The sequence below is a fragment of the Miscanthus floridulus genome, chromosome 19, assembly GCF_019320115.1.
Source record: "Miscanthus floridulus cultivar M001 chromosome 19, ASM1932011v1, whole genome shotgun sequence".
Taxonomy (NCBI): Eukaryota; Viridiplantae; Streptophyta; class Magnoliopsida; order Poales; family Poaceae; genus Miscanthus; species Miscanthus floridulus.
In genome coordinates this window covers 26,347,252-26,417,867 of record NC_089598.1, presented here as the reverse complement: position 1 = coordinate 26,417,867, position 70,616 = coordinate 26,347,252, and the positions used below count along the sequence as shown (strand labels likewise).

At 45.5% G+C, this 70,616-nt stretch overlaps 4 protein-coding genes and 1 pseudogene across 8 annotated transcripts; 1 reads left to right on the top strand and 4 right to left on the bottom strand.

Annotated features, from left to right (window-relative positions):
* Positions 1-19,026: 19,026 nt before the first annotated feature.
* LOC136528195 (UDP-galactose/UDP-glucose transporter 7-like) lies at positions 19,027-22,623 on the bottom strand. The gene is made up of 7 exons (XM_066521122.1): positions 22,474-22,623; positions 21,430-21,535; positions 21,090-21,335; positions 20,328-20,438; positions 20,052-20,210; positions 19,652-19,795; positions 19,027-19,527 (listed from the first exon to the last, which is right to left on the bottom strand). The coding sequence occupies exons 1-7, from the start codon at positions 22,509-22,511 to the stop codon at positions 19,360-19,362; spliced, it is 972 nt and encodes a 323-aa protein (XP_066377219.1). The 5' UTR covers positions 22,512-22,623; the 3' UTR covers positions 19,027-19,359.
* Positions 22,624-22,629: 6 nt separating this feature from the next.
* LOC136528194 (protein FAR1-RELATED SEQUENCE 5-like) lies at positions 22,630-25,957 on the top strand. The gene is made up of 4 exons (XM_066521121.1): positions 22,630-23,163; positions 23,264-25,397; positions 25,503-25,694; positions 25,784-25,957. The coding sequence occupies exons 1-4, from the start codon at positions 23,150-23,152 to the stop codon at positions 25,817-25,819; spliced, it is 2,376 nt and encodes a 791-aa protein (XP_066377218.1). The 5' UTR covers positions 22,630-23,149; the 3' UTR covers positions 25,820-25,957.
* A 3,188-nt stretch (positions 25,958-29,145) lies between these two features.
* LOC136527583 (glutamate receptor 2.8-like) lies at positions 29,146-32,786 on the bottom strand. Of its 2 annotated transcripts, none has more exons than XM_066520365.1 (5): positions 32,448-32,786; positions 31,135-31,712; positions 30,685-30,994; positions 30,141-30,553; positions 29,146-30,018 (listed from the first exon to the last, which is right to left on the bottom strand). In XM_066520365.1, exons 1-5 carry the CDS (start codon positions 32,716-32,718, stop codon positions 29,449-29,451), a joined length of 2,142 nt encoding a protein of 713 aa, XP_066376462.1. In that variant the 5' UTR covers positions 32,719-32,786; the 3' UTR covers positions 29,146-29,448. The 2 variants fall into 2 exon arrangements, with proteins under 2 accessions (XP_066376462.1, XP_066376463.1); XM_066520366.1 differs by having other exon boundaries at positions 32,587-32,786.
* An 8,976-nt stretch (positions 32,787-41,762) lies between these two features.
* LOC136529380 (glutamate receptor 2.5-like) lies at positions 41,763-45,510 on the bottom strand (annotated as a pseudogene).
* A 15,453-nt stretch (positions 45,511-60,963) lies between these two features.
* Positions 60,964-67,696, bottom strand: LOC136527543 (uncharacterized). Of its 4 annotated transcripts, none has more exons than XM_066520310.1 (10): positions 67,506-67,696; positions 67,187-67,288; positions 66,893-67,092; positions 66,370-66,551; positions 66,168-66,273; positions 65,769-66,082; positions 65,182-65,508; positions 64,355-64,439; positions 62,235-63,722; positions 60,964-61,565 (listed from the first exon to the last, which is right to left on the bottom strand). In XM_066520310.1, exons 2-10 carry the CDS (start codon positions 67,285-67,287, stop codon positions 61,390-61,392), a joined length of 2,979 nt encoding a protein of 992 aa, XP_066376407.1. In that variant the 5' UTR covers position 67,288; positions 67,506-67,696; the 3' UTR covers positions 60,964-61,389. The 4 variants fall into 4 exon arrangements, with proteins under 4 accessions (XP_066376407.1, XP_066376409.1, XP_066376408.1 ...); XM_066520312.1 differs by having other exon boundaries at positions 65,182-65,496; XM_066520311.1 differs by having other exon boundaries at positions 66,370-66,548.
* Positions 67,697-70,616: the final 2,920 nt, after the last annotated feature.

Sequence of the window (70,616 nt, the reverse complement as noted above, 5' to 3'; positions counted from 1 at the left end):
AGTCCTCAGAGGAATCTATGGGCGGGGGTGGCGAACCCACGCTCATGGAAGCATGTGAACAAGACGACATAGCCATCGAGCGGCGATGGCATGTCCTCTTCGTTGGGCAGCCGCCACTCCTCGGCGGTGGTCCACGCACAGAGAAGACCATGGTGAACAAGGCCCTCTAGGCGCTGGAGGGTGATTTTAGAGTGGCACCATGGCTCCATTGGAAGATGGAGGTGGGTGGATGTGAACTTGACAACGGCAAAGTTACAGATGCGGGGAGCTTAGGCGATTGGAGGTGGAGGTGGCAGATGCGAAGGCAAAGAAGCAAAGTATGAAACCCTAGGGACGAACATTTTGGTTTTATAGGGGCGATGGATATGAGAAAACCAACTGTTCGCCAAGATCTCTATGCCTCCCACGATCTGCCACAATGTCACGCCATGGGATATGTGCACGCAATCCCTATCCTTTCCTTCAGGAAACTCGCCAAACGTTTCGCCTCCTCGGGTGGAACGGAACTCGTTACGAATAGAAGGAATATGGATCAAAAGGGCATCTACGGCCCATCTAGGCCTAGGAGTCTAACGATTGGCCCATTAACGGGCCCAATAGCCGCTCCAAACACCCCTACGACAAAGGGTGGAAAGAGCTAGGCCCTGCAAGCGGTCGGTGCCTAGGCACACAAACGCCATGGGCATCTCGGCCCATGATTAAGTCTTAGTCAGGCTTACCCTAACCGGGACCCCAATCGAACTATCTAGCTAACAAACCATCAAACCTCATGACCACACCTGTGAAGGGTCCAACCTCGGCAAAAAGGGAATCGCCATCCCCAGGGCACGCCGTGGGTGACAAGAGAAAGCCAAGGCCCACAAAGTCCTCCCATTTGAAAAAAACCTCCGGAGGAGTATTCTACTCCTCCATAGGCTCAGGGGCTACACCCACCGGGGCGCTTGCGTGCACCCGCTAGCAAGTCAAAACATCCCCCAAATGATTCTACTCGAATCGCTCGGGGGCTCGGGGGCTACTATGGGGGACCAATACTAGGGTACCTAAAGAAGAGGAGTTGATACCCATCATTGCTAATTCATCAGAGCGATCAAGAATGCGACTACATTTCCTAGAAGGCCCCGCCTCATCCAAACCACCAAGGCTGCATGCTCTGTTTCATCCGATCGTTCGACCCCTGAGTGTTGGGAACGCCTCAGGCTAACCCCTGATGGTTGGCTCTGCCTTGCCTAATGTTTGAGAGCTGGCTCCACCTCGCCCGAAGTCTAAAGGATGGCTCTGCCTTGCCCAATGTCTGAGGACTAGCTCCGCCTCACTCGATGTTGAAGGCTAGCTCCGCCTCGCTTGATGTCTGAGGACTGGCTCCACTTCATCTGACCCCGAGGGTTGGCTCTGCCTCGCCCGATGTCTGAGGACTGGATCCACTTTGACCAATCTCTTAGGGTTGGCTCCGCCTCGCCCAACATCTGTGGACTGGCTCCGCTTCACCCAACCCCTGAGGGTTGGCTCCGCCTCGCCCGACGTCTGCGTGTGACTCCTTCCTAACTATGTGTGCAGATAAGGCAGGGCACTCAAGTCAACCGCAATATCAAGGACCATACCCTGCACGCCTATAGGAAAGTACCATCAGGATATGGCAAGAAGGGCGCTTTGAGACCTTCCAGGCATGTCAGAGCCCAAATAGTGTTGTAGGCGTCGACATTTGTCTTACAGTGTTGTGAGCGCTGCCATTTGCCCTCGGGTGCAGATACTGACAGATGCTCACGACAACCACTATGGATATGCGGTCACTACGCCGTCTACTCCCTGGCCATAGATCAGCACCTTGGTCTGCTGTGCCACCCGCTAGGATGGGATGGGACATGACAACATTCTGACAATGCCAGGACATGGCATCATCAGTGGACAAACGCCTAGCACAGCCCTATCAGGATCAGTAGACATGCACCAGCGTGGAGCTATCCCTAACTTTGCCTGGCGTGTCAGCAGGGCCCTCACAGAGGAAAAGGAGGACCCAACATCTTTGAAATATCTCCTTTGCCTCTAGTTTTTCTCCCATCTATAATCCCTGCTATCCCTTGGCCTATAAAAGGGAAGGCAGTGCACCCCACTAAGGGGATTGATTCAACACATCACGCATCACATCACACATAGCTGAGTAGCAACCAAGCTCTCAGCATCCATTCGAGCTTTCCATCAGAGACTTGAGACCTGTCCCTCTCTCGCCCGTTTGTAACCCCTACTATGAACTTTTTAGTGCTAATAACATGAGCAGTAGCCATAAACTGGACGTAGGGACATTCTGCCCGAATCAGTATAAACCTTATGTCTTGTTTAGCACACCATCCGGGCTAGACGCGCAATAAACAAATTTACTCATTGGTGTTTACTCGAAACACCGACAGTATTGTTGTTTTGTTGGCTAGCTACAAGAGACAAGAGGTCCATGACCATTAATAAAAACACTTAGAAATTCCTTGGAATACAGAATTAGTTTTTGCTTGGTCTCAAATCATGAAGGCTCTGTGTTTCTGCATGGAGGTTCTGTGGCTCGGAGGCTTTGTGGCCTAGCACGGAGGCTCCACGCCCTGACAGCTTCGCTAGGGTTTGGGTAAAATCAAAATGATTTTCATCTTTCCCTTTTTACCCTAGTTACTAGGCTTCCCATTCACTGTGTCATGCCCCTCGCTCTCTCTTGCGTGCACGCTCGCCTTCACCGTCGCTGTTGTCGCACCGCCGATCCCATCGCCACCGCATCATCATCCACTTCCCTATGTTGCGTGGGCATTTGTGGTGGTGATGCCGGAGGTTGGGACTCAGGGGGAGTCCGTGGAGGAGGAATAAGCCATCTTTGTCGCCATCCGAGGAATCCACGTTGTCGGTCAAATCCTTGGCTCCCTAATTGCAACCGCAGCAGAGGAGTAGTCCCCAAGGCCATCCGCTACTGCAACCAATCTTCTCCTCTCCTGTTTCTCACATTCAAGGTGAAACCCTAGTTCCATCGTGGATCCAATTTGGATCATTCCTTCTATCGATTCCTTACGTAGATGAGTTTGTTTTTGTTCTCTAATGCTAGATTTGTACGAGTAGATGGTTGAATCAAACTAAGGGCTCATCTGCCAGAGCACAGAGGCTTTAGGTCTCATCATGGAGGCTTTAGGGTCTAGAGGTTCTGCGCCCGAGCATGGAGGCTCCATGGTCTAGACAGACAGAGTGCCTTACTTTGATTCAAAACTCTACTTGAACCTTCTTCAATGTTGCTATTACATTTGGCATTTGTTTCTTATCAGTTCTACGCGCTTTTTCTCTAGATGGAAGGTCATTCGGACGAAGAAGGGAGAAAAGATCAAAGGGGGCTCATGATCCAGTTGACAGGGAAATAAGAGGCATTGTGATTCGAGAGCTTGCTGGTGGTAGTGTGCAGCAGGGCCATAGCAGTGAGCAGCAGGCTTATGGCAGAGGCAGCTACAAGCCTCCATCTAGGAGGGGTGGAGGGACAGGCAGCAGCAGTGGTGCTGGACATGGTGGTACCAGTCATGGCGCTGGTGCTGCTAGGCATGGTGAAGGACTAGATGATGATGGAGGAAGAGTCAGGAAGACTATTCCCGCTATTGGTGCACCAGGCACACCCCCTCAGTTTCTAGAGTTTGATCAATCCTATATGGTTTAGAATTAGGGTGCCCCAGTGAGGAGAGAGCCAGTGATCTATGATCATGCAGTTCAGAGGTAGCACAACAACTATCACAATTTGGGAGTGCAAGTCAAGAGAGCTAGGGCAGAAAATCCCAATGTGTGGCTGAATGACAGAGGGATAGACTACAGGTTTTGATCTCTATTTTAGTTTGACTTCTACAAGACTATGATTCTTGCCAAAGAAAAGAAGATAGTGCAGATGAAGTACATTGACTGGGATCACATTAAGAGCATGAACGCCCTAGATTCCAAGAGAGTGATAGATACAGTGATTGAGCATGGGCTTAAGGACATCATGGTTTCCAATATGATCCCGGAGGTTCCACGCTTTGCCCTGAAACCTCCATGCCCTGGAACCGCCATGCTCAGGCCTGGAGGTTCCACATTCTGGCTGGTTTTGTGAACTTGATTAAATTTTAGAAAAAGGCTTATTCATCCCCCTCTAGACCACTTGCTAGATCCTTTCAAGGAGGCATGGCTCTAGCATGTTTGGTATGGACATCTCAATTTCAGGTCTCTACGTGAGCTAGGAGCCAAGGAGATGGTGGAGGGCATTCCACTGATCCGATGGGCAGAGCAAGCGTGTGATGGCTGCGCTCTCTGCAAGCAGCATCGCACACTGTTCCCTCAGGCCTCAGCATACCACACATGTATGAGGTTTGAGCTAGTCCATGGTGACTTGTGTGGATAGATCACCACCTACACCGGGCGGGAAGTTATACTTCTTGCTAATCGTCGATGATTATAATCGCTACATGTAGCTGGAACTCTTAGCGTCCAAGGATGAGGCGCTAGAGCACTTCAAGAAGATCAAGATGGTGACCGAGGTGGAGTTGGGTCATCGTCTCAAGGCATCTAGGATGGATCGCGGTGGATTTTGATGAAGTTTTTGCACCTGTTGCCAGGATTGAAACAATGAGGGTGTTATTGGCCTTAGCAGCACAAAGTGGATGGGAAGTACACCATATGGATGTCAAATTGGCATTCCTAAATGGAGACTTAACTAAAACGGTATATGTTCAGCAACCTCCTGGATTCAGTGTGGGTAGTGGAGAGAAAGTGCTAAAACTAAAGAAAGCTCTCTATGGGCTAAGGCAGGCACCTAGGGCCTGGAATTCTAAGCTTGACAAGGAGCTCATTGCTCTTGGTTTTGTGAAGAGCAAGCTTGAATATGTTGTATACAGAAGAAGCAACAAAAACTCCTTTTTGTTTGTGGGGGTGTATGTTGATGACTTGATCATTTCTGGGCCAAATGTCAGTGACATTACACATTTCAAGCAAGAAATGAGAAAGAAGTTTAGCATGAATGATCTCAGCCTTCTGAGTTATTACTTGGGAATTGAAGTAAAGCAAGGAGATGGGGGAATCACTTTGAGCCAAAGTGCATATGTAGTCAAGATACTTGAGTATGTGGGGATGATTAATTGCAACCCTTGTGCAATACCCATGGAGGCTCGGCTCAAGCTCAGCAAGGAGGATGAGATTGTGGATCCAACAACATATAGGAGTATCATTGGAAGCCTCAGGTATATTGTCAACACTAGGCCATACCTTGCATATTCGGTAGGTGTTGTCAGTAGGTACATGGAGGCTCCAAGCAACGAACACTAGGCTGCTGTGAAACATATTCTAAGATACCTGAAGGGGACTATCAGGTATGGCTGCAACTATGAAAGAGGCACTGAACTGAAACCCTTCCTACTTGGGTTCAGTGACAGTGACTTCGCTGGTGATGTTGAAGATAGGAAGAGCACCACATGTGTTGTTTGTTTTCTTGGAAATAGCTTGGTCACATGGGTGTCGTAGAAGCAGAAAATTGTGGCTCTATCGTCCTGTGAAGCTGAGTATGTGGCAGCAGCAGCATGTCAAGGTGTTTGGTTGAGCTGACTAATTGGTCATTTGATGGGAACAAAGGAGGCACTGGTGAAACTCCTCATGGACAACATGTCCGCTATCGCTCTAAGCAAGAATCTAGTGCATCATAATAGAAGCAAACACATTGATACGAAGTTTCACTTCATTCGTGAATGCATTGAGGAAGGAAAGGTGGAGGTGGATCATGTTGGGACTGCTGGGACGCTCGTTGATATCTTCACGAAGGCGCTGGGTGAGCAAGGTTCTTGGAACTGAGGAAGGTGTTGGGCGTCGTCGAGCTGCAACAAGTTTAGGGGGTGTTTTGTTAGCTAAATTGTTGCATCATTTTGTATAAACTTTGTTCATCATCTGCATTAGTCAGGTTAGCGGGTAGCGCGTGGCTGGAGGCGTGCTCGGCCCACGATGTAGCCCGGTTGGGGTCTGTTTGTCAGCGCCATGGCGGGCATGTAGCGTGCATCACGGTGAAACGGCGTCGCGCACGGCACGTGGCATTGCGTGGGGACTCAGAGGTTGTTCCGAGATTCCAGGGTTGCATTGTGTAAACAAAAGCACAACAAGATGGTTGCGACAGTTCTGCAGCGCATCTCTCTTGTGTGTTTTTGCGTTTTCATCTGTCTCGCTCTCGCCGCGCCGCCGCCAGCGTTCACGAGTGTCTAGGGCATCGCCTGGCTCCAGCAGTTGGTCTGTTGGAAAACCTAGCCACTCGATACTCGTGACCGCCACCTCGCCCCCGCCTGGCGTGCGTGGTCGAGAGAGAGCGCGATTGCCCGACACTGCGGCCTGCGGCGCTGCCTGTTCCACCTAGCCGCTCGGCACTCGTGGCCGCCGCCCGCCCCCGCCCGGCGTGCGAGGTCAAGAGAGAGCGACTGCCCGACATTGTGGCCTGCCCCCGCCCCACCCGCGTGGAAGCCACGCTACTGTACCTGAATACGCCGCGTGAAAGAGCGTTGGATGTAAGCTACGCTGCTACACTGTTTCGTATAAAAGCCGCGGCGCATTAGGGGCCAACCCTTCATTGAGACAAAAAACAGAATCGTGTATCGCATCCCCTTCTCCTCGCCGAGAGAGAGGGGGGGCAAGAGTCGCAGACCCAGAATCAGACCACACCGCGCCGCCGCCGCCGCCGGTGATCGAGTCGCGTAGACACTACCTTCACGCTAGAAGACAAGAAGCATCGGCAGCCATGTTCGGCTCCACCAACCGTAAGCACTCACCCCCTAATCCCCTCCTATTCTCGTCGATTCCATCACATTGCGAGCAGTTCAACGAACTTCAGCGTCATTGTTCCATTTTTTTCCTCCATGCCACTGCCGTATGATTAGGCTATAACGGTGTCAAACTGCATGCATGAAAAGTAAAAAATACCCGTAGGTCTAAATACATCATTAATTATTTTTTAGCATCTTAACGACTTCAAATGAAAAAACTTAGAACTAGAAAGTTGTAAATCTCGTCAATATCTATAATTTTCATATAAAAATTATCTTTATTTAATACTGCAAAAAAAGACATGATTTGATATGATTAATATATATTAGAAAAATCATATCTTTTTTGCGGTATTAAATGAAGATAATTTTTATATGAAAATTATAGATCTCGACGAGATCTACAACTTTCTAGTTTTGAGTTTTTTCATTTGAAGTCGTTAAGATGCTAAAAAATTAATGACATATTTAGACCTAAGGGTACTGTTAGAGCCCAATCTGATGGCAGTGGCATTGAGGGAAAAAAAAGTTAGAGCAGTAACGCTGAAGTCCGCTCAACTTTTTTCAGTGGCTCGCAGGGAATTGTGATCTTTTTTTTTAATGGCTCACGAGGAATTTTCCTTTAAATCCTCGATTCCGTTCTCGTATGTGTGTATTGCTACTGCTGCGCTTGCTTCCCGTTCGATTGATTATTTGATTTCATATGTTTCGATGGATTGTCCATATGCCTCCGCACACTAGGGTTTCGTCAATCAAATAGGCTACTTGCAGTTTCAACTTCAAGGATCTGTGGAACACCTAACCAAACTCTTTTATCTACTTGCAAATAAAACAGAAGAATGCTTCAGTGCTCATCGTTTTCATTTATATTTGTATAATATATGATAGCTGGTACAATGCAATACCTGATTACGATTGTACAGTTCAAGTTTCCCTTGCTGCAAGCCCTTACATGTCTCTATAGAGAGTATACTTTTTTTTCTTTTCTTTTTTTGCAATGTTGATTATCTCTCACCTCTCGTGTATGCTATCTTCATTGCAGCATTCGGGCAGTCGTCCACCAGCCCATTTGGCCAGACCTCATTCGGAACTCCGCAGGGATTCGGCCAGTCTTCCACTGCTGCCAACAATCCCTTTTGCCCCAAAACCGTTTGGCAGCCCAACGACAACTTTTGGGGCACAGACTGGAAGCTCGCTCTTTGCAACTACATCCACTGGTGTCTTTGACCAGCAGCAATCCATGTTAGTAATCCTAGTATTCCTTTCTGCATGGCATGTTTTATTCAGTTATCAGATATTGTTCAGTTCAGTTTAGCATGTCTATTTTTAGCATCTGCACGCACACGAGGACTGACTTGTGGTTACCGTGTGCACAGGAGTCGTGGCCGAGATTAGCTCCCATGAACTCGAGCATGCAAGCCATGGCCGGCTGTTGCGGCGCATGGGGATGGACGTGCGCACTCCACGCAATCGTGTGCGCCGTGGCTTGTATCTCAACTGCTTTGTACTTCAATAAATAGCAATACAATCATCAGAAAACGCTGCTGATTTTGGGCGGCACAAATCCTGTGTTCAGTGTGTTCGTCGAGTTCTTCGTGTTCGCGTTGCGTTCCTCTGTTTCTCTCCCCTGTCTTCCAGTTCGCCAGTGCACATCGCCGGCGTTCAGTGGGAGTCCGGCGCGTTCCAGTTCCTGACAAGTAGTATCGGAGCCAGAGAGTTGAGAGGACCTGCAGCGGCGCCATGGCTTCACCACCGCGCCGCAATCGCACCCCGGAGAAGAAGGAGAAGCCGGAGGGCAGCGGCAGCAAGACGCCGCGCCGCTCTCCGTCACGCTCTCCGTCACGCTCACCACGGCGTCGCTCACCGCGCCGCTCCCCGCGTCGCTCCCGGGCACCACGCCGGTCTCGCGGCCGGCAGCCTCGCGAGATCGTCGTCGAGCGCATCTTCCGTGAGGGTGGCGGTTCCAACACCTGGCCGCAGCTGACGCGCAGCAACTACCACCAATGGTCGCTGCGCATGAAGCTGAAGCTGCAGGCTCGTCACCTCTGGGAGGCAGTCGAGTACCCCGACATCGCCGAGTACGACGCGGACCGGAGTGCCCTCGACGCCATCTGCAGCGCTGTGCCGGAGGACATGGTGGCCGTGCTCGCCAACAAGGACACCGCCCACGACGCCTGGGAGGCCATCAAGACACTCCGCATCGGCGACGACCGTGTGCGGAGATCCACCGCTCAAACTCTCTGGGCGGAGTACGAGAGCATCGCGCTCCGCCCCGGCGAGGCCATTGAGGAGTTCGCCCTCCGCCTCACCAACATCACACAGAGGATGGCGGCCCTCGGAGATCCGGAGCCAGAGCCCCGTGTGGTGGCCAAGTACCTGCGCGTCGCTCGTTCACGGTACAAGCAACTCGTGATTTCAATCGAGACTCTTCTTGATTTCTCCCAGCTGTCCATCGAGGAGGTCACCGGCCGCCTCAAAGCCGCCGACGACGTCGAGCCCGCCCCGACGCACACCGCGGGCGGCAAACTGCTACTCACTAAGGAGCAGTGGGTGGAGAAGTACAAGAAGAAGGCGTCGGATGGCGGACACGGCGGTTCTAGTTCCGGCGGCCGTGGAAAAGGCCGTGGCCGAGGCCGCGGCCGCGGCGCCGGAGGCTCCAGCTTTCCACGACCGCCGCCGGACAGCCCCTGTCCGCGCTGTGGGAAGAAGGGCCATTGGGCCAGCGACTGCCACATCAAGAAGAAGGAGGAGCCGGCCCAACAGGCCCATGTGGCCCAAGAAGAAGAGCAGACTCTGATGCTTGCCATCGGGTCGATCCAGGAGAAGACTTCCTCCCCTTCGCCGCAGCCGCCGCACACCACCAGGCCGCCGTCGCCACCACCGCTGGCGCAGCATGAGCTCCATCTCCTGGAGAAGAAGGTCCACCCCGAGCTCGATGATGAGGCGGACCGAGATCCATCGCGCTGGATCCTGGACACAGGCGCGTCCAACCACATGTCAGGATCCCACGCCGCCTTCGCCAACATCGACACCGGCATCACCGGCTCCGTCCGATTCGGGGATGGCTCTGTCGCAAGCATCGAGGGCGTCGGGACGGTGCTCTTCCACTGCAAGAACGGGGAGCACCGAGCGCTCGCCAACGTCTACTTCCTACCCCGCCTCACCGCCAACATCATCTCCATCGGCCAGCTCGACGAGGGCGGCTACCAGGTGCTGGTGGAGGATGGCGTGATGCGGGTACGTGACGAAGACCGGCGCCTCCTCGCGAAGATCCCTCGGGGCCCAGGCCGGCTGTACAATCTCGACGTCACCATCGCCCGTCCGGTGTGTCTCGCGGCGCGCACGGACGACGACGCCTGGAGGTGGCACCAGCGCTTCGGCCACATCCACTTCGCCGCACTGCGCAAGATGGGGCGCGAGGAGCTGGTCCGTGGGCTGCCCATCATCGACCAAGTTCAGCAGGTCTGTGATGCCTGCCTCGTCGGCAAGCAGAGGAGGACGCCGTTCCCGCAGAAGGCGCTCTGGCGTTCCACGGAGCCGCTCCAGCTTCTTCACGGAGACATCTACGGACCCATCTCTCCGGCAACTCCGAGTGGTAACAAGTATTTCCTTTTGCTTGTCGATGACTACTCACGCTACATGTGGATCGCCCTGCTACCATCCAAAGACGCCGCGGCCACCGCCATCAAGAACATTCAGGCCGCGGCGGAACGCAAGAGCGGCAAGAAGCTGTTGATGCTGCGCACTGATCATGGCGGAGAGTTCGCCGCCACCGACTTCGTCAACTACTGTGCCCAACTCGGTGTACGCAGGCAGCTCACGGCGCCGTACACACCTCAACAGAACGGCGTCGTCGAGCGCCGCAACCAAACCGTGGTGGGCACGGCCAGAAGCATGATGAAGGCCAAGTCTCTCCCTGGTGTGTTCTGGGGGGAGGCTGTGTCGACGGCGGTCTACTTGCTGAACAGATCCTCCTGCAAGGCAATCAGAGGGCGCACCCCCTACGAGCTCTGGAACGGGCGCACGCCGTCTGTCCAGCACCTGAGGACGTTCGGCTGCGTTGCCCACACGAAGGTGACCACGCCGTACCAGAAGAAGCTCGACGACCGCAGCCGCCGCATGATCTTCATCGGCTACGAACCGGGGTCCAAGGCCTATCGGGCCTATGATCCCTCGACGCGACGTGTCCACATCAGCCGTGACGTCGTCTTCGACGAAGCGGCAGCGTGGGCGTGGTCTGCGGCAGATTCCTTCGAGCCGAGCGACTTCACCGTCGAGGAGCAGGACCATGCGGAGCCCTCCGCGATCATCACCACTACAACGACTACGGAGGCCTCCCCTGCGTCAAGCTCGGCATCACCTGCTCCATCCGGCGAGGCTGTGTTCCCAGACACCAGCTCACCGATGACTCATGGCGTCTCATCAACACCCGGTTCCACCACACACTCTTAGGTGGAGTTCGCATCCCCACCAGGAGCCGGGATGGAGGACTACCTCGACGCCGATCACGACGACGACGCCCCTCTCCACTTCCGCCGCATCGACAACATACTCGGGGAGGCGGAGACGCCCGAGCTCGCCCACCGCGAGCTGGAGGAGCGCCTGCTGTTGGCGAGCGACGCTGAGCTGACCACCTTCGACGAGGCAGCGCGCCACGAGTGCTGGCGTCATGCCATGCTCGACGAGATGACCTCCATCGAGGCCAGCGGTACATGGAGGCTGGTGGAACGCCCGGCACACGTCAGGCCAATCGGCCTCAAATGGGTGTACAAGGCGAAGAAGGACGCCGCCGGCATCATCAACAAGTACAAGGCCCGTCTCATCGCGAAGGGCTACGTACAGCGGCAGGGTGTGGACTTCGACGAGGTCTTCGCCCCCGTCGCTCGCCTAGAATCTGTTCGGCTCCTGCTCGCTCACGCCGCCACTCAAGGATGGGCCGTGCATCATATGGACGTGAAGTCCGCGTTCCTGAACGGTGTGCTCCAGGAGGAGGTGTACGTCGAGCAACCTCCTGGGTTCGTCCTCCGTGGCCAAGAGAACAAGGTACTGCACCTCGTCAAGGCGCTCTATGGACTCTGTCAAGCTCCATGGGCGTGGTACGCCAAACTCGACGAGTCTCTTCTTGGGCTCGGGTTTCGGAGGAGTGCCTCGGAACATGCTGTCTACCTGCGCGGGACAGGAGCTCGTCGGCTGGTGGTTGGGGTCTACGTCGACGACCTGATCATCGCCGGCGGCAACCAAGCTGACATCGACACCTTCAAGGACCAGATGAAGGCCACCTTCAAGATGAGCGACCTAGGGCTGCTTCACTACTACCTCGGCTTGGAGGTGTCCCAGACCAAGGCTGGCATCACCATTTGTCAAAGCTCCTATGCAGCCAAGATCCTGGAAACGGCAGGGCTGACAGGCTGCAACTCCAGCACAACACCAATGGAGCCCCGCCTGAAACTCAGCAAGGTGAGCTCAGCTCCATCCATTGATGCTACCATGTATCGTAGTGTGGTCGGCTCCCTACGGTACCTGGTGAACACAAGACCCGACCTGTCATACTCAGTGGGCTTCATCAGTCGGTTCATGGAGAACCCAACCACTGAGCACCTGGCGGCCATGAAGCGTGTGCTGCGCTATGTTGCTGGCACCCTGCACTTTGGCTGCCACTATAAGAGGAAGAAGGATCCCCAACTTGTCGGCTACACGGACAGCGACCTGGCTGGGGACATTGACACGCGCAAGAGCACCTCAGGCATCCTCTTCTTCCTCGGCGACAACACCATCACCTGGCAGTCACAAAAACAGAAGATCGTGGCCCTGTCTTCGTGCGAAGCTGAGTACATTGCAGCGACGACAGGAGCATGCCAGGGCATATGGCTGGCGCGGCTGCTCGCTGAGCTCAAGGGCGAGGAGGACAGCGCCGTCACTCTGAAGATTGACAACCAGTCTGCCATTGCACTCGGCAAAAACCCTGTCTTCCATGATCGCAGTAAGCATATCGATATCCGCTATCATTTCATTCGTGAATGTGTTGAAGAAGACAGGGTGAAGCTCCAGTCTATCGCGACAACGGAGCAGCTGGCGGACATACTCACTAAAGCTCTGGGGCGTGAACTCTTCTGTGAGATGCGCTCCAGGATCGGTGTAGTTGATGTACAGCATATACACTAGGATTAGGAGGAGAATTTGTTAGTAATCCTAGTATTCCTTTCTGCATGGCATGTTTTATTCAGTTATCAGATATTGTTCAGTTCAGTTTAGCATGTCTATTTTTAGCATCTGCACGCACACGAGGACCGACTTGTGGTTACCGTGTGCACAGGAGTCGTGGCCGAGATTAGCTCCCATGAACTCGAGCATGCAAGCCATGGCCGGCTGTTGCGGCGCATGGGGATGGACGTGCGCACTCCACGCAATCGTGTGCGCCGTGGCTTGTATCTCAACTGCTTTGTACTTCAATAAATAGCAATACAATCATCAGAAAACGCTGCTGATTTTGGGCGGCACAAATCCTGTGTTCAGTGTGTTCGTCGAGTTCTTCGTGTTCGCGTTGCGTTCCTCTGTTTCTCTCCCCTGTCTTCCAGTTCGCCAGTGCACGTCGCCGGCGTTCAGTGGGAGTCCGGCGCGTTCCAGTTCCTGACAATCCACTCCCGCATTTGGCACAACATCTACTGGTGCCTTTGGCCAGCAGCAATCCACTCCCACATTTGGCACCCCATCCTCCTCTCCATTTGGGAGCTCCACACCAGCCTTTGGAGCATCCCCCACTCCTGCCTTTGGTGCCACATCCTCTGGTACGTATTATGCATTCTCTATTGCTTTCCTCTCTTGCTGGTTCACCATGCTGATCATACCAGGTTGTCAGAGGAAGCCACTTTCTAGATTGTCTAGTTAATGATGCCAGTTTTATGCGTAATTGTTCTTTTTTGTTAGGAAACAATTATCTTCTTACAAATTGGAAACAGCATGAGCCATTGGCAGTTTTGCCCATATCTCACAAGTTTTTTTATCTTTGCATTTCTCTGCATGCTACATTTGTTCTAAGTAGCTACTCATGTGGAATCATGCCAGTTTTTACTAGGTTGGCCTAGCAAGATCTGCTGTATTATTTGTGATGTCATATCTCTGCTCTGCACATGTTATAGGATCTTTGTTCGGACAGAAGCCAAGTTTTGGGGGTTTTGGATCATCTCCTAGCCAGTCAAGTCCTTTTGGGAGCACGTTCCAGCAAACACAGCCAACATTTGGCAGCAACACTTTTGGTTCATCAACTACGCCGGCGTTTGGTACCACGACTACGCCTGCATTTGGCACAACTACGCCAGCCTTTGGCACCACAACTACACTTGCTTTCAGTGCATCGACTACCCCAGCATTTGGTTCAACATCAACATCTTTATTTGGTGCTTCTAGCACACCAGCTTTTGGTTCTACAGCCTTTGGTACATCTTCTACTGGTTTTGGAACTTCAGGGACTACTGCATTTGGTGTGAGTAGTACTACTCCAGGTTTTGGGTCTTCAAGCACACCTTCATTTGGCACATCAGCTAGCGCATTTAGTTTTGGTTCTTCACCATCTTTTGGACAAACAACAGTTTCCTCTGGTAGTACTCCCTTTGGAACAACTCTGTCACCTTTCGGTGCACCAGCTCCTGCATTTGGTAGGTTTTCCCATTGGATGTTCACAATTCACATTATTTTTACCTACTTATGATATAATGCTCAGTGAATTATTGTCTGAGACTCTGAGTACATATGATGTAGCAGTTGATATTTACTGATTCTTTTGTTCTTTCTAACTCCAGCAGGCCTATTTTATTGCAAATCTCCCTTTTAAACTGTTTTTACACTAGCGAGGTCATCTTTTTTTACCTGTTTCACCAATTATTTGTTCCCTTTGAGTTTCAGGCTCACAGACAGCAGCGCCAGCTTTTGGACAACCACAATTTGCTAATCAAGCTGGAGGAACCAGAATAAAACCTTATTCTCAAACACCAGATGTTGACAGTGCTACTAGTGGTACTCAGCCTGCTGCAAAACTTGATTCCATATCAGCAATGCCTGAATACAAAGACAAGAGTCATGAAGAATTGAGGTGGGAAGACTACCAGCGTGGAGACGACGACGACGACAACAACAACAACATAGCCTTTCAGTCCCAAGCAAGTTAGGGTAGGCTAGAGTTGAAACCCACCAAGAGCCCCAAGTCACGGTTCAGGCACTTCAATAACTGCTTTCCAAGTACTCCTATTCAAATATAGATCTCTAGGTATATCCTAAGCTTTCAAATATCTTTTTATTGCCTCCCCCATATCAATTTCGGTCTTCCTCTACCTCTCCTCATATTATTAGCTTGGCTTAGGACTCCACAATGCACTGATGTCTCTGGAGGTCTCCTTTGGACATGGCCAAACCACCGTAACATACGCATTTCTGCAACATTCAGTTGCTGCTCCATACAACATAGCCGATCTAATCGCCGTTCTATAGAACTTGCCTTTTAGTTTTTGTGGTACCCTCTTGTCACAGAGAATGCCAGAAGCTTGTTGCCGCTTGATCCACCCTGCTTTGATTATATGGCTAACGTCCACATCAATATCTCCATCCCTCTGTAGCATTGATCCCAGATACCGAAAGGTATCCTTCTTGGCCACTACTTGACCTTTCAAACTCACATCTCCTTCCTCCTGTACAACTCCGCCAAAGTCGCATATCATGTATTCCGTTTTATTTCTGCTCAATCTAAAACCTTTAGACTCAAGGGTCTGTCGTCATAACTCTAGTTTCCTATTTACTCTCGCCTGGCTTTCGTCCACTAACACTACATCGTCAGCAAACAACATACACCAAGGGATATCCCCTTGTATGTTCCTGGTAACCTCATCCATTACCAAGACAAAGAGATACGGGCTTAAGGCTGACTCTTGATGAAGTCCAATTTTAATCAGGAAGTAATCTGTGTTACCATTGTTTGTTCGAACACTAGTCACAACATTGTTGTACATGTCCTTGATGAGGGTCACGTACTTTGATGGAACTTTATGTTTGTCCAAAGACCACCATATAATATTTCTTGGTATCTTGTCATAAGACTTCTCTTTAAACCAGCGTGGAGACAAGGGTGAGGAAAATTATTTGGGGATCAGCGTTTTGCTTGATTTGCAAACACTCTTTAAACCACATCTTTAATTCCATTTATTATTTTGTCCTGCTTGTTTGTATGAACTGCAGTAACCATTATCTTATAGGGGCTTAGCTTGGACCCTGAATAGAATTGACAAATAACTGTTATTCCCTTTGTTAATTGTTTATTATATCGTTGCTAGGTTTCTTTTGGTACATGTACTTTTTTCTTGTGAAACATGTGCATCATTCTTAATATTTGGACTTGCAGGTGGACCAAACACTTCTGGAACTCCAGCAGTGGCACCTAGCTTTCCATCATCAATGCCACAGAATGCTTTTGCTTCGACAAGCAATCCCAATCCATTTAACCAGCCTGCCACAAACCCATTTTCAACAAACAATCTATTTGCTCCTAAGCCTGCTTCAACTATTACTTCACCATTCAGCACCTCATCATTTAACAATGTATCAGTTGCAAGTTCGAGCCCATTCACATCATCCAGTAGTACCACAATGTTTGGGCAAACAGGTGTTTCTACATTTCCAGCAAGTAATTCGCCATCATTATTTGGAAATACCAATCCTGCTCCTTCTACATCGTCATTATTTGGCACATCAATGACGAATAATTCAAGTCCATTCGGCACTGGCTCATCGTTGGCTAACACTCAATCAGCCCCACTATTTTCATCAACATTTGCTCAACTGACATCAAGTACACCGGCTTTCTCCTCTGGGAGCCTATTTGGGTCAACTAATCCTAGCGGTCTGTTTAGCAGTAGCGGTCCTTCACTTTTTCCAACAGTAAGCATCCTTTGTCTTTGTCCTTATATTTTATTACTAGATTCTTGTTATCATTTCTTATTTATTAGTACTTAATTTATTTTGCTTCTAATGATTCAGTCAACATTTCAGCCATCTCCCCCTGCTCAAACTTTGAACATATTCTCCTTCCAACCTGCAATTCAACCAGGTCAGTATTTTATATTTAAACCTCTCTTCTTTTTACAATTTATCTTCAAAGACTAATTTGGGCTTAACTTATGTTCAAATGCATGCCTGCATGGATACAGCAGCTTCTACAGGTGGATTCCCTGGTTTTTCCAACACTACGAATCAGGCCTTGATGGGACAGCCATGTGATCTTCTGCTACTTTTCAAATGCACATGATTATTCCTTTCCTATTTAGTAATTTCCTTTCGATGGATTAAAACACTGATTAGTTATAACAAGGTTAAGGAAAAATAATATTATGATCAGTCTAATGTGGAGAATGGTGTAGGCAAAGAAGGGGAAAAAACTTGATGGTTCATGGAGACTAGCTTATATTTAATGCCGTGAGACTGCCGATTGTTATTTTATATCTGTAGTCTAAGAGCATGGTTTTGGCATAACATAATTCACAAATGAGTTTTAGCAACACATATTATTCCTCTTTTTTTTCTTTTTTGTCTAAGGTAATACATTATTTAGTTTAACATGGTGTATCGTGTTGCATTTTACACAGAACTCCTAGCCAGTCCAGTATGGTCATGCAGCCTGCTCCTGTTTCAAATCCATTTGGGACGCTTCCAGCAATGCCTCAGATGTCCATTGGGAATGGTGGATCTTCACCTTCAGTTCAATATGGAATATCAAGTTTGCCGGTTAGTTTTGTTTCTCCTTAGCATTTCTAATTGTTTATGTAGCAGGTGGACAGTAGAGATAGGAGCAAGATGGTGGTTGTTGATTAGGAAGGTGTACTAAGGGTGCCATAAGCAGGCACCACATGTGAAAGGGGTTTGCTTGATTGTAACTTCTTACTGTCTTGCAGGTTGCTGAGAAGCCTCTTCCAAGTAGATCATTGTCCATGGCGGTTCCTAGGCATTTGTCACAGAGAAGGATAAAACTGCTCCCGGGAAAATATAATCCAATATCTGATAGCAAGGTAATGAGTGACCTGACCTGTAAGAATAGAATAATTTTGTGTGCAAAGTTTTGTTTTATGTTTTGTTCATAGAGCTTTTCGAAGCCATTGAGAAAGCATTGAATGATTGAACATGTTGCTCAGTTGCTTCTATTATTCCTATAGGTTCCATTCTTTGCTGATGATGAAGAATCTCCAGCAACACCGAAGGCGGATGCTTTTTTCATCCCTAGAGAGAACCCAAGGAATCTGGTAATTCGTCCAATTGAGCAGTGGCCTTCGCGGAGAGAAACTGACCGGCAATCGACTTTGAAGAATGCCACTGATTTGAACAAATTTGAAGGTAAATCTTTCCATCACAGTACTGGAATTTTCATATAAATATTGTCCCCAGATAGGGCAAATGTCAGTTACCGATCTCATTAAGTTGTGCAGATGCTTCCACTGAAAGTGAGCGTGGTAAGTCTGCCATGTTACCAAGCACCAGGCCTCCTGCAGTGGAAAACGACAATCAGCATGAGGCCAGGGCCATGGTTCAGCATGGGAATGGAAATGTTACTTGAGTCGAGAGGTTGTTGCCTAAGCTTCCACGTGCAGATTACTTCACAGAGCCTAGTATAGAGGAGATTGCGGCCAAAGAACGTGCGGAGGCAGGCTACTGTGGCCGGGTGAGGGACTTTGACGTGGGGTGACATGGCTACGGTAGCATCAAGTTTCTGGGGGAACGGACGTGAGGTACAGGGTGAAGAAGGCGGAGGAGCAGGGCGCAGAGTTCAGGGTGAAGCACTTCAGCGCCTATGGGCTTTGGTGATATCCTAAGTAATCCTGATGCCGGAGGAGTGAGGGGATGGACGATGGAATGTCTTGTAGTTAAAGTAACGTTTTTTTTTTTTTTTGATGGAGCAGTACGCTTTACACTCTTGTCAAATGTCATGCTGGGGTTCTGTTGTTCTCCTTTTGTGCAAAAGATTTGAGTTGCTGTAAAATGCTTGCAAATTGAGCTGTGCTGCTGAAAACTGCAGCAGCAGCAGAATCCGCCATAAAAGTAAGGCGTGCTACCTATCATCAACTAGGATTTGGCCATGCGCTGGTATAGGAGTTGAAAAAATTTCAACGAAATAATGGAAGTATACATGGACAAAACTCTGATGCGAATCAAACTAAAAGGATATTATGTTTTGGTTACGAAGCATATAACTTAGACAACTTTGTCAATGAAACTTTAAATGCAAGAACATCAAATATGATTATCTAAATAAATGATAACAGTATAGTATTTCAATTTCGGCAATCACCGCATCCAGCTAGCCCCATGGATTTCTCTCTTTAAATAAATGAATTCTATGGGGGACAAAAGTGCTGCATTGCACATTGGAGTGGACAAATTGACTGACTTCACTCCCCTATAGTACTGATCGTCACTATAAGATGCTCGTTACTTCCCTTAATTGTACCAGCCTAGTTGCTAGTGGTGGAATAGAGTTCAGATGTATTTAAACATGCAATCAGTTATTAACTGATCAAAGAATTTAGTATAACTACAAGAACTAGTTAATCTGACGCTACTTGTGGGCATGTGACTCTACATCATGTTGAATCTTCCGTGGTGTTTTCTTTTTCTGCTTATACTTCGCATAAGAGTACCATACACCGCCAAATGTGTTGATCACCAGTCCAGTAACATTCAGAGCGTGCACTTCGACACCTCCCAACAGAACGAAACCGAGGGTCTGAAAAGCCAATGGGGAAAACATGATATAAGATTTACTTATTAGTTCTAGAACTTCAGAGCTCAGTTAGATCAAGGGTTCCAATGAAAGGTCAAACTGGTCATACATAAATAGGCAAACTTACCGTAGACCCGACGCCCTTGAGAACTCCTACTATTGTTGTAGTCAGAGCAGAATTCACAATTGTGCACCAGAACATAGTGAAATTGAGAACGATTCCCATCACCAGTGAGATAATGAGAATAACACTGAATGTCAGAGAGGCTGCCTGCAGTTCAAGTGTCACCAGACAATGCAAGTTAGGAATGGAGACATACAACAAATAATTGACGCAGAAACTTGAAGAGTACTATTATGTTAATGAATAGCAGCGAAGTGTGAAACCATTGGCTTCAGAAACTCTGGAGAACTAACTTTAATTGTCATTCTTGTTCTTGAGCTAAAGGGGCGAAACAAGGGAACATAGAGATTGCTAGCTTAAATGTGCTGGTTAAATTTTAATATACTGCATTCATATCACTGACCTTTGCAGATAATACTGTAAGAGAATGGGGGAATTCTCCTGTTGCTATAATGAGGAAAAACAGAAATGGAAGTGACAATATGCTGTTGTAAAACATCAAGTCCACTGAGGAAAGACCATCTTCAGCACCTGATTTCTCCACCAGAATCAAATACATAGTCTGCATAATGCATATACATTCAGCTGTCAGATACAAAGATACATAACCTTGCCTTAAAAACTCTCAAAAGATATAGAATAAATTTCTAAGAACAAAACAGAGTAGAAATCACACAACCTGGAAGAAGACTGATGTTAGAGCCATGCAGTATCCATATAGGTCAAAGGAAAAATCTCCAAGTGCTGCAATGAGGACACCAGTGGCGGTGCAGATAACTGAAAGAATGACCTAAAGTAATTTGAATTGATCAGGATGTGGCAAACAACAATAAGAGCTGTTAATTCCCAGGGGAGAAACAGTGCATTTCCCTAATGTTTGAATTAAGTTGCAAATGATGAAATTTCAAAACAAGAATGTACAGCAGATCAAGAGTTTCAGTTACATTGTCAGTGCCTTTCAGAATATATACCTAAAGTGCTTGCAACATTTTACTGGAAACATGGACGCCAGTAGCCAAGCAGTGATACTAACCAAGAATATTAAAATATTTTGGCAGGAACGTTGAAAAGAAGGATTTGTGGTACCCAGTAAGGCTACAATTCTCATAAACTTTGATTAAGCTTATCCACACTGCCAAAGGGCCTCTAGTCCAACTGGTTAGAGCGTCCTAGCGGCACTCCTCAGGTCCTGGGTTCGACTCCCCGTGGGAGCGAATTTCAGGCTGGGGTTAAAAAAATCCCCTAGTCTGTCCCACGCCAAAGCACAGGTCTAAGGAACGGCATGCAATGCCTGGGGGTGGCTTTCCCCCCGCAGGTCCAGTTTTTTAAGCTTATCCACACTTAATGGAGACAGTGAGGGGAGTTCAGCTTAAGTAATAATTGTACCATATGTTAAAGGAAGTGCAAAATAGACTAAAGAAATGCCCTTCAATGGTCAGACCTGTGTCGGTGGCTTCCCCTTTCCCCGCATACACCCAGCTACCAACACAGCAAGGGGAGCGATCCTCTTGATTGCAATATACATTGGGATGTTAACCCCTTTCAAGCTTGCTAGAGCAAATCCCACATTTGCATTGTAGAAAATAGACACTGGAAGAAGCTTCTTCGCGGTTATCAAGCTGAAATCTTTTCTTTTAGACACCCCTAGAACTTGACCAAAATGTATCAGAAGTGCCGTCACTATTTGCTGCAGAAAGTAGCAGAGAAATTGAACATAACAATCAGACTTAGTCGAACATAGAAACATGCAATATTTTCTCGGCCGTGATGCTCAGCAATACCTGTAAAGTGAGGAGGGTCATGGAGTGAACATACTGCATAAGAACTGCTTTGTTCACGAAAACCATTGCCATAGATGTGACTCCATAGGAAAAGGCAGCAGCTAAGCTGCAAGAACATATGTACAGGGAAATGGTCAGAACTTCCAATGCATTGCAATCTGGCCTGAATCAGTAGCTCTACACAAAACTGTTTTTTTCTTTTCTCCTGAAAAAATGTCTACTCTAGCATCAAACCATTACTACTTTCTAAACTGTTCATACCCTAGTAACAAAGAAGATGGACATAGCCATTCTTGCTAAAGTTGAACTTGATACTAACCCCTAAGCGAAGTGAAATCTAGTAGGTTCGATTTACCTATGATGAAGCACAGAAGAGTGTGTCGTTTATTTTTTAATTTTTTGAAACGAGTGTGTAGTTTAATTATGCCACCACATCAAGCGGCCAGAGAGTCAGATAGTTGACTTGCATACATACAGTACCAATGAAGGAGTAGGACTTATGCGCTATTTATATTCCAAGTTACGACGAAATTGCTAACGAATCAACCAGTTTCTTTCTTTCTTTCAGTAATAAAAGGACCTCTCATTATCTAAAAATAAATAAAAGAACCTCTAAAATCCAATGCCTCTACGCTGCGAGCACAATAATCTGCAAAAGAAGCAGAGGATTAGGTTGCCGAACGCCCATGGAGATGGGCTTGCCTGAGGGCGGGGCACAACGACCCAAATCCTTATCCACTCTGTGTTGTACTGTTGTGTGCCAATCTGACGAACCAAATGGCAGCCGACGGGGAAAAAATTATACCGTACATGGAAACGCCTTCCCCGCACGATTCCACCGTCCAAAAATCAAGCAAGCGTTCAACTCCCCCAAAGCGTCGCGCGAAAACCGGCACGGCACCGCCTCGCGGTTGCCAGCACCCCCACTCCCTTCCGTCTCCAATCACGCGGACGGCGAGGAGAGTACAGCAGAGCAGGGCAAGGCCGCGGTCCGCGGAGACGTGCAGCAAGGGGGGGAAAAAGGAGAGCGGGAAGCTTGCTCACCTGAGGATGGAGCTGGGCTCGCCGGCCTCCGCCCCCATCTCGCCCCTCGCGCTTCCGACAAGCCGGGCTGCGGTTGCGGCCTTGCGGGTGCTCCGTGTCCGGGCGCGCGCTACATGGACCGGCCGTGCCTGCCGACGCGTGCGGCGCGGGGCGGGGCGTGTGGACGAGATCGTCTAACTTTACCTCGAATGACTGCGCTGTGCAGTCATGACATCGTAGACGTCGGCTCACGATCGGACGCCTGTGCCCGTTGGCCGTATATCCATCTGTTTTACTCGTCTGCTACCTGGGCCTTGGCCCAAAATCAAGTCGCCCGCTATCCCGTGGTTGCCCAAAACCGAGTCTGCTGCTCCTCTTTGCCGCGATATTTTTCTTTTTGGCGCGAGCGCATTCTCCTTTTCCCGCGGTTGCGTGGCGGTGACGGTGGCGGTGAGCCATCGGCGGCGGCGGTGAGGCTTCGGCGGCCATCGGATGGTGCTTGTTTCGGTCGCCAACAACATGTTTGCAGGTCTGCATTCTATCTCTTTACCTGTATAGATTTCTGTGTTCTGTCTCTTCACGTGCGTTTGCATCCTTTGTAATTTATTTGCCTTCCCGTACTCCATCAGCTCACGTTAGACTCGATTAAAGAAACATCATCTTCCGTACATCAGAGAATAGAATCAGGGTATACGAGATGGAAGAAAAGAGGTGTGTAATCAATACTTGTTTCTTTCTCCCAAATGCGGTCAGATATATATTTTAGTTGCTTAGTATACCATTACCAAATAAAATATTTCATTTGCTGTAGGGATGGGTTTTTTTCTCTTTTCTTACCTCAAGTTGGCATGGAATTCAGCAATACAGATGAGGCTTGGATGTTTTGGGTTAGCTATGGTGGTCAAAAAGGATTTGAGGTTAGAAAAAGATACTCAAACAAAAGAAAATCAGATGGAACAATTACGTCATGCAGATTTGTTTGTGCCAATGAAGGTCACAGATTGAATGATAAAAGGGATCATTTAATAAAGTGTCCGAGAGCTGAAACACGAACTGATTGCCAAGTTCGTATGGGTCTTGTACTAGATCGGGAGAAGGGAAATTATAAAGTCAGTGAGGTGATTTTAGAACACAATCACACCCTCCAGTTGCCGGAAACCTCACATTTGTTGGTGTCTCAGAGGAAAATTTCAGAGATACAAGGTTTTGAAATTGAGACAGCTGATGATGCAGGAATTGGGCCAAAAGCTGCACATGAGTTGGCATCCATCCAAGTTGGTGGTTCAGTTAATCTCAGTTACACTCTTCGAGACCACAAGAATTATTTAAGGGCCAAGCGCCAACGTGAGATGGCGTATGGACAGGCTGGAAGCATGCTCATGTATTTTCGAGAAAAAATTGCTGAGAATCCATCATTTCAGTATGCATTGCAAATGGACCGGGAAGAACAGATAGCGAACATATTTTGGGTTGATGCTAAAATGCTCACTGACTATGCACATTTTGGGGACGTTGTCAGTTTTGATACTACTTTTGGAACAAACAAAGAGAGTAGGCCTTTTGGAGTATTTGTTGGGTTCAATCATTTTAGAGAAACTGTAGTTTTTGGTGCTGCTCTCATGTATGATGAGACATTTGAATCCTTTAGATGGCTATTTGAGACCTTCCTAAAAGCACATAATAGTAAGCAGCCTAAAACAATCTATACTGATCAAGATGCAGCAATGGGAAAGGCTGTCAAGGAGGTCTTTTTAGAAGCTTGGCATGGTCTGTGCACTTTTCATATTATGCAAAATGCTGTCAAGAATCTAGCTGAAGCTGATGATGAAGAATCATGTACTCCTCCAAAAAGAAAGGCCGAAGATAGCAAGGAAGAACCAAGTATCCTCGCAGATTTTAGTGCATGTATGTATGAGTATGAAGATGAAGCAACATTTCAAGAAGCATTTAACATCATGAGGACAAAGGCCAGCAAGCAAACTTGGTTGGATAGTATCTACAAGGTAAAAGAAAAGTGGGCTGAATGTTATATGACAAATGTGTACACATTAGGGATGAGGAGTACACAATTGAGTGAGAGCCTAAACAGCGACTTGAAGCGGCATTTCAAATCAGATTTTGATATCATTCGATTCCTTAAGCATTTTGAAAGGGTTGTGGAATATAAAAGAAATAATGAATTGCAAGCTGAATTTGAATCAAGGAAAAAATTACCAAGACTCAAAATGAGGACACATATGTTAATACAAGCTAGCAAGCTGTACACACCAATTATATTTGAAGCTTTCCAATGTGAATATGAGAGGTCCATGGCAGCATACACCACCCCATTGGAAGACAAAAATGAATATCTTGTAGCAATTGGGAGTCTTGATGAAAATCCTACCCTTGAGAAGGAATACAAAGTTACTGGTAACCCTACAGACCAAACAAGCACATGCAGCTGTGGGCAGTTCAATAGAATCGGAATATTGTGTGCTCATGCTCTGAAAGTTCTTGATTTGATGAATATCAAGTCAATCCCAGAACAATATATATTGAAGCGATGGACTCGTGAAGCACGTAGTGGGATAGTACAGGACAACCAAGGCCGAAACATAGTAGAGGATCCAAAATTAGATACTATGCTTTGCTACAAAGATATGACTCGCAAATTTCTTAATTTGGTACACCGAGCTGCAAGTCATCCACGGTGCGTCTTATTAGTAAACAATGCACTTGACATGGTTAGCAAGCAAGTCGAAGAAGAAATCACAGGTTTTCCTAGTGCAATGGAGCCTATCAATGTTCCTACAAATGATTCGCCCCCAATTAATTTGCTGAGCACAGCAAGCCTAAAGAAAAAGGACATTGAAACTAAAACCTCAAGGCGCCAAAGAAATTGGCTTGACAAAAGACGTAAATTTGCAAAGAAGGGAGGTAAGGAAAAGGAAAATGGTTCAAAGGTAAGTGATAACACAAAATACATTTGATTCTCTTTCAGCATGTTCAATAAGAAAATATATTCAGTTTTGTTTTTTTTTTACTTGAAGGAACAAGAAACGGCAAAGAAGGGAGGTAAGAAAAAGGAAAATGGTTCAAAGGAACAACAAACTGTAAAGAAGGGAGGTAAGAAAAAAGAAAAAGAAGGAGCAGTACAAGAAACTGTAGCTGTGCAAAATATCTCTCCAAGTATTTCTTTGCCCATGGAAGAAATGTCTGAACAGTACATGGCTATCAATACATTCTCTCAGATACTGACGGTAATATTTCAAACTATTACACCATTCTACTAAAACATACATGGCCGTCAATACATTCTCTCAAATGTTCTCAACCTTTTATTTTGCAGGGGACAGTCACAGATGATGTTATTGCTGATTTCTAGTAGCATGGACATTTGCTGCAATCTGAATATATTTTTTTAAATCTGTTGCTTCCTGAAACATAGATTGTTTAGGAGAGTAGCTTTTGAAGAATAGCCTCATGAAATATTTGTCATTGAAGTGTAAGTTCAGGGAACTGCATCTCTGAACAACAGAGCGTCAAGTGCATCTCTGAACCTACATTCAGGGAATTGCATCTGTGAAAAGCAGAGCCTTTTGTTCATCAAACTTGCAACAATCAGCATTACAATTCCAGGACAATTTGCAACACAATGGAAAGCTATACAATTTGCATGATTTGTTGCCTTCGATACAATCACAAGTTACACAGTACTAGCTCTTGCACAAATGTCAATTTACAGGCAAGCTAGCAATAGAAATTAGAAAGGGGAAAAAAGGCCGTGGAACAGCAGCCATGTCCGGAGCTCTGCAGAGGCGGAAGACGTGCAGAAGGTGGGCGACATGGAAATTTCGCAGGCCGGTGACGGCAACAGCGACGGCGACACGCTCGGCGAGGATGGCTGCTCGTCAAGGACGGCAACCGAGCGGCGGTCTGCGAGGGCAGCGTGGCACAGCTCTTGGCGAGGACGGCGCGGCACAGCCGGACGCTGACGGCGCGGCGCAGCTCTCGGCGAGGACCGCGACGGGACGACCTGACTCCGACGGCGCAGCAGTCGACGACGCCTTCGAGTGAAACTACGGAAGACAACGACTGCGATTACCTTTCTGGGCTAGATGGGCCTTGCCATTTGGGCAGCCCATTACACTTTAGCGTATCCATCGTCCGATCGTGAGCCGACGTCTACGATGTCGTGACTGCACAGCGCAGTCATTCGAGGTGAAGTTAGACGATCTCGTTCCGGCGTGTGGGGTGGGTAGATCCGGAGCCAAGCGGGCTCATAAACTGACCTCGCTAGTAATAGTATTAGTTAATTTGAGTTAATTATTGTATGATTAGCGGGCGGCGAGGAGGCAAGACGCGCGAGCAGCGTGAGGACGAAGCGATGCTCGCTCTTTTTCGCGCCCAAGCTTTCCATGGAGACTGGACTACCACTGCCTACTGAGAGTGGAGAACGCAGAGCTGCAGCTCGATCCATTTCTGCCGGAGGATGGCTTGACTTTCCTGGGACTTTGGGCTTGGGCATCCATGCCCACAAGGCACACGTACAATGGTCAATGGTGCGAGAGGGAATGGACCTGTTTAAAACGGTTCCTTCCTGCATGTGCTTGTGAGATGGAAAGAACCACGAATTGCTCTTTATTATAAAAAAAAACGGCTTCGATTACTCTTTCATATATCAAAAGAATATAGCTCCTGACTTCCCTGGCTTTTTTATTAGGGACAGTTTGGATTCTTTTATTTTAGAGAAATTAAATCTACTTAATGAAATAGGCTATTTGGTTTGGAATTTGACATTCCATAACTTTTTCAGACTCATAAATACGGTTATCTCAAATTCATAGGGTGGGAGATGAAAATGGATTCTATACATCACTATGCTACAATTCTACTCTCCAACTTATAACACACTCTTCAACTCACTTTCATACGATAGAAATGCAACATATAAGTATGTCTCTTGTATGTCTAACAATAAAGATACAAATATATTCCATATATAACTATATTAGCTTAATTAATCTATGTCTAAATTTTAATTATTAGAATGAATTCAATTCCAAGGATCCAAACTAGCCCTACGAAAATACTGCGTCCGTGACTCTGCGTCTAGACACGTCTTCCCAGGAGCGAGCCCCAAACAAAAAACAAATCTCCATTCCTTTGTGCTTATCCGCATGTTCCTCTCGAGCCCACACCCCACTCCTTCATGCTTATCCGTCTAGCCCCAAAGCAACGTGGCTGCTTATTCGTCAGCCCCCTTCTCCAGTGCGCGCTCGTTGGGCTGCCTAGCCATTTCCTTTCCATGTCGTCGGGCGCGCCGCGTGCCCTCGCTCCCTGCGCCGTTCACCTGCATGGCAACCACCTGCGTCGCTCGGTGTGTCTGCTCATCCATCCACCCCTTCCCCAACGCACGCTTGTCAGGCTGCCACGCCGTGCCCTTCCCCCATCGCCGATCGTGCCGCGCGCCTTCATTCCCTGCGTTGCTCACCTACGTGGCAGTCACCTGCATCGCTCGCTCCCTTGCCGTTCGTCCGTCGCCCATCACCGTTGGGCGTGCGCGCTGACCCAGCCACGGCTGTCTTGTCCGACCGAGCGAAGGGCACCCACGAACGTGGCCGGTGCGGGTGGTGCTCATGCGTCGCGGCTCGCCTCCGGCTTCCACCCTGACGACAGGAATCGACTGGCCTGGCCTTCCCTCCCCTATGTTGCATATGTATGTTTCAAGTAGACGTTTTTAGATGTATGTTGCAATTTATTTTATCTTGGTGTTGCAAAAGTAGATCGGTAATATGTTGCACATGTTGCATATGTTAAGTGTTGCAGAGGCCTGTTGCAAGTGTTTGTTCAAAATATTTTATCTGTTTTCAGATGTATGTTGCAATCTTTTTTATCTAAATGTTGCATATGTTTCGCACATATGTTGCAATAGTACGTTCTTAATGTTTCAACTATTTCAGTCTTATGTTGCAGCAAGTGATTTTATGTTGCAAGTTGCAAATCTGGATGTTTCGTGTGTTTCGCTCATATGTTGCAACAATATGTTTCTAAATGTTTCTGTTTTTGCAGTCTTATGTTGCAGCAAGTGGTTTCATGTTGCAAGTTGCAAAACTGGATGTTTCGTGTGTTTCACACACATGTTGCAAGTGCATGTTCCTAATGTTTCATCTACTTTTAGACGTATGTTGCATTCAAATATTTTTCATGTTGCAAGTGTTTTATGCTTTACGGCCGAGGACGAGCGGACTGGTCACGAGGCGCGCCGGGGGGCTGGCGGACGGGGCCGCTGGGGCCAGCGGACAATGGTGCTACGGTCGGAGCGCGAGGGCGTGCTCGTCCTTAGCTGCTCATCCTAGCTCCTAAGTGCTGCCTGCGCGGAGAGAGAGATTGGGGTCAGGGCGACCGATGGGCGCAAAGACGAGTGAAGTGCGCACATGGGGCGGGGCGAAGGCGGACCGCACGAGCGTTCGTCTGGGCGCTAGCCACGCTGTTTCTATTAAAGTCTTAGAGCCGTACCAAACAGATTCTTATTCGGCCCACTTGACTTGGTTTCAGCTAGTGATCGTATGGTGTAGCAAGAATAGAAAAAAAAACTATTTTTATTGCCTCCTCGTAATATTATTATGTCAAGAATTTTCTCCTCATCTATAAAACTGGATGTTGGCCCCTCAATTTAAAACCAATTATTTTTATACGTTAGTGGTTTATATGATTTTATGAACCAATAACAATTTAGCATTATACAAAAAAAAATTACATCTCTGTATAAAGCCCATATAATAGGTGCCAAAGACTACTGATACGAAATAAAGCAAACCGAACTACTGCTATCTCCTAAACTGTTACATCTTCCAACAACACTGAAAACATCAACATCTCAGAATCAAAGTAAAATGCAACTTAACAAATATACATCCCCAGGCACAAGCCCCGTCGTACGTAGTTGGTTAGTTGCTAGTTGCTACAGATGTTAGTGGAGTGGAAGGGGCGGCGTAGGATTGTTCCAACATCTCAGACAATGTTCATCTCGATCATCTTCAATGATTGTGCAGGCGCAGAGCCATCACGCACTGCATTAGCACTACACTCTCCAGCACTTGCACTGCTATTATGTCCACGTTCGAGGCGTATTGCTTCATTGAGGAGCTCCTCAGGGACAGACCAATCACTCCCGTGGCCACCTTGGTGATCACCGTTTGTGGCTTCAGGATGGGGGTGATCAAGGACAGAAATGTTGTCCGTGGTGTTCTCAAGTGGATGATATTTGGTCGCCGGGTTCGTGCTGCCGGCGGTTTGTACTGCATCAGCGTCTTCAGCTCCGGTCAATCTGGCGTAAGCCAACTTGGCGATGCTTATCAGCAGCATTAGAGAAGATACAAGTCCACTAACCAGGAAGAGACCAGAGAAATTTCGCAGAGTGAGAGGTGCATAATCTGCCTTGGTTATGGTCAGCGATGCATCTTCAGCTGTGCTTGTGCCCAACCATTCTTTTTCGATTGTTGAGCTCGCTTCCCCTCCAGTGATGTCCAAAATTGCACTGGAAAGATTATTCACCAGTTGACAATGACATGAATTGAATACCTAAATATAAAAAGGAAAGACATATAGCATTATTAATCAAGATAGCTAATTTGTTCCCGCAGATACTGAAAACATGCAGTTTTCTCTTCAAGAGTCAATAAGCACGAGATTGAGCAGCTTACAAATCCAAAACCAGGGGTTCTGAATATTTGATCCTGAATCTCGAATTCTTCCTCGTATCTTGAGTCAGAGAGGAAAGCTTTTAGATAGGGGACCTCATCAACGATAGCTGACACACCACCGTTCTTGGATCCATTCCTCAAAGCTTTAGCATAATCATCTGCCGAAGAATAAGGAATTAACTTTCCTGCGGTGAAATTTCTATGCATCAAGAGGGAGTGCACAAATGACCCCTTCTGGTATCCAACAGAGTCGCCAGCCTTCAAAAGTTGGTTCAGATCCTTCACCGAAGGCTGGAGCCTATCTGCAGTTAACAAGGATGACAAACTTGCTGTGTAACTCTGTACCAGGACCAGCACTAGAAAACACCATATCACCACAACAAATCGTGACAATGGGCTTCTAACAATTTCACCTGTGAATCGAATAAACATGATGATCATTTATGAACTTTTTTAGATAGTGGAACGAGGTTCCAGCTGATTATTTATGAACTGTGGTAAGAAACTAAACTAAAGAAAACAAAGTTAAGCCCAAAATGCTGACCGTGAGAAAACGTCAGAGTGGAGAAAGCAAAGTAGGCAGCAGTGCTGAACTGTCCCATAGCTGATCCTTGGTACTCCGGATTTTTCGGTCTCTCAATCATCCAGATAACAAACCCAGTGAAGCAGAAGAATCCCACGGTTGCAAACCAAAGCTCCTTGCTTAGTGGGGTTAAAAATCTCCACTGGATTGGATCCGATCGGTCACGGCGCACAAGCAAAGCCACGCCCGACTGTGTGTATGGCATTGTGAAGTCCACGGTATTGATTCGGTCAGAGGTTATGGTCACATCACCTGCTGCTCCGTCCAGGTTCTGCTAATTTGTTATTGTTCCAAGAAAATCAGAAGAGTTACAAGAAAAAGGAAGATTAGTGGAAACAAGTTATAATCTTATGAGTTAAGACATAGTATTAAAGTATGCAATGGAGCTATGCAGGAGTGATGCTAGCTCACCCCTGAAGATACGCTGCCTACTAGACCGTCATAAGAACCGTCGAAAACACAATACTCATAGCATGGAGGGTCCTGTAGCTTCTTCATAGCAGCTTCAAAGACATCAATGCTGTAGCCAGTGATATTTTGTTTCTTGGTACTAGAACAAATATCAGTACCATTGCAATATAAACAAGGATCGGAAACCTTCACAAAATTTTCAAAACCAGGTTTTAGTGGCACACCAATCCTGAGTGGCTTCATAGTATTGTCACCGCACACCTTCCCCAAGTTTCTTTCCACTAATAATTTTCTGGCATTTGTGCTCTTGGATTCTGGATTGAGTGAAGGTTCAGCGTCAAGTATCTTGTCACTCCCTTTAGATGTCATTACTGGATTTTCTTGCCAGAACACAGGTTCCAGTTCCATAGTCCCAGTGCCACTACTATTTTTGTCAAAGCCACCATGTATACCCGAATATGTTTCATCCATCCAGATAAACATCAAGTTTCCAAACTGGGAAAACTTTACTGCTTTGACGACTGACTTCTGAGGAGTTACAATGGCTTGAATTTGGCCATTACTGATTAGGTCCTCGGCTGCATAAAGCAATGCATCAAAGAATTATTCTAATGAATAAATACCTTTTGAGAAACCCTAAAAAGATACATGTGACAATTATTTCATAGAAAAAGAAATTTTGTGTCCCCGTTAGTTTAGGATGTTCCTATGTTGAGTGCAAAAGAATGAATAGGAATTGTTTTATTTCAAAAAAAGTTTTTCTTATTAAAAAAGGAGGGAGGAAGAGGAACCGATGATAAGGGAGGAGGAAGAGGAAGTGAGAATAAGGAAGGAGACAGAGAAATTGTTAACCATAATAGAGGAAGCGAAAAGCCCAAAAAGAGGACTAAATCTCTTGTTTACAAGTCCTTTTTAAATAGATAAGATAAGAATAACCATGTCGTAGTAACAGGTATGTTTTAGACAAGATAAGAATAAAATACATTCTCATCACCAAATCGAGCACTACACAGGTTTATTAGAAACAAGCAGCAGCTGGGCATGTTTTGGGCAAATTTATGCTTCGTTTTGAAAGCCACTGCAAATCTACAATTCCAACAACAGGTATTAAAAAAAAACTTCGAAAGCCACTACAAATGTGCAATGCCAAAAGGGGACATGGTCCAGTTTGTAAACCACCAAATTTCGTAACTTGTATGCACAGTTAGCTGCTGTTTAACGGATTGTTCCCTGTTCATCTCTTCCATGAGAGATGCAGACTCTGCAGATAGTTCTTTCCTAGTGGTAATAAGCTTGTCAATTTCACCACGAACCTGCTTGTATTTCCCTGCTTAACACTTCAAGCTCCTCAACCAGAGCATGGTTATGTGCCAAAAGCCTCCGGAGTTCAACTTCATATAACTCGAGCTCATCCTCTAAATACAGCTGAGTGAGGGTCAGGAGCGCGCTCACCGGCTCCATGCGTAGGGAGGTTGGTCGCCGTCGACCTGCCACGCCTCTGCTCTTCCTGCACTCTCGCCCACGCCTGCGCTCGCCTCGCACGGCCCCTCCTGCGTCGAGCAGCACACACGCGGCCCGCAGCATGGCTGCGCCCGCGCGCCGCGGCGCCGGTCCTGCCGAGCCGCCGCTCCCGTCTTTCTGTTCGGGTAACTCACGGGAGGACAGAGACAGGGTGGACCGGTGGAGGGTGGGAGGAAGAGATGGATAAGGGGCATCACCGTCATTTCCCGTCTGTCTTTTATGCTTTTTAAAAAAATTAAAAAATCGTTTATTTCATCTTTATTTAGGTGGCGGACATCCAAATTCGGAGCAAAGGCTGCTTCGTTTCAAAAATCGCGAGGGTTCAAAAAAAAAAAAAAAGCGGTAAAATCACAAGTAGACTTTTAGGCAGGGGCAAAAAGAAAAAAAACATCATCTCCCTAAACCTATTGCTCTAGACGGATAAGGGCAAGCTGATCTCTTGTCAGGTTCCTTTATTTGGTCTAAAAATCACTTAAATTTCTTATATAATAGGACAGAGAGAGTAGTATAATAGGATCTAGAGCAATATTAATGCTTCTTGTTTTTACAATGGAGAGAGAGTAGTACAATGAGATCTAGAGCAATATTAATGCTTCTTGTTTTTACAATGACAGAGAGAGTAGTACAATGGAGAAAGTAGTTCCGTTGTTATTTTACTTAATTAATGCTTCTTATTTTTTGTGTCACTAAGTTTAAAAGGAATATTAATATTTCTTGTCAGAAAATACATAGGAGAGAGGAGGTTGAAGACAAAGTAATGCTTGTCTCACAATAGTTGCTTGGTAGAGTAGTTAGCTGTTCTTGTTACAAGTCACTACTTGTTAGTAGCTCTCTAGTGTAGTTAGTTGCTAGTTGCTCTTGTTGTGATCTAGATTATGAACCTTTGCTACTGAAATTGTGTAGGGGCGTGTTTGGGTGAATTAGAGCTAAAGCTTGTTGTTGCTATTAGGATCATTTGTTATACTAACCAACTTTGCTCTTGTCTTGTGCTTTTGTAGAAGAAAATTTATAGGCTATTCACCCCCTCTAGCCATCTAGATCATTTCACCTATGGAGTACATGGTGAATGATAACAAATACACCATGGGATACTATCTTGCTAATTGGTTCTACCCTTTTTGGGCAACTTTGTGAAGAGATATAACAATCCACGAGAAAAACAAGAAAATCCATTTCATAAAAGCCCAATAAGGATGAGAATGGATGTGGAGAGTTCATTTGGTATTCTACTAGCTTCATTTGCCATAGTGAGGCATCCTGCTAGAGGAACAATAGGACACCATATGGTAAATGATGCCAACAATGTGCTATGGTCATGAGCAACTTGATTGTTGAGAATGAGCAAGATACACAAGGGGAAGATAAATATGATGGAGATGGCTACAAGGTCCTGAGGGAGAAGGATTACCAATGGCGTGATCCGCTTTGTATTGAGTGAGTTCTTAAAGCTACAAGAGGAGATTAAAGACATGCAAGCAAATGACATGCTCTGAGAGGATCTTCTCGAGCATTTGTGGGCACTTCATATTGCTAACTTACATGATTACTAGTAGTTTGTACGCTCTTAGTTTTATGTCATGTGAAGGGCAATTTTATCTATAAATTTGAATATGTCGTGTTTGAAATCATTAACTTCAATATGGTTCAATTCTATGCATTACAAATAAGTTAGAATGAAATATTCGATGCATAATATATGAGAGAGAAAAGAATGGGGGCTTTAGATTTAGGCGGTGTTGCATCGAGTTGAATGCTGAAAATAGGGCCCTAGAAGTAGGGGGAGCTCTTGCTCAAGAAGTAGGGGCCCTGATTTAGGGGGTCTACTGTTGGAGATGCTCTAAGACTCTAGTTATGTTTGATAGATTGAACTTATGTTCATCGATCGGGGATAAAAAAGGAGTATTTCTTGGATGCTTGCTAATGTTTAGATAAGTCGCATATCCCTTACCACAAGCGAAAGCTTGATAAAAGGGTGGAATTTGTAGGGTAAGAAAAGAGGGTTGATTGGTTCTTCTCCTCCCCATATTCCTCATACTTTTCTTCCCTTAAGCTTATAACGAGTGGGAGGGGCATGATTCAAGTTTCAAACCTACATAGAAAACCCTTCAATAAATTTATAGTTTGACACTACTGATCACTTAGTTACCGTCTGTTGTCCTAGTGATATGACCTCTCAAACAAAGGTTTATTTGAGGGCATGTTTGGTGTAATGCTGACTCTAGCTCCAATAGCAGCTTTGGCAGAGAAGCCGGAGGAGCTACACTAAAATCCCAAGGAGGAGGACTTGTTATTAGGCATATGGAGGAGCTGGAGCCATTTTCGTGTATATACGAGGAGCTACGATATAAGGATCCTCCCTCCGGCTCGAGCGGTGTGGCACCTGGAGGAGCCGTACCAAATAGAGCTTGAATAAGAAGGGTGGTGGGGTTCGTTCCTTAAGAATAGCAGATGGAGCTATTAGATTCCCTAGATTAGTTCACAGGTCTCATAAGTTCCGATAAAAAGAATAAACCTTAGGAATTCTCACGAAAATAAGAAACAACCAACCATCAGTTTGGTAGATTTTAATAATCAATAAAAATAATAGCCACTAGACCTATTTTGTTTTCTATGAAGCATGTAGTTTTGTCATAAATCAAACTTCTCCAAGTTTAACCATAGACAAATATGTTAATATTTACTAAACCAAATAAATGTATTATCAATGCATATTTCAAGTGATTTAATGAAACTACTTTGATGTGGTCAAATAAATATGTTGATTCATTCTCCTTTAAATTAACTTGGTCAAAGTTAAACTAATTTAACTTGGGACAAAAGAAAAATGATCTACAGCTTGGAACATAGGATCGGAGATCATGTATGCAGCATATCAATTGCCAGATCGTTCGATTTGTTATTACCAGCTGCATGCGCAGTTGCCTCCACCCGCGTGCCGCCGTAGCTCGAGTTCATCGCCTCCGGTGCCTTGGAAATCCCAGCGGCGGCGGGTCTCCACCCCCCGACGTCGTCAACCGTAGGTGTCGCCTGAACCACAGCCGTTCTCATGAACACGAGCGACAAGAGGAGAGCTGCGGCAGCTCCGGCGAAGCGTCCTCCCATTTCCATTTGCCTCATCAAGGATCTCAAATTCACCCCACGTATGGTTTTGGTTTGGTTTTCAAAGTCGTTTGAGACTTTGATCGAGGTACGAAAATGATTGAGCACAGCACACAACAGTTGGTCTAGTATATATAGAGAGAGACGACGAACTAGCTAGGTGATCGGAGCCAAAGTTAAGCCACGTCGCGGCGCCACCGCCATGCAATGCTGGCAACGACGGTAGCTACCTACGCTGTTTCTCGGAGATTCTCTAGTCCACCGCCATGCCATGACAGACCTAGCTCATTGCTCTCTACTAGCTCATTTCTCGGATGACTTCTGTTGATTTGGTCCAGTCAGATATCAAGGTCGTAGTAATTTTCATGCATGTAATAACGTGTTTTTTTTCCTTCTTTGGGTCAGAATATGTTACGCGCGTAAGCTAAGTATTTCTAGAAACACTATGATGTTTACATGTCAACGTAACTGTAACGAAATTTTCAAACAACAAACTAATTGTTACTTGTTGTATCGATCGTAGGAAGACCAAGAACTGGTAGTTACTTATTAGCATGCCCATTTGTTCGTTACTACGTAGTATAATTCAGCAGTCACGTAGCATCAATTAATGGATTGATATTGGCCCAAACTAAAACCAGCGATCTCAATCTTTGATTCATAACCACGTGGCCAAGTTCGTCACCAGAATTCAGCAGCCACACATACTGTTCAGTTTAATTAGCATGCCCATGTGTATGTGTCGCTAGAATTCAGCAACAAATTAAATTTCTGCCAATGGAATCAGAATTTAATTGAACGAACATATAACCTCTGAGAGAGAACCAATTGTCAAAGTTAGAAAAATATTTGGTTTAGCCTCTACTTGAATAGTCAAAGGAATTTGGGTTGCAATTTTTTATTGTACTCCTTCTGTTCCAAATTATAAGTCGTTTTTACCTTTTTAGAATGTTTATTTTGCTATGTATCTAGATATAATAATATGTCTACATATATATCAAAATAGATGAACCAAAAAAATCAAAGCGATTTATAATTTGGAACAGAGGGAGTATGACAATGCTATCTTATTAATTTGTCAGAAGATAATCTGATGCAAAAATCATGTGCTGTCCACTGTTGGTTTTTTTTTTCTATAACACGACTTCAGGTGTGTATTTCATTAAGAAGGAGAAAGCAAAGTTAAACCATCCGTAGGCGAGATGCCAGGAATAGGATTGAACAGGCTGAGCAACGAGACAAGGAAAAGAAAACAAGCGAGGCCGATAGAATCGGTATGGACTACATGGCTGAAAGCGTGTGACTTATCGTGGACCAGCACTAGCGCAACCCGGTTGCTCGAGCCAGAAGCGACGATATAGCCGTGAACCTGGCGGAGATCCACTCGTTGCCCTCTTGAATCACCATGCCAAGCTCTGCCAAGCTCTTTAAGAACTGTCGAGTGTGGCTTGCATGCTGTGTTAGGATGTGTAGGTGTGTGCTGGGTCTTGAGCTGGCCTATTCAGCCGGCCAACCCAGTCACGTGTGGCCTGCATGTGTTCCGAACCATATGTGGCCTGCATGCTGTTAGCTAGGCTTGATCGGCCTGCATGCTTTGGCATCTCTATATGTAACACGTCATTTCCTCTAATCAATCAATCACGCATTCATACCATTGTTCACATTCTTTCATGGCATTATTCGCCTAGGTTTAGATCCTAACTCTAGGCGCCACTGCTTCCGCACCGCGCGCCCCCAGGGACAGATCGATCTCCGCCGGGGGCAGCGCCACTGTTTAAACGCCTGATTCTATTGATCCCGTTGCCATCCTCGTTATAGTTATCAGCATGTCGGTGTTTCGGACCGGCGGGCCCTCAACCAACTAGTAAAAATGCACTGCGTGCCCCTGATCCCGGATGGTGATGCAAAGAGACACAAGGTTTATACTGGTTCGGGCGATGGGTGCCCTACGTCCAGTCTGAGATATCGATCTTGCATTCCTTGCACCGAAATGCTCGTAGTAGGGGGTTACAAGCAGGGCGAGAGAGGGAGTTAGTCCCAGGTCTCCACGTGGAACGGTGTGAGTTGCTTGAGATGTTGATCTCAGGCAGCGGGTAAGCGTGCGTGTTACAGAGCGTTGCTTGCGCGTGAGTGAGTGAGCTCGTCCGTCTGCCTATCCCTGTCCTAGAAACGGCCCCGGTCCCTCCCTTTTATAGTTGAAGGGGGTCAGGGGTGATACATGCGTTCGCTATGCGGCGTCCTACGAACAAAGGCGGCATGTCCGAGCCCCGTAGCCTGTTACTATGGTGGTATGGTCGACGGAGCGGTCCTGTCCTTGATGCACTAGAGCAACACACCGGCCATGCCCGATCCTGTGCGATGTGGGAGCTCCAGTGATAGCCTGACGCAGGGCATGGCGGACGACGTGCCGGTTGCTGTGTGCTGATAGTGTAAAGAGCCGAGGCTCAGTTGGTGCCGAGGCCGAGCCGTCATGGGGGGCTCGGTAGGCGCGAATCCCGAGGTCGCCGAGACCCTGAAGTAGACTGTCGAGGCGTGGAGGGAGCAGTTGGTCTTGTACACTGATTCCGAGGCTATAGTAACCCGGACCTGACTCCGCACGCCGCGTTGTCCCTGGAGCAGGAGTTAGGTAGCACAGCGCAGTACGGGCGCCGGTCGTGGGCACAGCACCGAGCATAGTGGCCGGTAACCCCCGCCCTGTCCTATCCTGGACGGCATGGCTTCGATGTGACTGGCGTCCAGTCGGCCACGCTGCTGTGTCGAGCCATCGTTAGGCTGATATTGCGGGAGCGGTCGAACGCGCCGGGCGGACGTGACATCTTGTCCGAGAAGTTGGCCGAGGCGGAGGCGGCGGGGTTGTCTTGCCGAGCCGGCCTTGAGCAAGGCGGAGAATCGGCGTCTCGTCCGAGGCTGTACGTGCGGAGCCTCGGGCGAGACGGAGAAGCGGTTCCCCAGCCGAGGCCTTTCGCGCGAGGCCTCGAGCGAGGCGGAGAATCAGCGTCTCGTCCGAGGCTGTACGCGCGGGGCCTCGGGCGAGACAGAAAATCGGTGGGCCGTCCGAGGCCCTCCGTGCGAGGCCTCTAGCGAGGCAGAGAGTAGGTGGCTTCGGACATGGCCGGGGTTTGGCCAATAGTTGTCCCTTGGCTTTGACTTTGACGGGGTCTAAGCGATTTTTTCGATTGTTGCTCAGGGGACCCCTTCTCGTGGTACCCGACACAGCAGATCGAGCCTTCTCGCGATGCCGCACCACCTCGTCGCCCTCTCCGCGCGAAGTAGGCGAAGTAGGTGGGGACGAGATGGCGACGTTAATGGCATGGTTGTGCTGGACGAAGAAGAAGCAGTGTGGGAGCGGACGCATCGGCGTGTAGGCTCAGTGGCGATGCGAGGGGGCGGCCGGCGAGCGGGGCTCAGCGATGGCGCGGGTAGCGGCGGATCGATGACGAAGGCCCGATCAGCAGGACGAAGACCTTGTGCAGACAGATGGCGCGACAAAGATTGTGCAGCACAGTCGTTGATGCACAGGGGGCGGCGATGTAGGTGCAACGGCGGTGCTATGGCCTGACGAGGTGACACAGCAGCAAGCCAGCAGCCCTGTTACTCGGAGAAGATGCACGTAGAACTCAGCGGTGGACGTCATAGGAGCCGAGTGGATTGCGCATAATCAGGTGTACGAATCGAGTACACGTGGGGTGCAGCGATGCTGGAAGAAGTCGGCAGAGGCGTCCCGATCTGTGGCGGTGATGACGAACCGACGATGTAGACGTGCAGGCTGAATGACCAAGAAGCGATGCAGGAAGGCGTCCCCTCGGCATTGCAAGCCTCGGCCAAGCCGCACAGTAAAAAATGTAGATATCAGTGAAGTCGATGCCGATGCCGGAGTAGTATGCGCGAGGTCGACAGGCGGTGGGTGATGCAACCCCGATAAGTGATCGAGCAAATTACCAAAAAGATACGATAGCAGGGGATCGGGTGTACCCAGCAACGCAACACCCAGCCGATAGCAGCGCGACCCGATCGGACGACGCCTCTAGTCAATAGTGTGGCCCAGCATGGCTTGTCTCGTGCGGCGGCATGAGCAGCCAGAGTTAGACGAGGTAGTGCGGGACGGATCGCACGGCAGGTCGCAGTTGCGCGGGGTTGCACAAGGATGGCGCAGATGGCCGGCCGCCACCATGGCGGCTCGGTGTTGGGGTCAACCTAGCCCGGGCCACCTCCACTGTGGCGCGGGATGAGGTGACGCCCAGCGTCCTCCTACTGCGCCTTCTACCCCACTGCTCTGCGCACCACAACCGTCATCGAGACCTTCTCTGCTTGTCCCTCACACACTTATGCATGGTTGGGGCCCTCTGCCTTGTATGTCTGGTAACCCCTTCCGCAACTCCTTGGGCACTTGCCGCCTGGAGTCCATCCACCAGTCCGGTAGCACTGCGCCCGGCACCGGCGTTAGGCGTCCCCAGCCAAGCGGGCGCAGGACGTGGCACCAAAGTTCCCTGGGGAAGATGCAGGAGGTTAACAGGTGGTCTACCGTCTCATCCTCCTGGGCACAGAGCGCGCAATCCGCTGTATCCTGAAGACCGGGTCTTCTCCTTCGGTCTCCCGTCCAGAGACGGCCGTGGAGAGCCAACCAGAAAAAAGAATTGGACAGGCGCAGATGCTTTCCAGAGCTCCCTCGCTCCCAACACGGCAGACATTCCCAGGAAGAACGAGCGATCGATAGGCGAAGGATGCTGTGTATGTTCCATCTGGTGACCACCTCTAGATGAACCGAACGGTGGCCAGCATTCGTAGCTCAACAGTCTGATTTACACCTGAACTATTAGCGTGGTTTGATTTACCCTCTCATGGCATCACGTAGGATAAAAATGCCATCTAAATCGTCCAGGGTGTAAAAACAGACGTTTTTATTTCCGTAGTTATTAAAGGGGACCACAAACCAATTTTAAGGAAATTTGGACTTTCATAATAGTTTAGGGCATACTTCCTCAAATTTTGACCCAAAATACTTGATTTTCTTACTTTTCAATACGTCTTTCTATTTTCCCAAGACACCTCTATTTTTTACTTCTTGAGTTGCATTTTGATCTTTTGGCTTCTACGTTGGTCTCCGACTGTCCATGAGAGAGTCTAAAATGTCAAGTAATATAGGGCAAAAGGAGTAGCTATTATAATTAAACCAGTGGTCCAATTAAGAAAAACCAAACCAGGACCTCGGTAGTCCGATTTGTGTCGAACATCAAATAGGCCATTGAATTGTCAGTTTTTAGATGGAAATCAATAAAAACCGTACTTATAATCGTTGTAAGAGCCCACAGCCATAACAGGTGGGGACATGGAGACATGGGAGAAGAAGCCGGTGAACAAAATATGGGGAGGGGGATAAGTAGGGACGTGTGAGAAGGGCAGGGGTTTGAACCTTCCACCGGCTGGGTTTTGAATGTGAGATTTTGACCACTAATGTTCTCATTTGGTCCCATGATCTAAAGTTTAGACAACTTTACCTCTTGAGGCTCCAAAGACAAGGTCTAAAGTGCTATCTAAAGTTTAGCCAATCTTACAAAAACTTTAGACCATAAAAGTGAGCTAAAGTGGTCTAGAATTTTAATTCTTAACTTTAGCCAAGTAAACTTTAGAGCAAAGAATCCATATAGGCCTTAAGCTACCCATGCATTGTTTATTTTAATGTAGATCTTAGTATATTTGAAGGATGTTGAGTTAGTGGTTGAATTAGGTTGCACTAATAATCAAACCGTGAATTGAGATCTTAATCGGTTCGATGTCTGATTTAGTTCTAATAACTATATTTGAGACATCAAAATGACTTTTTTCAGAAGGGTTATAACACTGTTGACCCCAGTCCAGTGAATTAAAAATTACCAGCAGTCACGGGAAACCATCACAACCAGAAACATGAGCATGCTCTTCGTGGGGCGAGTCTGATTTCCAAGATTTTCTGATTGCCATAAAATAAGATAAATAAGTTTACAAACTTTGAACACTCACATTTGTCACTGAAAAACATCTACATGTATCATATCCCCTTCCCAAAATCCAACTATGTCCGTACCTAATTTACACCCACTTTCACCACCCCACCCCAACACCCACACCCACACAACAATTGTAGACTGCAGTAGCATCACGTCGGCAGTTGCTATGCATCTTCGGACACTGACCTGTTTAGCTTGGATACCGAAACGCACGGCTCTTTGTCATCACCACTTCCGCTACTAACTTGTTGGTGATCCCCGTTACTGGCTTCAGGGTGAGGGTGAGGGTGAGGGTGCTCAAGCATAGGGATGTTGCCTGCGCCATCCTGCAGTTGACGTGATTCTTCGTCCCCAGGGGTATTGTCCATGCGATCTGCATCTCCGTGTCTCAGTTCGGTCCATCTGGCATGAGCCAGCCTCATAATGCTTATGAGCAGCATGAAAGAAGAGATGAATCCACTGGTGAGAAACAGGCCGGAGAAGCTCTTCAAAGTGAGAGGCGTGGAAGGCTTGTTGGAACTGTTGGCGGTGTCGCAGCCGTGCCAAACCATTTTTCTTCAAACTGTGAACCCTCATTCCCTTCAGTAATATTCAAGATGGCTGTTGAAATATCATGCAGCAAGGGAAAACCTAGAGGAAATACCTGGAAAAGAACATGATGCTAATCAGGCCATATTATTTATTCCCGTGCATGATGCAGAATATGAAAAGGTTACAGAAACAAGCGATTTCATTCTATTGACAAAAGAGAGGTAATCTACCAAAGCATAAGGTTGAGAAACTTACAAAACCAATTCCTGGGGTCTTGTATATGTGACCAACAATCTGGAACTCATTCTGGTATCGAGTGTCAGAAGAGAGGAAAGATGTTAAATAGGGGACCTCATCCACGATAGCTGACATGCCTCCATTCATGGACCCCTTCCTCAAAGCATCTGTGTACTCATCTTCCCTCGAATAAGGAATCAACCTATGTTTGCTGAAACCTCGATCTCTCAACATGGAGTACACAAATGAATTATGCTGGTACCCAACATAATCACCACTGTAGAGGAGCTGGTCCAGGCTGGTCACCGTAGGACGGAGCCTCTCTGCGGTTAAAATGGATGAAAAACTTGCCGTGTAGCTCTGCACTAGTACCAGCACTAAGAAGCACCATATCACCACAACAATTTTTGACAACGGGCTCCTAATAATATGGGCTGTGCATTGAGTGACCATGATAACAGGTTATTCAAGGACTACTGTAAGAGAAGTTTACTAAACTACTTATAAAGAGGTTAAGACCAAGCCACTGACCATGAGAAAATGTCAAAGTGGAGAAAGCAAAATACAAAGCGTTGCTGAACTGTCTCAGACTTGATCCTTGGTACTCTGGATTTCTGGGTCGCTCAATCACCCACACAACAAACCCAGTGAAGAAGAAGAAGCCCAACCAAAGTTCCTTTGTCAGTGGTGCTAAGAAGGTCCACTGGATTGGTTCTAAGTCGCTCTCAGATAACACAAGCAATGACACACCAGACTGTGTGTATGGCATTGTAAAGTCCACTTGTCCTATTCGATTGGAGGTTATGGTCACATCACCTGCTGCTCCATCAAGGATCTGATTTATCCATCAGAAAATTAGAAGAGATAAACACAAAGTGCAATGAATATAAATCATAATGTATAACTGATAAGTAAAGCAATGTTCCTTTCAAAAAAAAAAGTAAAGCAATGTAAAAGTATGTGATGCAAATACACAGGTTTCAGGCTCACCCCTAAAGACACGTTGCCTACTAGCTCATCGTAAGAACCATCGAAGACACAGAAGTCATAGCATGGGGGGTGTTGCAGCTTCTCCATAGCAGTCTCAAATACACCAATGATGTAGCCAGTGACTTGTTTTGTGGTACTAGGACGAGTAGCATTATCCTTGCAAAAGAAATAAGGATGAGAAACATTCACAAAAGCTTTGAAACCTTGTTTCTGTGGCACACCAATCCTGAGTAGCTTATCATTATAGCTTCTGCACAACTTCCCCGATTTTCCTCCCACTAATTTTCTGGCATTTCTTCTCTTGGACTCTAGGTTAAGTGAATGTTTAATGTCAAGGTTAAGTGGAAAGCCAGTCTTCTCCCTCCCTTTAGAAGTCATTACTGTATCTTCTCTCCAGAACACAGACCTTCTGCTATTGTCAAAGCTATATCCATTTCTACTTTGTTTTTGTGATTGCAAAGACAGTGGTGGTGTCCATAAACCTACTCCCAATGCACCTTTCCTGTTCACGTGCACAATCTCATAAGATGGTGGCTGCACCTCTCCATTGACCATCTTGAAGTCCCCAGTCAACCCATCAAATGTTGTGTTGAGAATTGAATCAAGAAGAGCTCTTCTGTTTGCAGACACACCATGTCTGCTCAAATCTATTTCTGCCACCCGGATAGTGAACCTGGATACCCCAGCTATCTCAGCTGCTATACAAGTAGCCCATGCCGTGTCATATGCCTGGAACATCAGAACACTTGGGGTGTGCACACGGTCAGTGTTCAGATTCTCCAAGTGGAACCTTGCCTTGAACCTAGCCAAGCTTGTACCCTGAACATAAGGCCGCAGTGTCAAAATCCCCTGCAAGTTATCAATGTCATCAGGGATGAGGCCATCCACTACATTGCCTAGAGCACCAGTGGCAATCCAGACATAATCCTCAGTCACCATGCCAGCATTCTTGGCCCTAGAAAATAGATGGACAGCAAGAGCTTGGCGCATGTTTACGACGAACAGCCTTGCTGACATGTCCTTGAGGCGATAGAGCATCTGGTCAAAGTGATCATCAGTCACACCAATTGGGACAACCACACTATCAATTGTGCGGACACTGCTGCTCTGCAGTGCCTCGGTGAGTGGCTGAAGAATGCCAATTCCATAAGGTGAATCTTCACACACGATGACAATTTCATGTCCTCCTAAGAAAGAGACGATGATGTCGACAATGGGCGCAACCTGAGAGGAGTCCTTGGGTGATGTTTGCACAAAGTAAGGTACCGTGTGCAGATGCAAGGTTGGAGAAACAGAAGAAAAGGAGAGGACTGGAATGTGGTTGCGGCTGCCCAGTTGGGCAGGCAAATCTGCTTCGTCAGACATTTGAGGCGCCGCGATGATGGCTAGTACCTGGGCATTCTTGATCAGATCCTCAACTGTGTAAACCATAACATAGCGGAATTAGTCTAGTAAATAAATACCTTTTGATGAGACACATGTGACAATTACATATTCACCAAAACAAAAACATAGACGAGGGTATGCTATGCATTCCCCGCCTCTTATATAGTTTGCCACTCTTATCTTCCTCTGAAATCGCTACATCCCAGGCATGCCTCGAGATGATTTTTTTTTTCCAGAACGGTAAATTTTGGAAAGACAAACTGTGTTAATTTTCTGGTTTGCCAAACAAGCTCGAATATGTTTATAATGTCATTGATCATATAGGAACAAATCCTGCTGAGTGAAAAGAACTCAAGAAAAGTTCACAATGATCAAAACACAGAAAGAATAAAAAGATATTCAAGAGTGGAAAGGACACGAACTGAAAAGGGCCGCACATTTTCAGAGGAAAAAACATCCATGAAATTCCTACCAGTTGACACATTACGTCGAACAGGTGGCGCCCACTGCATACCGTTGGCGTGCGGCCGTCATCCTCCCATCCTGGAACGCTCAGTCGCCGCATCGACGCCCCACCAACACGCTGCCTGCTGTGTGACCACTGACCACGTAGAGGTGCTACCGCTAAGGGTTCGCCGAGGTCAAACGAGACAGGGTCCCAGCCGTGCGGCGGTGCGGGCGTTACCATGCCTCGCCCTGGCTTCTTCTCTCTTGGACTCTTGCTTGGCCCAGAGGCGCCTGCCGCCACTCAGCAACACCAAGCCCACGAATGAAAAAGTCCACCCCTCAATTTTCGTGAAAATTCACTTTTCCTCGTCAAACTCTAAAACCGGGTATAACACCTCATTCAATTTTTAAAATCGTTTATCTTACTTCTCTGTCCCTTTTATAAGCGGTTTTAAAGACGGTTTATCTTTTTTTACTATTATTTTGGTTGAATCTTTAAAAAATTATAGTAAATCATAGAAAAATCATAAAATGGAAAATTCAATTTTGTTGGACTCCACATGAGTAGATCTACACAGTGAACATATAATATAGTATGCTTTAGTACAAAGTTTTTGCTGTGGCTTTAGATCTATGCGTTTCTGTAATTAAATATAATAATTCATAGATGTAGTTTCTATGGTCTAATTATGGTAAAATTTTTATGGTGGCCTCATTATTGTATGTTTAAACTCTAATAAAAATTTCATACTCATTGGATCATGTATAACTTAGTTATGGATTTTATTTAGGTTTATACTTATTAAATATAAATAAATCTATAACTAAGTTATACATGATCGAATGAGTATGAAATTTTTATTATAGTTCAATCATACAATAATTAGCCCATCATAAAAAATTCATCACAATTGGACCATAAAAACTGCAGCTATGAATTATTCTAATTAATTACACAAAAGCATAGATCTAAAGCCAATGCAAAAAATTTGTACTAAAGCATACCATATTATATGTTCACTGTGTAGATCTACTCATGTGGAGTCCAACAAAATTGGATTTTTCATTTTATGATTTTTCTATGATTTACTATCATTTTTCAAAGATTCAGCCAAAATAAATAAAAAAGAAAAAGACAAAACGGCCTTCAAAAATCTTATAACAGAGTCAGGGAGGTAATGATGAGGACATCAACACCGATCATACATCCACGCCGTCCACGCCGACACCTGCTGGTCCTATTACCCGTGCTCGTGCTCGAACACTTAATCATCAAGTGAGTTCCTTCTTGAGCTCTTGTCTATCCTGTTTAGATCTTGGAGACATGTGCACTCTTGTTTTGATTAGGAATCAAGGAGAAGACCGAAAGGGAAAAGGACTCGCGTAGGCTGGATTCGGACTGCAGCACACCTCCAACTTGCGACGGTCGCCACGGTTACATACGGAGTTGGATTGGGGTGATTCTGGACTTGTTGGAAAGCTAATAAAGTCTACTTTCATATGGATCTGACCTCATACTCATACCTGCTCATAAAATGCGTCAACAGCCCAAAAATCACTGAGAGGTCTATTCTGTCCAGGGTGCTGCGCCACCTTAAGTTAGCCCAATGGGCTTGTATCGTTTAGAGTCCAGTAGGGACGCGTCCTAGGGTTGGAGCACGACCCAAACTCTCTTGTGGTCGTCCTCCACACGTCATATACCCCTTAGCCACCACCAGGAACACTTGGGTTTTGTTTAGATCAAGTTTAGCCTTTGCTACTTGCTTGTAGGCGCGCGTGCTGATCCAGCCGCCCATCTCCTTGTCTTCGGAAGCCCACTCAAAATAAGATTCAGTTTGAGGCTTTCAATTCCATCTTGCAAATTCAGTGCTTGTTTCCTTGTTCTTGCTAGTTCTTCGATTGCTTGCAGGACGGGAGCCCTAGTGGCTGGTTGTCGCGCTCCACAAGATCGTGACGGCCTTTGGAGGTGGTGTATCGGTTGCTAAGGCGCGGTCTTGGAAGGCCGTAGTCGGGCCGTGAACGTCATCTCCATCCACCAAATCGAGTGATCTCGCGCCTCTCATCGAAAGATCGTCCATAAACCCTAGTGGGTTCATATCAGTTGGTAATCAGAGCAAGGTTTATCGGTGAGAGACTTGTAATTCTTCGCTGTTTTTATTTTTCCTACAGTCCAAAAAAGCCAAAAAAAATAGTAGATTAGTTTCCTACAATCCTATAGACCTTTGGGCCGTGGCTAGTGCTACCTAGTTAGGGCTTGTTGAGTCATCGGTTGCATCGGTTGTGTCAAGTTGCTGGTCTTAGTTTTAGTCCTTTAGAGTTTCGAGTTCTTGTCACGTTCTATCACAACACGCGCTATCATATAGTCTCTCTGTTGACCAAATCCAAGTAGGGTTTGAAGTTTGAATCGGACAAGGAATCGGCTGTTCCTCTCTGTTGGCCGAATCCAAGTAGGTTTTCAAGTTTGAGTCGGATCAAGGAATCGGGTATTCCTCACTGTTGGCCAAAGTCCGAGTAGAATTGGAAGTTCCAATCGGACGAGGAATCAGTTCACCCTGTGCTACAAATATCAAACGAAGCACGCAGCAAGTATTCATATCTAAACGAGTGGCTTACTCTAGAGAGAGAGAGAGAGAGTATCTTTTTTTTACTGGAATACCCCTGCCCTTTCGGAAAAAGTGTGTGTGCTGAGTTACTCTTTGGGAGTGTCTTGTTCATATAATCAGTTTTGAGTGCCCCTGAAAAAAAAATAAAAAAAAAATATTCAAAAAAAAAAGAAAGAAAAAAAAGAGAAAGAAGCAAAAGAAAAGAAGAGAAAGGGGCTGATCTTAGAGATTTTTTTTTCGTTCACTTTGGGTGGTGTGTTGTGCTCTCCTTTGTGTCCAGGCTCGCATCTCTAGCACGGTCTAGACTAGGACCAGCACAGTACCGCCGGTTGAACGATTATTCAGCTTGCTTTTTGTAACTAACGTGGTGCTAGTTCGTTCCTTGTTTCAGCCCACCTATAGCTCCATATATTCTACAGCTTGACAGGTCTCGTGCTGCGGCATCGATACACTTCATCCATTGCTGCAGACTTGTTGGTAGACGACCCCTCCTGTCGAGCAAGGTAAGAACTGGTAAGAACTTGTGTAACAGGTGGAGAGTGAGCGACTTGCTGTAGCTACATCCTAGTAGTTGTAGGGCTTTTATTTCTTCACTTGTCTTCTTGTTGTCTTTGTCTTTGAACCATGCCTGGGACCGACGAAGATAACCAAATTCCACATTCGCCTCGCACAAAGGGCATCATATAACATTTTGAAAGGAAAGTGAAGTTGCACACGGAGGGACTTGATAATGACTTGCAGGTGACAAATGACAAACTTGGGCAGTTGGAGGCTACGCAGATTGTCGCAAACAACAAGCTTGCAGGTTTGGAGCAGTCCATTGCTAGTGTGGACAAAAGCCTTGCTGCTCTGCTGAGGCGTTTTGATGACCTCCACAACAATGATAAAGACCAGCATAAAGAAGAAAAGAAGGAGGAAGATCGAGAGGATGGTAGTTTTGATGATGAATACACAGGTGATACTGAACATGATGATCGAGACACTCGTGATCGACGTCGCCTACGTCACAACCGTAGAGGTATGGGTGGCCGCCGCCGACGCGAGGTACACAATAATGATGATGCTTTCAGTAAGATTAAATTTAAAATACCTCCTTTTGATGGTAAATATGACCCTGATGCATACATTACTTGGGAGATTGCTGTTGATCAAAAGTTTGCATGCCATGAATTTCCTGAGAACACACGTGTTAGGGCTGCTACTAGTGAGTTCACAGATTTTTCTTCTGTTTGGTGGATTGAATATGGCAAGAAAAATCCTAATAACATACCTAAAACTTGGGATGCGCTGAAACGAGCCATGAGAGCTAGATTTGTCCCATCTTACTATGCCCGTGATATGATAAATAAGTTGCAGCAATTGAGACAAGGTTCTAAAAGTGTAGAAGAATACTATCAGGAATTACAAACGGGTATGTTGCGTTGTAAATTAGAGGAGGATGAGGAACCTGCTATGGCTAGATTTTTAGGTGGGTTAAATCGGGAAATTCAGGATATCCTCGCTTACAAAGAATACAATAACGTAACCAAACTGTTTCATCTTGCTTGTAAAGCTGAACGGGAAGTGCAGGGACGACGTGCTAGCGCAAGGACTAATGTTTCTGCAGGGAAAGCTAGTTCATGACAGCCGCGCACGTCTACAACTCCATCTACACGTGCTCCTACGCCATCATCTAGTGATAAGACTCGAGCTGCCCCCACCAATTCAGTAGCGAAGACAGCGCAAAAGCCGGCTGCGAGTACTTCATCCGTGGCATCGACAGGTAGAACAAGCAACATACAATGTCATCGGTGCAAGGGATATGGCCATATGATGCGTGACTGCCCAAACAAGCGTGTTATGATTGTCAAAGATGATGGTGAGTGTTCATCCACTAGTGATTTTGATGAAGATACACTTGCATTGCTTGCGGCTGACTATGCAGGTAGTGAGGAACACATAGAAGAACACATTAATGCAGGTGACGCGGAGCACTATGAGAGCTTGATTGTACAACGAGTGCTTAGTGCACAAATGGAGAAGGCGGAGCAAAATCAGCGACACACTTTATTCCAAACAAAGTATGTCATCAAGGAGCGTTCGTGCCGCATGATCATTGATGGAGGTAGCTGCAACAACTTGGCAAGTAGCGACATGGTACAGAAGCTCGCCCTCACCACCAAACCACACCCCCATCCCTACTACATCCAATGGCTGAACAACAGTGGTAAGGCAAAGGTAACGAGACTGGTGCGAATCGATTTTGCCATCGGATCATACAAAGATATTGTTGAATATGATGTTGTGCCTATGCAAGCTTGCAATATTCTGCTAGGTAGACCATGGCAATTTGATAGAGATTCGATGCATCATGGTAGATCAAATCAATATTCGTTTCTATACCATGATCGAAAAATTGTGTTGCATCCTATGTCTCCTGAAGCTATTATGAAATCAGATGTTACTAAGGCTACAAAAGCAAAGAGCGAGAGTGACAAATCTGTTGTTGATGACAAAGATGAGATAAAATTGAAAGGACGTTGTATGCTTGCTACAAAATCTGATATTAATGAGTTCAATGCATCCACCTCTATTGCTTATGCTTTGGTATGCAAGGATGCTTTCATTTCATTTGAGGATATGCAACGTTCTTTGCCCCCTGCTGTTGCTAACATTTTGCAGGAGTATTCTGATGTGTTCCCCATTGAGATACCAGCGGGGCTGCCACCAATACGAGGGATTGAGCACCAAATTGATCTTATCCCTGGAGCATCTTTGCCAAACCGTGCGCCATACAGGACCAATCCGGAGGAAACGAAGGAAATTCAGCGACAAGTGCAAGAACTACTAGACAAAGGTTATGTGCGTGAGTCTCTTAGTCCTTGTGCTGTTCCAGTGATTTTAGTGCCTAAGAAAGATGGAACATGGCGCATGTGTGTTGATTGTAGGGCTATTAATAATATCACCATTCGATATCGACACCCTATTCCACGACTAGATGATATGCTTGATGAATTGAGTGGTGCTGTTGTATTTTCAAAGGTTGATTTGCGTAGTGGGTACCACCAGATTCGTATGAAATTGGGAGATGAATGGAAAACTGCTTTCAAAACCAAGTTCGGTCTATATGAGTGGTTAGTCATGCCTTTTGGGTTAACTAATGCACCTAATACTTTCATGAGATTAATGAACGAGGTTTTGCGTGCTTTTATTGGGAAATTTGTTGTCGTCTACTTTGATGATATACTGATTTATAGCAAATCCATGGATGAACACCTTGATCACTTACGTGCTGTTTTCAATGCTCTACGTGATGCACGTTTGTTTGGTAACCTTGAGAAGTGCACTTTCTGCACCGATCGAGTATCGTTTCTTGGCTATGTTGTCACTCCACAGGGAATTGAGGTTGATAAAGCCAAGGTGGAAGCTATACAAGGATGGCCTGTACCCACGACGGTCACACAAGTGCGGAGTTTCCTAGGACTTGCTGGTTTCTATCGCCGTTTTGTGAAGGACTTCAGCACCATTGCTGCACCATTGAATGAGCTTACAAAGAAGGGAGTGCCCTTTTCTTGGGGCAAAGCACAAGAGCACGCCTTCCATGTGCTGAAAGATAAGTTAACACATACACCTCTACTCCAACTCCCTGATTTTAATAAGACTTTCGAGCTTGAATGTGATGCGAGTGGAATTGGATTGGGTGGTGTTTTGTTACAAGAAGGAAAACCTGTTGCATACTTTAGTGAGAAATTGAGCGGGCCTATTCTTAATTATTCTACATATGATAAGGAATTATATGCTCTAGTGCGGACATTAGAAACATGGCAGCATTATTTGTGGCCCAAAGAATTTGTTATACATTCTGATCATGAATCTTTGAAGCATATTCGTAGTCAAGGAAAACTGAATCGTAGACATGCAAAATGGGTTGAATTTATTGAATCTTTTCCTTATGTTATCAAACACAAGAAAGGGAAGGATAATATCATTGCAGATGCATTGTCTAGGAGATATACTTTGCTGAATCAACTTGATTACAAGATCTTTGGGTTAGAAACAATTAAAGACCGATATGCTCATGATGCTGATTTTAAAGAAGTGCTGCTGCATTGTAAAGATGGGAAAACGTGGAACAAATTCATCCTCAATGATGGGTTTGTGTTTAGAGCTAACAAGCTATGCATTCCAGCTAGCTCCGTTCGCTTGTTGTTGCTGCAGGAAGCACATGGAGGTGGCTTGATGGGGCATTTTGGAGCGAAGAAGACGGAGGACATTCTTGCTGGTCATTTCTTTTGGCCAAAGATGCGACGAGACATGGAGAGATTTGTTGCTCGCTGCACAACATGTCAAAAGGCTAAGTCCCGGTTGAATCCACACGGTTTGTATATGCCTCTTCCTGTTCCTAGTGCTCCTTAGGAAGATATTTCTATGGATTTTGTGTTGGGATTGCCACGGACTAGGAAAGGGCGAGATAGTGTTTTTGTGGTTGTGGATCGATTCTCTAAAATGGCACATTTCATACCATATCATAAAACTGATGATGCTACAAATATTGCTGATTTGTTCTTTCGAGAAGTTGTTCGCTTGCATGGTGTGCCAAATACAATTGTTTCTGATCGTGATGCTAAATTTCTTAGCCATTTTTGGAGAACTTTATGGGCCAAATTGGGGACTAAGCTTTTATTTTCCACCACTTGTCACCCCCAAACTGATGGTCAAACTGAAGTTGTGAATAGAACTTTGTCTACTATGTTAAGGACTGTTTTAAAGAAGAATATTAAGATGTGGGAAGATTATTTGCCTCATATTGAGTTTGCTTATAATCGTTCGCTGCATTCTACTACGAAGATGTGTCCCTTTGAGATTGTTTATGGCTTGTTACCACGTGCTCCTATTGATTTAATGCCATTGCCAAGTTCTGAAAAGTTGATTTTTGATGCTAAGCAACGTGCTGAATTGATGCTAAAACTACATGAAACCACTAAAGAAAACATAGAGCGCATGAATGCTAAGTACAAATTTGCTGGAGATAAAGGTAGAAGGGAATTGATTCTTGAACCTGGAGATTTGGTTTGGTTGCATTTGCGAAAGGATAGGTTTCCTGAATTAAGAAAATCTAAATTGATGCCTAGAGCGAATGGTCCTTTTAAAGTGATGCAACGAATAAATGAGAATGCATATAAGCTTGATCTTCCTGCAGATTTTGGGGTTAGTCCCACATTTAACATTGCAGATTTGAAGCCTTATTTGGGTGAGGAAGATGAGCTTGAGTCGAGGACGACTCAAATTCAAGAAAGGGAGGATGATGAGGACATCAACACCGATCATACATCCACGCCGTCCACGCCGACACCTGCTGGTCCTATTACCCGTGCTCGTGCTCGAACACTTAATCATCAAGTGAGTTCCTTCTTGAGCTCTTGTCCATCCTGTTTAGATCTTGGAGACACGTGCACTCTTGTTTTGATTAGGAATCAAGGAGAAGACCGAAAGGGAAAAGGACTCGCGTAGGCTGGATTCGGACTGCAGCACACCTCCAACTTACGACGGTCGCCACGGTTACATACGGAGTCGGATTGGGGTGATTCTGGACTTGTTGGAAAGCTAATAAAGTCTACTTTCATATGGATCTGACCTCATACTCATACCTGCTCATAAAATGCGTCAACAGCCCAAAAATCACCGAGAGGTCTATTCTGTCCAGGGTGCTGCGCCACCTTAAGTTAGCCCAATGGGCTTGTATCGTTTAGAGTCCAGTAGGGACGTGTCCTAGGGTTGGAGCACGACCCAAACTCTCTTGTGGTCGTCCTCCACACGTCATATACCCCTTAGCCGCCACCAGGAACACTTGGGTTTTGTTTAGATCAAGTTTAGCCTTTGCTACTTGCTTGTAGGCGCGCGTGCTGATCCAGCCGCCCGTCTCCTTGTCTTCGGAACCCCACTCAAAATAAGATTCAGTTTGAGGCTTTCAATTCCATCTTGCAAATTCAGTGCTTGTTTCCTTGTTCTTGCTAGTTCTTCGATTGCTTGCAGGACGGGAGCCCTAGTGGCTGGTTGTCGCGCTCCACAAGATCGTGACGGCCTTTGGAGGTGGTGTATCGGTTGCTAAGGCGCGGTCTTGGAAGGCCGTAGTCGGGCCGTGAACGTCATCTCCATCCACCAAATCGAGTGATCTCGCGCCTCTCATCGAAAGATCGTCCATAAACCCTAGCGGGTTCATATCAGGTAAGATGAACTGTTTTAAAAGTTAAGGAGGTGTTTTGCCCTGTTTTGGAGTTCAGAGAGGAAAAACGGACTTTCACGAAAGTTGAGGGATGTAATGTGAACTTTTTCCACCACCAAATTCTTCGTTGAGTTGACAAATCGAACGGCCCAAAGTTCAAAAAAAAATCGAACGGCCCAAGCCCACCAAGCCCCCAAAGTCGATAGAGTTTAAACTTTACCTGCTCTTGGTTCTCTAAGGACCACTAGAGACTAAAATAGGAACTAAACTTTAGTCTTCTGATTGATTTGAGGAACTAAAAGAGACTAAATGGTATTAAAGCTGCTGAACAAAGACTAAAATACTCTTCTTCTTCCTCTGGACAGAGGCCAAGAAGACGGTTGCTGCTGCTCGCAACCGGAGCCGTGCGGGTGGGAAGGGTGGCCAAACCGACGGCACAGTGGCGCCTGCTCACGCACGGCGGCGGGATGAGTCCACGCTCGCTGCGGCGCGGCCAAGGTCAACTTGGGTGGGGATGGTCCCGATGCAATAAAGAGGAGAGAGGGAGGGGCATAGGGTGTCAACTTGGGCCATTAGTCCCAAATAGCCACCCTTCAAGGACTATAACCCAAACCCACTTTAGTTCTCTGGTAATTCCTTTATTTAGCAAAGTAAGAACTATTTAAAACTAAAATGAGTTCACTGGTCTCTAGTCTCATCTAACCAAACAGGGCCTAAAGAAGAGGTGGCAACGGCCAGGATCAGTTTAGAAGTGTGCCGGCTCCTCTGCGTTTGGATGGAGCCTGGGATAGGAAATAGGAAATACGATGTGATGAGAGAGTTTAATTAGCTATAAGTGGCTGACATGTGTTGTTGTCTGCGTCTCACATGCGGTTTATGCCGGTGCCTGTTGCTTGACTTGTAACTAACATTCTATCAATCCTAACGAAATACGTGTAAAATGACATGTTCAAAAAAAAAGTTTTTTTTTTACTTCTGCTCCTCTTATGGAGTAGTTTGTCTGATGGAGCTAAAGCCGTTTTGTAAAGGTATGGCAAAAAGACTTCATGTCAGTTTTTAATAATTTATATCAAGTTTGTGAGGTGGAGCCAGAAGAAGCCATGTTTCCGTGGCTCTTGTCACAGCTTCAGCTTGGGCTCCTGCATGCAGCAGCTTTTTGTGGATAAGCCGTACCGAACACTTCAAGAGGAGAAACTGTTTTCTAGCTAGTACCAAACACTCCATGGCAAGCGCCGAAGAAGTCAAAGCCAGAGCTAGAGGTGAGACTTTAGGCCGTATTATGCCGGCACAGGATGACCCTCTTATGCTTCGTGCTACTTTGAATCATAATCCCTAGGCATGCGAGGCAAGTCAGGCCCGTACCGATATGGCACGGTAAGTTTTTACTTCATGGCATGCTAGCACGTCTACGTGTCATGTCAGCCAAAGCACGGTCGTAAAAATATATTTGCTAGTTTTCTTTGTTCGCTTGTGACATACAAAATATATACCATTCTCTCGATAGTTTATGTGATTTTCATAATTCATTTAAGAATTAGATAAGATAAAACACTAGAAAATTGTTCTATAGTGTTGTCAGTGTGCTTACGTGTTATTTTTATGTCGGCCGCGTCCAAGCATAGCCTAAAATACAGGTCGAGCCGTGCAGCCCATCGTGCCAAGATCCTAGACACAGCATGGCCCAAAATATTTTGCGTCAGTGTCGGGACATGCTTTGGTTCGTGCTAAAAAGGCAGCGCCACGGTACATTCTCGAATGGCATGGTCAAGTGCAAGTCCCAGCTCTCACGGGCGGAGCCACGCATATAAAAATAGCAAGCGTCTCTTGAAATGAAGACATTTCTAGAAGCGGTTGAAATTCTAGCCATCTCTACTCTCTAGAAAGTAGAAACTAGAGGCGGTTGGCATATTGGCCCGCTGGCTGCTAAAAATAGATGGAGTACACTAAAATTAACTTTTTTCTAAATTAAGTTGCATAAAGCTAAACCTTATATCAAAATTTTAGTACTCAAAGAGATCTACAACTTTGTAGATCAACTTCTACATCCAAAATCATTTAAGGATCAAAAATTTTGTTTTAAGTTTTCAAAATCTAGAATTCAATACTTTAAATTTTTGAAATGGCCTCCTATGGAGAAACAACCTAAACAAAAATTGTAGTACTCGAAGGTATCAACAACTCTATAATTGACTGCCTTTCATGAAATAATTTAGTACCAAAAAAGTCTATTTAAAAATTTTAGATTTTGAAATTTTTAAAGTACCTCCGATAGAGAAACGACCTAAACCCAACTTGTAGCACTCAAAGAGATGTGCATCTTTGTGGCTAATGATTTTTTTTTCATTTAAAGTCATTTAGGACAATATGTTATGTTTTAAGATTAATAATTTTGAAATTCATATTTTTTGAATTATTCAAATGATTTTCGATGGAGAAAATAACCTAAACCAAAATTGTAGTACTCGAAGAGATCCCAAAACTTTCAGGTTTATTTTTTTATTTAAATTTATTTAGAATCTCAAATATGTATTACAATATTTACTAAGGTGAATGCAGAAGTATTATATCAGTCACCTACTCACTAGTGATTTTAGTCACTTAGTCACTAGTGATTTTGACGCGTACTAGTACGTGAAAGCACCTTGAGGGGTTGCTCTCCCGAATTAAAACAATTTTTTTGCTGTTTTTTGTGGTCTGATTTTAAAATTATGAAAATCGCTAATATCTAGAGATTCACATACATTTCTACAAATGGTTTTCAGCCGCCCTGCAGTAGTAACTCACTGTTGAAAATATCATTTATTTATGATTAAAAGTTAAGGTGAAATTTTGTTGGGTTTTTCTATGGATCACAAATTCACAAACTAAACACGTCCTAGTTTTCTGCTAATATTTCGGGTATAGAAAATAAAAAGGTTAAATTTACCAGCAAGCGCTGCCGTGGCAGGATCTCCGCGTGAGTCCCTGACGTGCAGGTCCACCCGCGTGGGGCGATTCACGTAGAAGTCCTCCAGCGCCATGGAAATGGCGGCGAGGCTCTTCCTGCCGGCGGCGTGGCTCGCGAGGTCCAGCACGACGCCCACCGGCACCTTTGCCGTCGCGGTTGCCGTCGCCTCCGCTGCCACTGCCGGCGCTCCCCGGAGCATGAGCGAAGAGAAGAGAGCCGTGGCCGCGAGCAAATGTCGTAGCCTCATCGACCTCTCCATGTGTGTGCGCGCGCTACGTTTCCCGGATTACAGGCTTACAGCTTTCACTTGGATCCAAACAATCGATTGGTATGTGATGCATATATATATAGTTCAGTATATACATATTTTTTTTGAGCAATTTCAGTATATACAATATTTATATACAGTACGTGACGGAGAACCGGAGAGGCAATAAGCCAATGTAAACGCCTCAACGGTGGTGGTGGTGAAATTTCCCGGGCGATTCTAAAATGTGGGCGGCCGCCGAGTGGCGTACGCGCGTGCGTGGCTGTGCGCTGTCACAATCTCTAGCTGGCGAGTAGCCATGCAGGCTTCAGGCATGGCGACGTCGTTTCTTGGATCCTTTTCTCTTTTATTTATTTTTCACCAGAAAAGAATTTGATGACGTCAGTCAGATTACTGCATTGCCCTCGAGGCCTTGCCATTTCCTTCGTCTGACAGCGTCGCTCAATATTTTGGTCAAGAGACATTGTTCGCGTAATTGCATGAGCATTATATCGATCTGTTCGAGCATAGGGATCCACGTAATTACAACAGGGAGCCAATCGTTTCTTGAACCATTTATTTTTGGGGGGTTACGGTTACGGGTAAACAACACAGCAATCAATGGTATGGACCGGACCGTCTAGCGATCGACGTCGCACTACGTCGTTGACGATATATACAACCATTCAGGTCGACCAATCGATTAGCTGCGTGTATGCATATTTACATTTGCATATACATTAGACCTCTTCTTAATGATATACTCCCCTGTCCCGCTTTGACTGTCGTTTTGGCCAGTGAAGCACATCGTCTACATTCACAGTTCATTGAATGCACCTGGACACACCTATGTGACACATTGACCCTGTTCGCTGGTCTGAAACTTGGCTGAAAACACTGTTTTGGCTAAATTGTTGTAAGAGGAAAATACTGTTCCGGCTGAAAAAAAGAAGCCGAACAAGCTGAATATGGGGTAAGCCGAACAAGGCCAAATAGATTCTTTGCTGCACCGGTTAAACGCTAAAACGTCAGTCAAAGCGGGACAGAGGGAGTACATGCTAAGTATGGTCGGAAAAAAACATATACATTAGACCTGGCCAATGTTTTACTCCCTCTAGCCATAAAAAAGTACTCCATCTGATCTAATTTATAGGTTGTATTGACTTTTCTAGATACACAACTTTTATTATGTATCTAGACATATCATATATCTAGGTGTATATTAAAAGCTACATAACTAGAAAAGTCAAAACAATATAATTTGGTAATGTCTTCGGGACCTATATTTGTAGTTCTAATATATATCTACTCTTCGGCCTGAGCTTACTAACATTTAATTAGTCACACGGAAGTTCCGACTGCTTTCAAATGGCTCTGGAAGTCATAAACACAAAGTGTTCTTTTTGGTTATTGTTTAAAGATAGGCTAAGCACAAGAGAATAGTTAAGAAGGAGCATGGATCTCTCATCTTATGCTTGTGTTTTATGTTCAGATGGCAGAGAAGAATCTCTGAAACACTTATTCCTGCTCCAAGCTTGCTGGGGATTATTCTTAAACATTCAGGTGCCTACTGCCTAGTCCAGCTAACCCATTTGAGATTCTAGTCAGCTTCAAGAGTCAGCTAGCGTTCCCTTCTTCATGGAAATTATCATTTTAGTGGGTTTGTTGATTTGAACGGCAAGAAACAGTTTCATCTTCAATGCTATTGATCCCTCGATAGGAGCCTTCAAGTTGCTCTTTAAGGACAACTTGCGACGCTTATGCATAGAGCAAAGAAGTATTTCCCAGCTACAAGCCCTCTTGCGACCTTTTTTATTTTGTCTCTTTATGTTTCTTATACTCTGCTTATCTTTTTTTTTATCTATAAGCCAAAAGTCAAAAGCAGTATCAAGGTGCTATGAAAGTTAAAGCAGGCGGAAGCAGCTGCTTCTGGGGAAAAAAAAACAGCTTCAAATTTCACTGATTTGGTATTTTTTTGACCCATAAGAACGCAGGAAATTCACATGAACCATACAGAAATACCATAGAAATCAGTTTATTTTCACTACGAACATGAAAGTTTCCCGCACTTCAAATGGGGCCTAAGTGTAAAAAATATACACCCTAGGCACATGCTTCATGGTGGGATTGATAAAGAACAGACATGATGTAGTATTCTATTGTACTAAACCATGTTTATAGACTAAACTAGAAAGCAGAAACATCTTGCATCTAAAATATCAGATATGAAGTGTTTATTTAGGGGGAAAACTCATTATCTAAACGGTAATGCTGCGGTGCGGGCGTCCGTCCACCTGGACGCCCCTTGGTGGGTCGCGACGCCAGCCCAACTATCCTCTCCTATCCGCTCAGGAGTTTCTAAAAAAAAATCTCTCGTCCAGTCGCTTCAATCCTCTCGTCCACTCGTTCCTATCTGCTCCAGGGGCAATGCCCAGCACCGTCGCAAGTCAAGAGGCACGGACACGCTAAGGGAAGTCAACAAATCTGGACAAATGTTGCCCTAGTCGCTGTCGACGTGGGTTTCCCAGTGGGCTACTCGGAGTTGGTGCTTCCGAAGCAGCTGCTTCACCTCCTCCTGTTGCTGGGGTACATCCGTCACTTCCTCCTCTGGGCATTCGATGCCATGGGCCTCGGCGACCTGCTAGTTCTCGGGGACGACCACCAAGCGTTGTTGTAGGACGGCGCGGCGCACGGCTGCCCTCTCCCAATAGTGCGGCCGCTGCCTCCCCGCCATGTTCCGGAGCCACCGCCGCCGGCGCCGCCGCCTACAAGCGCCGTCGGGCCGCTGCCTCCGACACGCCGACGAGCCTCCGTTCTCCCAAGCATCAAGGAGATGTTGCGCTAAAAGTACATATTGCAAGTGTATGTTTCAAGTGTTTCCGATGTTTCAGAGGTATGTTGCAAGTGTTTCATACGGATGTTGTAAAAGTAAACTGGGGATGTTACATATATTGCAATGGTTGTATATGTAAGTTACAAGCGTTTGTTCCCAATGTTTCATCTGTGTTTTAAGACGTATGTTGCAAGTGTGTTTATTTGGATGTTGCATATGTTTCACACATATGTTGTAAGTGTTTTATCTAAATGTTGCGTATGTTTGCAATGGTTTTCAAGCGTTTTTTAGGTGTGTTTTTTTCAAGTGTGTCAGAAGCATGTTTCAAGTGTTTTATCCGTCTTTAAACGTATGTTACAAGTGTTGCATCTCGATGTTTAAAAAAATAGATCAGGTGTTGCACATGTTGCAATGCAGTTGCTAGAGGGGACGTGAGGGGTTGAGCGAGGCGCAAATGCCACATGGGGTCAGGCGGGGGTGCAGATGCTGCGGGGGCGGAGTGCAAGCGAAGCTCGAACGTCCGGACCTAGCACAAAGTAACGTCACTACAGGATTGGGGCTTTGCGAGAGTGTGAGTTATTGGGTAGTGTCGAGTAACCAGGGCCAATGTCCGGTGTCTGTTCTGCATAGGGTATCTCGAGCGTGAAACAAATCAATTTCTCTAGGATGAGCAAAATTCCTGCAGGCAACCTTTCCTTTCATTAAAACGTTTCAAGCAGTGCTACCTGCCCCATGGACATCTCGGTCGGACGCGTGGTCATTTACTTTCAAACAAGTTCAAGTTGCAGGACCAACTGGGCACTGTCGCAAATATGTTAATCTGGTTCAGTTTTTTCTTTCCTTTTGCAGAACAGCGTTTATACAAAATGGAAATTGGGTAGTCGTCAGACACAGTACACAGAAAGCATCATTATCATTACACAGGTGGCTGCTAAGACGGCGACACCATGCCTTTCACTCAGCACACCATCCTATCCCCTTTTCCCGGTAGACTTGCCGCTCCTACAGATCATAGACCCACTCCATTCCATCACCCGTTCACATGTACATACATGCTACAACCCTACAAGTGAGACAGACCCTCCAATCAGCTGCGAGCGATGGCTGATGCTAAACCATGTTAACAGAAACAATACAATGTCTGGGCAAAGAGTGACCACGCAGGCACGCACATACAACAAACCACACCTCCGGGTCCTCTGTATGGAACGAAGCATCCGTGCATCCATCATCTGTATCTTAACTTCGCATCAAGCTCATGCCCATACATCCCACTAGGTACGCGGCCTCCAGCCATTGCTGGGTGGTGCACCTGCTGTTGCTTCGATCTGGCCGACATCTCCATCTGGATCAACCTTTCAAATGCCTCTGGATGATTGCCTCTCACCTCTGAGCCTGATGGGCCTAAACAGTAATGGTAAGAACAAATAAACTACAGATTAGTAAATAGCATGTCCAAAATTGCAGAAATTAAGAGAAAACACCACAAAAAAAAGTTGAATGTATCAAACACAACAAGGATAAGTTCAAACAAAAATCTTAGTCTCATTGACAGTAAGTTAAGATGATGGTATTATGGAGATGTCAGCCAACTCCAAATGAAAATCTTAATGCCTAAAATAAGCAGAGTGGTATCATGGAAACCAAACTGTGCTGTCTAACTTCAATTAGGAGAATTGCAAGTCAATGTGAACTAGTAAAGTTTTCTACACTGCGATCAGGGATATCAGATATATGGCATGTCAGAATTTGCAAATACTCCCTCCATACTAAAAAATAAAGTCGTTTTGGACAAGGCGTCAAACATTGGGAATATAAATCATGAATAACTTTTAAGTTGTTGAGTTTGGAAATGTGAAAGCCATATAAATAGATTTGTCTTAAAAAATACTTTCATAAAAATATACATATATCACTTTTTGATAAATATTTTTATAAAAACAAGAAGTCAAAGTAATACTTTGGAGACCGTGTCGCTGTCCAAAACGACTTTATTTTTTAGTATGGAGGGAGTAATGACAAGTAATATCTGCTAGTAAATAAAACATATAAATTAGGACAATTGAGACTCACCTGGCATCATCAATCCAAACTCTCCATAGTTGGGCTGGCGAGGGTGCATATGGAAATTATTTACACTGCCCATCTCAGGTCTATAACCAGCCATGTGAGGCACAGGCTGAGATGGCGGGACACCTCTTGGCAAGCCTTCTGGAGGAAATCTTCCAGGCATGGACAAGTGTTGTAGCATAATATGTGCATTCGGGTCCAAGTGAGGGACCCCTGGCCCATGAAGATTATGATGGATAGGATTCACATTAGATGGGAAAGAACGGTGAGAATCATGGTGTATCGATTGTTGCATATCAAATGAAGCTGGCTGTTTCCTATTAACAATGTGATCCATCATAGGGCGAGGTGCCATCATAGGAGGCCTACCCTGTAGAAGATGATACAGATTCTGAGAATCCACCTGATAACGATGGTCACGAGGATGAGATCCAGGTGCATCAGGACCAAGTACTTGAATGTGTTCTGCATCTCCAGGCACAAGCCGTTGAAACCTATAACTGAGGTCATCAAGTGCCTTTTCAGGCAATAGCCCTTCAACCCTGGTGGATCCTACTGATGCCAAAATATCAGAATTTTGACCAGGCAGAGAGTCACTCATGGTAAACAAATTATCTTCTTCAGGCAGATGAATTTCCATTCCTTTCTTGTCAAAGCTAGCACTCCCCTGATTTAGACCAGGTACTGCTGAATGCTCGATACCTGGTTCTCGAGGGAAAGCAGCATCTTTAGTATTGTTGAAGTGTAGGGTCTGTTCAACAGGGTAGTATCCTTCATGGCTAGATGACAATAGAGTTTTACCCGTCTTTGCAAACTCAGTAGGACCACCAGTTGTGGATCCTCGAATAGAAATTGGTGCATCTTTCGAGTGGAGCTCATTCATAAATGCAGCCCCGAATAACGCTTCCAATGTCAAGTTCTTCCCAGAAGTAGGAACGTTGTCAACACTGTTAACCGGATCACTTCCAGATATTCCACCATTGGCCATTAAATTTGCGCCAACACTCTGAGGTTCATCAGTTGATCCTCTCTGGAAACCCAGCAAAGGTGCTCCCTTATTATCTGTTCCTTTTTGCAACAATGAAAGAAGATGCTGTGATGCATGATTATCTACAGCTACTTTCTGCATGGCAACTGGCTCATCCATAACAGTCGGTTGCTCCTTTGTAGCATTTATCTGAGGTGAGCTGCTATTGCTAACCTGTGCTAACATTGTCTGCTCAAGATCCTCACATGTCATCATAACAGGAACTGCCTCTGGAATATCAGGATGGATGTATTGTTCAAGAATTCCATCGGCAGGCGTAGGGGATGTAAATGAGGTAAGCTTTGATCCAGAATCAAGTTTATCAATAGGTGCTCTTGGCGATAAATTCTGGACAACAGCATCAGATAAAGGAGCATGGACTATATTTTCTGGACCTGGATTTTCATTTTTGACAATCATGGAGAGCAGGCTCTTTGAAGATAAGTCTTCTGCAGGTTTCAACTCTGCATGAAATAGAAGGTATGAAATCAGTAAGAGAACAGACAACCAAATGGAAGCTGTGAAGCAACGAGGGACATGTCCTCAAATTTTATTTTTGTTTGTAAATGCGTATGTTGCGATGGATTTGCGGTCACACAAGAATGGACCGAGTTCGGAACGATGATATACGTGATCGCCTAGAGGTAGCACCAATTGAAGAAAAGCTTATCCAACATCGGTTGAGGTGGTTTGGTCATATCCAAAGGAGACCTCCAGAGGCACCAGTGCATTGTGGAGTCCTAAGCCAAGCTAATAATATGAGGAGAGGTAGAGGAAGACCGAAATTGACATGGGGGAAGGCAATAAAAAGAGATTTGAAAGCTTGGGATATACCTAGAGATCTATGTTTGAATAGGAGTACTTGGAAAGCAGCTATTGAAGTGCCTGAACCGTGACTTGGGGCTCTTGGTGGGTTTCAACTCTAGCCTACCCCAACTTGCTTGGGACTGAAAGGCTATGTTGTTGTTGTTGTTGTTGTTGTTGTTGTAAGTTCTTGTGGTATGATGACCAAACGAAACAGAAACACCAACACTAGTCGATAACCAGGTGTTGGGCATAATGGGATCAGATAGTAAAATTTATGAAACGGTATTACCTTCATCAAGAAACCAGCGAGCAAATTTGGATGCTTCTGGCACAGAAGCAGAAATCATGTCATCATCAGTTTTCAATGGATGGTTCTGCATAATATGTAAAAGAAATAATAAGCATATGACCCATGTAACTCTAATTCAAATTCAATTCCGAACAAAATTGGAGATTCCTTCTTTTCAGATATTTCAATGTCAAACAAAATTGGGGTTTTCTTCTATTCAGATCACACTGCACATAACATGGAACAAAAATAGTCATTTCTAAATTGTAACCCAGCACATGCTATTAAAACAGATTATAATGAGCATACAAGGCCATCTGAACTAGTAAATCTATGTAGAAAGCTATCACATCAACACACAGGACAACAAAGATGGATGCTTTAAATAAAATTATCAACTTTCAACTCTCATCCTTTCTTATAAACAAGAATCATTGAATTAGAGAAGTAAAACAAATAAAATCCCAGGCCTAACTGTATTTTAGTTAAATGAACTGTGCAACAAAATCAGATAAAATTGTGAAGGTATAAGTTCACATCACATTAGTAGTCAATAGATCTGGTTGGACAATGTTCATATTATATACTCCCTCTATTCCAAATTATAAGACGTTTTGGCTTTTCTAGATACATAGCTTTTGCTATGCAATTAGATATACCCTATGTCCAGATACGTAATAAAAGGAATGTACCTAGAAATGCCAAAACGTCTTATAATTTGGAATGAAGGGAGTAGCTTACATAACATGGAACCATAAATATAGATGGCTTCTGCACAGTTAGGAAAATAAGAGCAAGCGGGACCAAAAAAGGATTTCTTGCTGTACCTCAACATAAGTAGGTAGGTTACTGCCGCTTTTTGATAAAACATTGCCAAAGAACTGTTCTAAGATTGATACTGAATCATCCTTCCTAACTGGATCAATATTTTTAGATTTGCCTTCTTTTCCAATAGAATACTTATCCATTACATCAGCTTCCCAATCCTCGCTCCCTTTCAGAATGCTAGAAGGCAATTCAGCTGAAGAGGTAACACCACCAGCTGGAAGCGTGTGCTTTGGACCCATAATAGCAACGTTATTGGAAATTCCCTTCTCTTTACTTTCAGATGTGAACTCTGTTGCTGACTGGTCACCCTCTAGCTGACCACCAAGCTGTGCAACAGTCAACATGTTAGCCTCAGTAGTAGCATTATGAAACTACAAAGTAGAAACATATTAAGTAACACTACAACATTGGTGGGGCTATCCCTCTTTTGCTAAGGAAATGATTCTATCAGAGACAAGAACTGAAGGTTCTATCTTCAATGAACACAACAATTTCTGAAAAAAGGTATAAACGACTGCAAGGTAGGAGATTTTGTGTGTAATTGCTGGCATTCTATTAGCTATTGAAATGACAAGTAGATACACACCTTCGGCTCATGTGCGATGTTAGACGACTGTGGCTGAAGCTTCTTGTCCGCAAATGCAGTTGCAAAACCCGGCGGGACAAGCGGCCTGGCAGCAGGAGCTAGTAGAACTGAAGATGGTTTAGTGGTATCTTCCTGATACAAGGATACTGCAGAACCATCTAACTTCTCATTTTTAGTTTTGGCATTTGCCTTTGCAGTAGATGTCTGTAACTGTGAAATGATATCATCACTGGGATTCTCCTTCAGGATATCAGGACCACTCTTCTTTCCTTGAATTGCTTTGTGTTGCTCTTTTCTCATCAACTCAAAAGATGCTGCATATAGGGCAATGTGAGAAAGCATAGATGATTGCAGTGGGGAAAGAACAGGATGTTTTATGTTGCAGTGAGAAAATCTGACCCCTCCGCTTCCTTTCTTCTTCTGCTCTATCCTCATTTGATAATTCAGAAGACCCAAATGTCTCATCATTCATTGAGTCAATGTCTTTCCGCGAAAAAGGAGCAGCCTGTCATTAATGTGAGAAATACTTATGAAAATTTCAAAGATTGTCAATCACTAAGATGATGAAAGGAAGGCAGGGTACATGCATGCAGGCACCAACCTTGTAAGGACGTGGTGGCTGGTAGCGTTCCGATGTCCTGTTCAGCTGAGGCGCATTGCCATGATTCTTTGATGACAACTGCCCAGCATATCCTGATGGCCTAGGGAAACCGCCACTTCCCAGTAGGCCATCATGCTCCGTGTTCTGCCAATTGCGTCTGTACTGGTTTCCACCATGCCCTGCTGCATGGCACCATTAGTAACGTAAAATAAGCAGTCCACTTTCCTAATCTGTCCATAAACAGGATGGACAGCAGGGAGTAAATGTGCATGATTTATTAACAATATGACCATGCAGATGATTGTTCTCCAACTCCCTCGGTTTACTATTGGTGAAGTCAATGCACTCATGTACTTGTGTAGACTAGAAAGCTTCTGAAAGTCAAGTCCACAATACAATGAATACCATATCACAGGCAAAAATGGTCACAGAGAACCAATTAAACTGACAAATCGTAGACTGCCAGCTTTAAGAACGTAATTTCCAATGCAAAAAAGTTACGCGAACAGAAGAGTAATTTTACCCTGTGTCTGAGACTCGCGATCGGGTAACTCCCCATCCCGATCGCTTGATCCAGATGAGCGAGTGTCCCACCTCCCTCCAGTGTTCCCACCACGAGAAGAGTAAGTATATCCTCCCCCCGACCCGTCTGGCCGTCCCTGGGATGTATTGTAGTAGCCCTTGTTTCTCTCAAGCACGCCCGCTGACAGCTCCTGCAGCTCACTGTTGGAGAAGCAACAGCAAAGATCGTCAAACAGAAATCCCACCGGCCACACTGGGCAAAAGGCCTAACCAACAGAAAGCAAGGCAAGGTGACCTAAGAAGCGCTGTATCAAAGCCAGGGGGCAGCTTCTTGCAATGCTCCAACTCGCCAAACGACAGAAGAAAATCCCTGGAGTACACTATCCTCGTCTTCATCCTGCCATGGAGGATACACAGGGCCGACCCGGTTAAGGACATGGGTGTACAGATGTACACCCGATAAGTTTCACAAGAAGAAATCGAAATCAGTAGGCACCATACATGTGTACACTTGTAATTAGATCAGATCTGGGTACAAATAGGCAGATAGCTTGACTTAGGGTTTGGGTGCTCGATTTCGCGCAGCAGGGCGGGCAGAGAAAGGGTGGGCATACCTGGTGGGCGCCCGTCGCCGGAGAAGGACCCGACGAAGAGCCGCACCTGGCTAGGGCGGCTGCGCGGCCGCCCAGTCGTCGCCACGGGAGAGAGCGCGCGAGCGAACGCGGGGTGAAAGGGAAGAGAAAGAGGAAGGGGGCGAACGCACTGCGGGGCAGTTTGGCTCAGATCGAATGAGCAGGCAGCAGGCCTCGATGCTGCTCGGTGCCTCGGTGCTTGCGGGTGTCTAGCCCAGGCGTCAAAACAGATTAGCCCTTTCCAAACTCCTGAAAAGTGCACTATGTAAAAATAAGATTTTCTGTCACATCAAACTTACGATACATGCATGAAGTACTAAATGTAGACGAAATCAAAAACTAATTGCACAGTTTATTTTAACTTTACAAGACGAATCTTTTGAGTCTAATTAGTCAATGTTTGGACAATAATTCACAGATACAAACGAAATGCTACAGTATGGAATCTTCACTATACAAAGTTTGCCTGCGCAAACTTTGCCCAACTAAACACCACATTATTGTCTGTGACTATACTTTGAGCCTATTGCATATGTTCTTTGTAATTAATGAGATGACGAGCCTCAGTGTTGTCTATAAACTATTCTTTAATAAATTTAAGTTGTCTGTGACTATACTTTGAGCCTATTGCCTATGTTCTTTGTAATTAATGAGATGACGAGCCTCAGTGTTGTCTGTAAACTATTCTTTAATAAATTTAAGTTGTGATCTTGTCTCGTGTTCTATTTTCTAGTGAAATTTTCCAGCGATGTTTTTTTTCTTGAATTTAGAACGTAATTAAACAAGATAAATCAAAGCGAAACATGTTGTGTTGGTTAACAAGTTATAACATTCAGTAAATATGTACAACACTCAAGTGTTTCTCTCCCTCTCAACGTCCTATTCCTCGTCCTCTCATTCTTCTTCATCTTTGGCATCTTTCCCCTCTTCCTCTCCAACTCCAGCAGGCTTAGAAGGGGCTCGGGGGAGGCAGGCTGGCCAGGAGGTGGGGTGAGCGGCTTAGGATTCTGGCAACGGAAGAGGCGGCCATGCCAAGTCGGGGCTATGGCGGGAGGGAGGAGAGGAAGAAGAAGGCTGCCGCGGGTGCGGTAGGTTCTCGTCGGAGCTCCACGGCTACGAAGCTCCAACAAGACCCTACCATGTCGTGGCGAGGCGATGGGCACTGGGCGGTGACGACGTGTCGGGAGGAGGAAAAGACAATGAAGAAAAAAAATCAAGCGTTTGGACACTCGAGCACGGCATAGACAGACTCGTAGCATTTCATATAGAAACATATTAATATTGTCTTTTTTATTGCACTTCTCCATAGTTGCTTAACCAAGAAAAAACACATGGAAGTACGGAGCGGAAGAAGAAGACGGGAGATGTCTCCATACGGCTCACTTAAACTGAATGTGGACAGGGCTTTCAGAGGACTTCGATAAAACAATGGTGGCTAGGGCTATGTCATCCGCGATGAAAGCGGATGAGTGATTCAATCAGGGTCTGGAAGGATACCGTTTGCGATCAATACGATGCATATGGAGCTTACTGCATGTATTGAAGGGGTGAAGGCAGCGATATCTCTTGGCGTCAATAACATCATCCTGGAGACAAATGCACAACAGGTAGTGTAGGTGGTTCATGGTGATGATTTCAGACTCGCAGTGGTCAGTGGCTTAGTCCATGAGCTAAAGGATCTTGTGGTAGAAAATTCCGCTTTGTTCCTTCTCAATATGCTCCACGTGAATGTAATAGGGTAGCCCATGAACTAGCTTCTATAGAGAGTAGAAGCAATGACTGCCCTCAGTGTTGGCCGGTGTGCCAAATTGTATCTTGTTTCTGGTGTAAGGCGATTTAGCCGACATGGTTGAGTAATGGAATGCGAATTCCTATTAAAAAATAAAAAAACAATGATGATAGCACTTTTCTATATAGTTACGAAAACAACGCGGTGTCTTGGTGGCTTTGGATAAAGGTCGAAACGAAGCTGCTTTGTCGCTTTTGGGCCAAAGCTAGGCAACAATGACGCATGATAGACTTAGTGTGTGTGTTATGGCCGTTGTGCGGGTGCGTCACGGCTTTGTATGAACTTCTTCTTAATCGAGCGGTTGTGCTCCTGTCTTTTTTTCAAAAAAAAAAGAAAGAACAACGAGCTTTTTCAGGTAACTTACAAGTTACGACAGATTCATTTTGTCATGTATGTTGACTAGAACTCCAACAAAAAAACATAAATGGTAAGGATTTGTCTTGATTTTTATGAGCTTATTCGCAAACGAACAACTGTCTATGACATTGTAACTAGAGGAGCTACAACTGGTGACAGATCATTTGGATCTAGTAACAACACACTATAACCTTTTAGAAAGTTGTGATGAACAACATGTGGATGCACTTTGTCATCCATGCGAGATGACCATACTCTATTTGACTCACATTATTTGAATGACAGATAGGCTCAAAAATTCTCTTACTCCAAATACCGATTATGCAGTAGAATTAATTCCTCTTACCTTCCTAGTGAATTGGAAAAAAAACATGTGACTAGTAATTGGAATTGATTATATACATCTGGACATCCCTCTATACCGCCTCCTCCTCTAGGCATGCCTCGTTATTTATATATGGTCATGTGGTGTGGAAGGGCTGCTATGAACAAGAAGAAGCAATTGGGCATGGGAACACGGCGTGCTGGTCAAAGGATAGAGATGCCACTAGAGGGGATGAATAGACGTTCCTTAAAAATTCAAGTACAAACTAGCAACAGATTAGTTAGAAACAAATAACCTGTAAATTCACAGATTATCCACCTTTTATGGAAATTTGAGCGAATTATCTGCACTTTTATTGATATTCAACAAAGTTTCATTTCTCACAAATATTTGAGTGTATTATTGCACCTTTGAGGATATTCAACAAGAACACAACTAACTCAAATGTACATTATACTTGATGAGTTCTAGCTCAAACCAAGCTGGGAGATAAGTTTCTTTATATTCAAATTAGGAAATCCACAAAGTACTTGGACTCACAAACATACTCAACCAAGTAGATCTAGTGAAATAAAAAAAATCAAAGTAAAAGCTCAAAACACAATCAAACCAAAGTGAAGAC

Bases quoted from the DNA above. Each gene is read 5' to 3' on its own strand.
- LOC136528195 (XM_066521122.1), bottom strand. From the start codon at position 22,511: ATGGGGGCGGAGGCCGGCGAGCCCAGCTCCATCCTCAG. The intron at 20,439-21,089 runs GTCTGACCATTG...AAATTACTTTAG, and splicing joins AGGGGAAGCCACCGACACAG to GTCATTCTTTCAGTTATCTG. The intron at 20,211-20,327 runs GTTGTGTGATTT...TGCATTATGCAG, and splicing joins TAACATCAGTCTTCTTCCAG to ACTATGTATTTGATTCTGGT.
- LOC136528194 (XM_066521121.1), top strand. The intron at 25,398-25,502 runs GTAAGTGATAAC...GAAACGGCAAAG, and splicing joins AAAAGGAAAATGGTTCAAAG to AAGGGAGGTAAGAAAAAGGA. The intron at 25,695-25,783 runs GTAATATTTCAA...TTTATTTTGCAG, and splicing joins CATTCTCTCAGATACTGACG to GGGACAGTCACAGATGATGT.
- LOC136527583 (XM_066520365.1), bottom strand. From the start codon at position 32,718: ATGCTGCGGGCCGCGTGTGTGCTGCTCGACGCAGGAGGGGCCGTGCGA. The intron at 31,713-32,447 runs GTTCGTGGTGAA...TGCTTTATGCAG, and splicing joins AAGCAGGGAAATACAAGCAG to CCGAGGACCTAATCAGTAAT. The intron at 30,995-31,134 runs GTGAGCTAGCAT...ACAAATTAGCAG, and splicing joins TAGGCAGCGTATCTTCAGGG to AACCTGGACGGAGCAGCAGG.
- LOC136527543 (XM_066520310.1), bottom strand. From the start codon at position 67,287: ATGAAGACGAGGATAGTGTACTCCAGGGATTTTCTTCTGTCGTTTGGC. The intron at 66,274-66,369 runs GTTGGTGCCTGC...CATTAATGACAG, and splicing joins AGCCACCACGTCCTTACAAG to GCTGCTCCTTTTTCGCGGAA. The intron at 64,440-65,181 runs GTACAGCAAGAA...CATATTATGCAG, and splicing joins ACCTACCTACTTATGTTGAG to AACCATCCATTGAAAACTGA.